This window comes from Rutidosis leptorrhynchoides, chromosome 6, assembly GCF_046630445.1.
Source record: "Rutidosis leptorrhynchoides isolate AG116_Rl617_1_P2 chromosome 6, CSIRO_AGI_Rlap_v1, whole genome shotgun sequence".
NCBI classification, from domain to species: Eukaryota; Viridiplantae; Streptophyta; class Magnoliopsida; order Asterales; family Asteraceae; genus Rutidosis; species Rutidosis leptorrhynchoides.
Window position 1 is genome coordinate 429,284,142 of NC_092338.1, and position 72,089 is coordinate 429,356,230.

Sequence of the window (72,089 nt, forward strand, 5' to 3'; positions counted from 1 at the left end):
AATCTAGCTATTATCAGAACGATTTGAATGTATTTTCAGATACAAAATCACTCCGTGTAACTATGTGATGATTCGAATCAGATTGAAAATCTTATCGAGATTTAGATCTTCAAGTCAACGTTCATGTTCATAGAGTCAACCTTTTAATTGGACCAAATTACTGAGTTTCAAAGATTAAGAATTGTTGTCGAGCATTCACAAGATGTTTTTAAGCATCTTTTATGTTTACATCAACATCTGAAGAAGCCTAAATCGAAAGATTAGATGTCGAGTTCATCATCATAACTTGCTCCTGTTCATCATTGAATTTCGAATTTGTTGCAGTTTTTGGTTATGAATCAGTCACAAAAAGTATAAATCGTTACTCTAGCCGATCGAATTTTAAATAAGATTAGTTACTGTTGAAGGATGAAGGGGGTGATAATGATAAACCCTAGAAATTGTGAATTTGATTTTATATGTTTGAGTGCTTGAGTCAGAAGTATCTTTTACTAAAAGGGTTGGTATAAGGTGAAAGGAAGAAAAAAATACAAAAATACCCTCACATGCTTGGCACATGATTCAGTTTTAACGGAAAAGTTAACAGTGTTAGTGAACTAGACTATCCTTGCTCCACTTTTAAGTCATAGGGACTATCCACACTCAAATCACTAACTTTGTCTATCCACGCTGGGTGCTACAAACCACAGGGACTATCCACGCAATTTTCTCTTAACTAAATGACTCAAAGTACCATTCTACCCTTAACTTACAACTCAGATGTATCTTTTCAGTATGATTTATGATAAATGATAAGAAACACAAAATAGCATCAGCAGTAATTATAGTTTAATAGTAAAACATATGAGAACACTAGCAGGTAATTTCTAATAATTAAGTGATGATGAATGAAGAACAATGTTTAATAATATTCAAAGGAAATCAAATACTTGAATTAATAATTGAAAGGATAACAAAATTCAGAGGCAATCCACAAATGGATGCTCCCTGCCTAATTAGAGAAGTTGCATAAGCAAACTTCCTGCCCAAGCTGCTTTACAGCCGATCACCAAAAGACGTACATACAAACATGAATCTAACCCTAAATGACACACTAATATATAGACTTTCAATTGGGCTATTAATTATTGGGCTGGGCTATGCTCTATCAATACCGCCTCGATAACAATATGCTTGTCCTCAAGCCTGAGATATGACTGTTGCCATGGAATAATCCATTGATGAACTTGCTTATTCTTCCGAATTTTAGCTCCAATGGAATCAGAATGCCATGCAATAAGCCATAGTTTAACTTGCTTCTTATCATAGATAATTGTGTGATCGAATGAATCATCATGTGGTGAGTGGATGCCCTGTAATTTGACGAATTGAAGTGTGATGTCTTTGCATTGTTCAGAGATCTTCAAGCGGTTTCCATCTCCCAATCGGATATTCAGATGACTAATAGAGTTTACTGGTAAACCGAGAGTTTCAAAGAGTTTTCTAGAGATAAAATTGTGAGTAGCACCATTGTCTACAAAAATCACAGCAGGGTAGTTATTAAGTTTACCCATTAATTTTTAAGTGCGAAGGTTAGAGGATGAATCAGAGAAGATGACATGGTGTTCTGGTGCATGACATTCTTCTTCAACTGGAATAATGGTTGATTCTATGTAGATAAGCGAAGAATCGTGAATAGCAGCAGGAGGTAGTGTTGATGGGGTTTTTGTTAAAGGGCTTGATGGAGTATGGACTATGGTGATGGATTTAAATAATGGGCTAGAGTAATTAGACTTATCCGTTTTTAGGTTAATAGTGTAATTGGGCCTGTTTGAAAAACCAGAATAATTAGGGTGAGGGTAGGACTTACTCTTAGAATGCTCGATGCGTACTGCAACAACAGATGTAGCAGCGGCGATTTGATCTGTATTTCTCAAATTAGGTCTATAAGCTTGACCAGTGGCGATGGAGACATGGCGAGAAAGATCGATAGCCTTACTACAAGATACCGGATTCAATAATCGTAACCAATTTTTAACATCTCTTTGTAATCCCCTCACAAACATTTCAATTGCTTCATCTTCAGAACAATCGGGAATTAGGGCATGAAGTGATTCAAATTTTTCTATATATTCCTCTAAATCTCCTTCATCAAACAAGGATTCCAAGGCTTCATATGCTTGTCTGGTGCTGGAGCTAGATCCAAACAGGTTATCAAGCATTATTTCAATGGTTTTTGGTAAATTGGTGATTACTTCTTTCATGGAATTAAGAGAAGAACTCAGATCTGTAACAGTAGAACTTAGAGTTGAGATTTGGTTTGAGAGGAGCTCTAATCTTTCATCATGGGCATCAATTTGTGCTTCTAAGTGGGTGATGATGGAGGCTTGATCTTGATTCACCATTGTTGGAGGTTTGGGGTAGGTTGGCAATGGAACCATTGATAAGAAACACAAAATAGCAGCAGCAGTAATTATAGTTTAATAGTAAAACATATGAGAACACTAGCAAGTAATTTCTAATAATTAAGTGATGATGAATGAAGAACAAATGTTTAATAATATTCAAAGGAAATCAAATACTTGAATTAATAATTGAAAGGATAACAAAATTCAGAGGCAATCCACAAATGGATGCTCCCTGCCTAATCAGAGAAGTTGCATAAGCAAACTTCCTGCCCAAGCTGCTTTACAGCCGATCACCAAAAGACGTACATCCAAACATGAATCTAACCCTAAATGACACACTAATATATAGACTTTCAATTGGGCTATTAATTATTGGGCTGGGCTATGCTCTATCAATAAACTTCATTATTAAAAATAAAATCAACAGTCTAGACTATTCTAATTTTATGTTTTGTGAAAGATTCGTATTCTATTCTACGGAGTATTACTCCATATATATATATATATATATATATATATATATATATATATATATATATATATATATATATATATATATATATAATATTGATTGATACAAAAAATCCTAAATTCATGGCAATCATATTAGGGACTAATTTAACCTTGTAAGTAATTCACTGATTATAATTACCTCCATCAGTTTATTCTGAGTTATTATTCTTTTTCTCTCTCAATTTATATTTGTTTTCAGTTTCTAAAATTTTTGTGTAAATTACAAAACTCTAATTTTATAAATTCAGAATAAGTCTGACAGTTGTGTCAAGTAGTTACAAAATCAACTAGTAGAAAAGAGAAGCTGCAAATAGAGGTTGCCTGAGCAGCGGAGCCGGAGTCGGCGTCAAAAACTGTGATGAAGGTGACCCAAAATCATCGCAAACAGGAACACTATATGGAATATTTTACCTTTTACTTTTGTTGAGCCATCTCTAAAGATCTGTAAACAAAGATGAATAAAGAATATAATAAAGAAGAGAAGGTTTTGTTTTGACGATGTATAGAAATAGAAATAAGAAATGTGAAGAAAACAGGAGGGTAAAGAAGGAAAAAGAATGAAATAAGATGGCTATATGAGGAGGACATGGCTTTTGAAGGTGAGCCAGAAATGCCTCCAGCCAGTTGAAATCAATCAATGATCCAAAATTATATACCCCTCAAAACTGACCGAATAATCTTTATGGGCTATCCAGCCCAATAATCCGAAAGTAAACAGCCCCTTAGGGTACCAAATATAAATGAAATGTTGATGACTAGAATAACGTTTCGGGTGTAATTTTAATATCGTAGATATTATTTCGAGTAAAGGTGGGAGAAAGAAACCTGATCTGCAAAGAAATAAGTAGAAATGGATCGAACAAGTAGCCCATAGTGCAATAGTAATGCATAAAAAACACGACACCACTCAATTAGTAAAATTACATGTATTGAGTATTGACCCATTACCCAACCAACCCGATCTGCACCTGAAGAAATGTGAAGTCCTAATATCCTAACATCCTGTATACGTGATGAAAGTGGGACGAGAAATGTATCATTCAACTGCAGTTCCTGCAAGTCCGAACTCATTAAACGCAAAACAGCGAGAAATAAGGTTTCGACTAACTCTACAACAACCCAACATGTTGAATAAGTTTTTATGCCAAGAAATTGGAAATTAATTTGTTCTTGGGCCAGATGCTTTAACATTGTGCCTAGCTCCCAATTCTGGAAAGCATATGTTATAAGATGACACCGTTCATTACCACATAAAATAAATAAAAAATTAACAAGCACAATAGGGTATAAGTTTCTACCTCCAGTAATTTTCTTTTTTTTCGAAACAAACCCAAGCGTTATGATCATACCTTTGAGACTGTTAAAATCACACAAATTCCGATTAACAACGAATTAAGGATCTTATTCAACTTACCCTAACTTATATTGTTTTTCCTTACCTCCGAATTAGGGATTATATTCTACTTACCCTAATTTCTATTATTTTTCTTACCTTTAAATTGATTGGTATATTTTTGGCGTTATTCATCTTTCTAGATTCCAAAATGACGTTCCAGAAGAAAATAAATAAACAAATATGTAAAAACTGATAAATATTACAAAGGGCAGGCATCGTTGGAACTTATAAAAGTAAATAAACATAAATGAATTTATTTTACTCAACCAAATACCTTTTTTTGTTTATTGGTGATTATAAATGAGTTGATGTCTTGTTCCCCTAAATCAATCAAGCCTTCATTTGTTTCTATTACTTTTAGCTCTGGAACAGCAATAAACCCGCTGGTGAAAACTGATATTTCAGGGCATTGTTTGATCACCAACCTACTCAATGATGGCAACAGAAATTCCTTCTGCCCTCGGCAAAATCCATCCAACCACCTAAGATGTTCAAGTTTTAAGGACTTTAGACAAGGTAACAACACTTTTCTCTCAGAGTCATCATCATCAACATCTACCTTAATAATTACCCACATATCTCTACAATGTGCGACATGTAGCTCTTGGAGTTGCATTAGACTACCAACCATCGAAGTTGTAATTACATGTCGTAAATGTTTGCAGTTATGAATAGAAAGTCTCGTCAGGTTCGGTAAATCCAGCTGTCTCCACTGATTGCTCTTCCATAAATATTCCAACCAGCTCAGATCTTCTAAGACCACATCTCTTAGTTTTGGAAGTTTCACAACAGTAGTTGTTTGTAATTCGTTGTTAAATTCACTATCCGTCATTTCCAATTCTACTTCAAAAATCTTCTCTAACCGTTCACACCTCTTTGCGTGAATCTTTTCGAGATTTTGCAGTTGTAGCAACTCGTTAGATGCAATAATCACTCTGCCTTGTGCGTTTTCCACATTTAATTCTTTAATATCATGCAACACCAATCTCCTTTTAACAACAACGACAAATCGGAACAATCATCCAGTTTAAACTCTTATGATTCGGTCAAACAAAATCGCAATAACACCCCTTCACACAACACGTCGGAACCTATAACTCCCATAAGCCCAACAGAACTCATAAATTCCGTTCAAAACAAAAAATACAAATCAAATGGCAGCCCACCGCCAAGCCCAATAGCCCTAATAAACTCCCTTCAAGACAAAAAGCCCACTAATTTGGACAGCCCATCACCCAAAGTCAACCCAACAACAGCCAATTCTCCACGTAAATCTGTTGAGATAAACACGGCAGTTTCACCTCAACCGAACCTTAACCCATCTACCTCCACCGACCCTAACCAGCGAAACCTAAGTTCCAATCCGACAACAACTGAAACAATCTACTCCAACGAATTTCTTGCTAATCCTGAGATCGCTACCATCAAAAAGAAACAGAAAAATGGCCCAAACAAAAGAAAAAACATGATACCTTACAATCCTAATTTCAAAAAAATTGCTAGAACCCACGCCGAACACGACCCGATTAACTCCAATCATATCCGCAATCCAAAAAACGACTCAAGCACTAAAAAAACCAGGTCTAAATTCCTATATATCAAACACTGTGCACGTAGTGGCCAAAAAATAAAATTTGCTAATCTCAATCGCAAAGCTAGTTCTTCTTCCAAAAACTCAGGCACCTTACCAAAATCGAAATCCAAGGCGCAAGTAGTTCATTCGACCGAGAATACCACTGCTGCCAGCAAATCCACGGACACAAAGGAGTTTGGAAGGGGCATCGGCATCGAGTGGATCCCCGAAAACTAAGCTGTTATATCATCCATATCCCCCTCTCGTAATTTTTTCTTTGTAATGGGTTGTATTTCTCTCAATATCCGTAGCCTCGATAACTCGGGCAAAATAAATTGGTTAAAACACATCTGTAACGTAGAAAATCCAATTATCCTTGGGCTTCAAGAAACAAAATGCGGTAACACCCCAGACTCTCTCATCGAATCGTTTTGGCACAATTCAAACTTCAAGTTTGTTCAAAAAGATGCAATCGGTGCCTCGGGTGGTCTCTTACTAATATGGGATACCTCCACTTTTCTGTTTGAGCAAGCTATCGAAGGGGAATTTTTCCTCGCCATTAAGGGCAAATGGACGGGATATGATACCGACCTGGTCATCATCAACGTTTATGGTCCCCACTCACATCAGAAAAAACTTAGATTCTGGTCCGAACTTCATAACCTCGTCGAATCCATTGAGGTCCCTCACATCATCTTTGGTGATTTCAACGAGGTTAGATCTAAGTCCGAACGTTTAAACTGTATCTACAAACAATCCTGGGCCGACAACTTTAATAAATTCATCCAAAATACCAACCTCATCGATCTACCGCTAGGCGGGAAAAAATTCACGCGCATCTGCTTAAACAAACAAAAATTCAGCAAGCTTGATCGTTTCCTTATTTCCGAAAGCATGTTGCAAATATGGCCTGACATCTCCTCGAAAACTCTTGATCGCGACCTATCAGATCACTGCCCCATAATCCTTAAAAATTCATTTGTAAACTTCGGTCCTAAACCCACACGCGTATTCAACACTTGGTTAAAAATTGACAACGTAGATGAAATCATAAAAAACACTTGGCTCCTCCCGGTCAACGGTAACCGGCCCGATTGTATATTCCGAAATAAATTAAAAAACGTTAAGCTTGAACTTAAAAAATGTAGTCTACACCTAAACAACCTTGACAACGAAATTAAGGCCTTACACAACGCTTCAAATGATTTTGAAAGAATAGCGGAATCTAGACCTCTCTCCGAAACTGAAAAAGAAAACTGGATCAATAATAAATCACAACACATCGAAAAAGTCAAAAAGAAGAACAACATGTTAAAACAAAAGGCACGAATTAAATGGAACCTTGAAGGCGATGAAAACTCCAAATATTTCCACAATTACATCAAAAGACGCGCAAACAAAAACAATATTCGAGGTATATCGGTTAACGGCTCATGGTCAGAAGACCCAAACATCATCAAAAGCGAAGCACTCAAATACTTCGACTCTCTGTTCCAATCTAAAAATTGTAAAGGCAATTGCCCTTTTGAAAATGAACCTCATCACTCCTACATCACCCCCGAGGATAATCTCATACTCGAGGCCCGCTTTTCAGAACAGGAAATATGGGATGCCCTACAAGGATGCGACAGCTCTAAAGCTCCCGGCCCCGACGGATTCAACATGAAATTCCTTAAAAAATACTGGTGGCTAGTAAAAGAGGACCTAACTGCGGCTCTTGACTGGTTTTGGTTGCATTCTGAGATATCCAAGGGTTGCAACGCATCTTTCTTCACACTCATTCCTAAAAAATCTAATCCTATAGGATTTAACGAATACCGACCGATATGCCTCATCGGTTGCTATTACAAAATCCTCACAAAGCTTCTCTCTAACCGTCTCGCAAAAATAATCCATAAAATAATAGGTTCCGAACAAACGGCATTCCTAAAAGGTCGCAACATCCTAGATAGTGTACTCATTGCCAACGAAATTATAGACGAACTAAAACGTAAGAAACAAAAAGGTCTTATTTTTAAAGTAGACTTTGAAAAAGCATTTGATTGTATAGAATGGGACTTCCTCTTCAACACTATGAAGAGCTTAGGCTTCGGAATCAAATGGATAAGTTTCATTAAAGCATGTCTCTCCTCCTCCACAATCTCTATTCTAATCAACGGTTCCCCCACACGTGAATTCACCCCCGGTAGGGGCATCCGCCAAGGTGATCCAATCTCCCCATTCTTGTTCATCATTGCAGCCGAAGGGCTTAACATCCTCGTCAAACGTGCCATCACAAAAAACCAATTCCGAGGTATCCGCGTCGGACATGACGAGATTGTTATTTCCCATCTTCAATATGCAGATGACACAATCTTCTTCGGCGAATGGAGCAAACGAAACTCTAAAAACATCGCTAAACTGTTAAAATGCTTCGAAAACATCTCTGGCTTAAAAGTTAACCTAAAAAAAAGTAGCCTCTACGGGATCGGGGTTCCCAAACCGGAAGTGGAAGATATGGCCAAGGCCATCGACTGTTCGGCGGGCTCTACCCCATTCACGTACCTCGGGTTACCTATTGGTGTCCCATCTACTAAAGCATCATCATGGCACCCCATCATTGAAAAATTCGAAAAACGCCTCTCCGATTGGAAAGCCAAAACCATATCCTATGGCGGTCGGCTCACTTTAATAAAATCCGTACTTTCAAGCCTACCACTCTATTATTTCTCCCTATTTCACGCACCTACCAAAGTCATTAACTCTCTAGAAGCAATTAGAAGAAAATTCTTTTGGGGCGGGTCCGAATCAAACAACAAAATTAATTGGATAAAGTGGGAATTAATCTTATCACCATATGACAAAGGAGGGCTTAACATTGGATCCTTATTTTGTAAAAACATTTCTTTACTTTGTAAATGGTGGTGGAGGTTCCACAACGAAAAAACCGCTTTATGGGTAAAAATAATCTCGAGTATTTACGGGGCGGGGGGCGGGGTTTGCACTAACGATTTTTCTAGAAAAGTTTCAGGTAGAACAATTTGGAACGAGATCATTAAAGCAGGGAAAATCGCGGACAACATCGGAATTAGCTTCTCATCCTCGATCAACAAATGCATTGGAAATGGCTCGAACACCAAATTCTGGACCGACATTTGGTGTGGTACGGAACCACTCAACAACCTGTTCCGAAGGCTATACATGCTCGACTCAAACAAAAACGCTTCAGTCGCGGACCGTCTCACACTCTCCAACACAATCACACACGGTTCATGGGCTTGGACTCGTACACCTACCGGACGTGGACTTCGCGAGCTAACTGAACTAAACAATCTCATATCATCCATCTCCCTTACCGAGGCGCCGGATTCATGGAAATGGAACCTCGACCCTTCCGGTTCCTTCTCTACAAAAATGCTATCTCATATCCTTGATAACTTAAAACTCGCAACTTCACACAGTTCGACACCAACACCTAGAAATAAATTCTTACCACAAAAAATCTGCATTTTCATATGGCGTGTCATAAACGGTAGAATACCAACTAGATCCGAACTCGACAAAAGAAATATCGACCTTGACTCAATATTGTGCCCAATTTGCGAAGCGAAAATCGAATCCATAGATCATATCCTCTTTCTATGTCCAAAAACCACTCAAATATGGAGTTCCATTCTACAATGGTGGAAGCTCCCCAACAACTTACTAACTAACTTCTCCGACATTACATCAATCAACCAAAACCTCTCCTCCAATCAAACCGGTACCTCAATTTGGCAAGCCACCAAATGGTCCACCATCTACATCCTATGGAAACACCGCAACTTAAAAGTCTTTAGCAAGAAAGATTGGAACCACGACATCATACTCAACGAAATACAAACACAAAGCTATTCTTGGATCTCAAAAAGAGCAAAAAAATCACCAATCGAGTGGCACCAATGGCTCATAAACCCATCCTCCTACATCTTCTCGGATACACAAAGAACAGGAATCGGCTGAAACTATTCGAATCTCGCATACTCGCATGATCATAGTCATCAAATGTAATCGAGTTGTAATATTCGTTGTATAGTTTATAGGGACTTGTACTTATCCGGTTTATATTAATATAATTTACTTGCTTTTCAAAAAAAAAAAAAAAGGGCTCGGGGATGTGATCTGCACAAACATGTATATAATAAAAATGATTATTAAAGAAAGATGGAACAATTTAATTTCATAGTTACATAATGCATGATGAATAAAACTGTACCCGAGGTAAAGCAGCAGCCGTCATAAAGAAGTTATAATGTTCAGGAGTCAATTTACCAAAGATTGGATGTTTCACGTAGTTGAGCCTCGGAGCTATTGACTTAGTACGTGTGAAAGCACTTATTTTGGGGCATTGTTCAATGTAAAAATCATTCAAAAGTGGCCATTGGAATTCTTTTATCCCTGAGAAGAAACCTTCAAGGTTTGACAGAGAGAGCAGTTCAACTACTTCCAGACATGGAAACACCACAACCTCCTTATTAGGTCCTGTAGTTTCTTCTTCTTTCCTCACAATCACTTTCAACGCCTTGCAACATTTTATTCTTATCTCTTTGAGTTTCTTAAGGCTTTCAAGCATGGAAAATGTGAATATATATTCCAAACTGTCACATTTATTGATATGCAACGTCTTGAGGTTTGATAGTTTATGAGCAGCAGTAATGTTTCCATGTCTCGGAATTGAAACAGACGTATCGGTATGGTCAGAGATAGTACTTCTATGACACCCATTGTCGTTGTCTACTGTAGTCGCAAATACCTCTTTCATTGACTTGCAGTCTTGTATCATCATCACTTCAACCTTTATCTTTTGCCCTGTTGTATAAGATGGAATCACACTTGACAAAGAATGACATTCCTCTATGCGTATCTCTCGAGAGTATAGACATAAGGACCAGTAAATGAAACCCACTTGTGGAACCTGTAACTAAAATATGCTAATTAGATTAATAAAGCTTAACTAATGGTTAACATGATAATTAATCAAGGTTTTGGTTTTATTAAAACGATGTAGGACCAACTCAATGAAGTTATTAAATTAAAGATATAGGATTTTATAATGGTCAAGTTTTAATGTATTGATGAACATTATGAGTTTAATTTTTTTCAATTATATAAATAAACATTTAATGATGGCATCTATGATACTAAAAAGTACTACATCCGTCCCAAATCTATAGTCCAGTATTCCATTTTGAGATGTCCCAAATTAATTGTCCACTTCCATAAATAGAAAAGAATAAGAAGATTAAGTTCTATTATGCCCTTAGGTATGTGGATAGGATTAAATGAGAAAAAAAAAAAGTAAGGGGTAAAACTAGAAAGTTGACAGAAAAGTACATGTGTCAGGTATTTTTTTTCTTAAACTGTGTGTTTTTGTCTTGGGACAATAGATTTGGGACGGACGGAGTAACACACTACGTACCGTGAGCTGACCAATCAAGTTTTTGCTAACGACAACCCTTAGGGTTGTCATTAAGAATTAAATCATTGCAAAAATTGGTGGTACAAGGAGTAATTATTTTCACGGAGGTGATTAATTTTTATCAAAGTACAAGATTTATTGCATGTCCTAATCTCTTAATGAAAACCCTTACGGTTGTCATTAGCATTTCCCTTAATCATTTAGGCCTATATGATATCTTTGTCATGCTTAATAATGACATACATAATACCTAAAAAAGTAACACACTGTGTACCTTAAGGTGATCATGAATGAAATTAGTTGCACCCTCAGCACCACCACCACCACCACCAACATGCTTAAGATTTGGAAGGCTACGAAGAGTGACTAAATCAAGATGAGGGAACAAAGTGGTGGGAGTTAGGCTATGAGTTGTAGATGATGTCATCTTTTCATTTTCATCTTCTTTATCATCATGATCATCTCGGTTTGAAACAATTTCTTCTATACCATCACAATTCAAAATTGAGACTTTCTTCAAGTTGGAAAGCAGTGTCACCATGATAGGTGAAAACAAGTAATTAACCCTATAACAAGCTTGCAAATATATGGTTGTGATGTTATGGAATAAAGATTGTGGGTGTTGGATTTGACACATAAAATATTCATTCCAATTACACTTCCACACATGAGTCATCCGTCTCATACCAAACAAATTTAATTCGCAAGGTAGTTGATTGGGGTTATAAGCTGTTATCAAGTCTCTAATACTTTGAGTACTCTTCATGTCAAACACCGCTTTCACATCATAGTTATAGAATCTAATGTAAGAGAGATGATGGGAAGTGTGTAAGAGAGATGATGGGATTGCAAATTCAGGAACAGTCTGCATAAAAGGATTCACCCATCCAATATAAATAACTTGATATATTTTAACATTTGACTTTGATTTTGCAAAACCACCAGGAAGATCACATAAACAGAATGATCACATTAGAAAAAATAAATAAATAAATAAATAAAACTTTAAAAACTTGACCAAAAATTTAAAACGAACCACAGTGATTATGTGTGTAATAAAGTTTAAATTTTAAGATAATTGGTTTAATATTTCTTCAAAGACAAGATTCTTAAGATTAAAAAAGTCATGGCATCAGATGTCGAAAAATGTAGTTAAAAGAAAACAAAAGCAGATGTCATTTAACTGTAGCGTCCATATACTTAATTAGGTCGTCGTCATCGCCGCCGCCGCCGCCCTTCTTCTTCTTCTTCTTATTATTATTATTATTATTATTATTATTATTATTATTATTATTATTATTATTATTATTATGTTTAGAGAAAAAAATAAACTTTGGTTCCTTGGTAAAACAAAGAAAAAGTGCGCCCATATAAAAAATTCTATTACCAATTCACATTAACTAAGGAACCAAAGTTGATTGTATAGAATTCTACAGCAATACCTGTTGTTTATTGGTATCTCTGAAATGGTAATTGCTAATTCCGATGATTTTAAGTGCTCCCATATCAAAATAGATGGTGGTAGGTGTGAGTATACTTCTAAAATTCTCACAGTTCTGAACTCTTAATGATTGTACGCCTTAGAATTATTGTACGGCTTAGAATATATGGATTAGTGCTCAATCACAAGATTATTGTACGGCTTAGAATTTCGAAATTATATAAAAAACTCTCCTAATTTGGATAAAGTTATCGAATAAAGATATAAAGAAAATTTTTGAATTTAGATAACAATATAAACTTGAAGTATAGAAAAGTTTTACGTCATCAAGTTACCTGTCTTTTGTATCTTTATATACTCCGTGATTTACCTGAAATTTTTACTCGTTTAGCGAGTCAACTAATCGAAAGGTTCGATAATTAATTTGGAAGCACTTAAAAGCTACGTAGTATATTCCATTGTAGAACCGATGTACTCATTTTAAAATTATCTAAAACACATAACCATCTACTCCTTAATTAACTAATTTAGAAGCATCGGGCCATTTAACAGTAATGCAAAGCCCAATTGTATTGGCGGATTTATTTCGTGTTATTGGACCATCTGATGAGACTTTATTCTATACTTAATTGCATTGAGATTTCATATCCTTACATTCATCGACTTTCCAATTTTAGCTTGAATCATACTCGACAATTAACGTAGATTTAGCAACATTACCAAGTTCTGATTCTCCAAACAAACTAAATAAAATCCTTGTGTTCGAGCCTCACCCGTGGGAGTTTTACCACATGCGATGTTCGAATGGATTCGCAGTGGGATTTCCTCCTGAGGGGCGGTACTTATGACTGTATTGGTTCGTCGTAGGAAATGATTTGGGTAGGTGAGTTCCGACATTACGTTAGACCCTGTCAGTAATTCCTAACCGCCGTTAAAAAAAAATCAACCTTATACAAACCAACCCCTTCTTAGTGAATTATGTCCACTCTGATACCTTTACCTCACAGATTCAGTCTTGCACTAATGTGTATACGTGATAAATGTGAGACAAGAAACGTATCATTCAACTGCAGTTCTTGCAAGTTGTGACTCATTGAATGCAACACAACTGGAAATTAGAAATAAGTGAACATCACATTCGTATAAGTTTTGACTAATCCACACAATGTGTTCTAGTTAATTTTGAAGCCAAAAAATTGGAAATTATTTTGTACTTGAGCCATATGTTTAAACATTGTGCCTAGCTCCCAATTCAGGAAAACAAATGTTAAAATAAGCCACCGTTAACCACATGTGTGTAGCAAAAACAAAAATAAAAAAAGTTAACAAGTGCAATAATAGGGCATAAGTTTCTACATCCATTAATTATTTCTTCTTCAGAACGAAACCCAAGCTTACGATCATACCTTTGAGACAACGAATATTAAAATTACACAAAAATCTGAATTAGTAATGAATTTGCGATTTTATTCTCGTTTGCGTAACTTCTAATTCTCGCGTTTAAATTGATTGGAAAATTTTTGGCGTTATTCATCTTCCTGGCTTCCAAAATGGCGTCCCTGAGAGGAAAATGAATAAAAAATATGTAAAAACTGATAAATATTACAAAGGGCATGCATCACTGGAACTTATAAAAACTAAATAAACATAAATGAATTCTTTTTCAAACTTAATAAAATACCTGTTGTTTATTGGTGATTATAAAGGAGTTGATGTCTTGTTCCCCTATATCAATAAAGCCTTCATTTGTCTCTATTACCTTTTGTTTGATTACCAATGTACTCAATGATGGCAACAGAAACTCCTTCTCCCATAAGCAAAATCCTTTCATATATCGAAGATGTTCAAGTTTTAAGGACTTTAGACAAGGTAACACTATTCGCTCAAAGTCATCATCTTTGTGTACAATTACCTTTATAAATCTGCAATGTGTGACATGTAGCTCTTGGAGTTGCATGAAAGTACTAACCATTGAAGTTGCAAATACATCGTCTAACCAATTACAATTGTGAATAGAAAGTCTTGTCAGGTTCGGTAACTCTAATTGTCTCCACTTATTGTTCTTCCATAAATAATTCAAATTTTCAAGCTCTTCTAAGACCACCTCTCTTAGTTTTGGAAGTTTCACAACAATAGTTTGTGATTCATTGTTAAATTTACTATCTGTCACTTCCAATTCTACTTCAAAAATCTTCCTCAACAGTTCACACCTCTTTGCATGGATCTTTTCGAGATTTTTCAGTTGTAACAACTCGTCGAATGCAATAATCACATCGCTTCTTCCGTTTTCCACATTTATTTCTTTAATATCCATTAAAGAGAGAGGTTTCTCATCATTTGAAATTGCAGGTCAGGAAGTTGCACTCTCTAAACTCGGGGATGTGATCCGCACAAAACATATAAATAAAAACGATTATTAAATATTGGACATTTTCATAATTACACAACGCATAATAAATATATATGTACCTGATCAGGTGAAGGGGACGTCATATAGAAGTTATAACGTTCAGGACTAAGTTTTCCGAGGATTCGATATTCCACATACTTGAGCCTCGGAGCTATTGACTTACTACATGTGAAAGCTGCCATTTTGGGGCATCGTTCAATGTAAACATCATTCAATAATGGCCATTGGAATTCTTCTATCCCCGTGAAGAAACCTTCAAGGTTTGATAGAGAGAGCAGTTCAATTACTTCCACACGTGGAAACACCACAACCTCCTTATTATTAGGTGTTGTCGTAGTAGTTTGGTCTCCTTCTTCCTCCCTCACAATTACTCTCATTGCCTTGCAGTATCTTATTCTTATCTCTTTAAGATTTTTAAGGCTTTCAAGCGTGGAAAATGTGAATATATATTCCAAACTGTCACATTTAATGATATGCAACGTCTTTAGGTTTGACAGTTTATGAGCAGTAATGTTTCCATGTCTAGGAATTGAAACAGGCGTATTGACAGCACCAGTTTCTTGGTCAGAGATAGTACTATGACACCCATTATCGTTGTTTTCTACCGTAGTTGCAAATACCTCCTTCATTGACTTGCATTCTTTTATCACCATCTTTTCAACCATTACCCTTTGGCCTGCTGTATAAGATGGAATCACACTTGACAAAGCATCACATTTTGTTATCTCTATCACTCTTGAGTATAGGCCACTACAACAAAATAGTCAAATCTACACATTTTTTAGGCCATATATACACGCTTTTATGCATGTATAATAATGAAACTCACACTTCTAAAGGCGTGTGGAAAATGACCGTAACAAATTTGATCAACTATTTGCACACTTGCAAGCGTGACGATATTAAATGAATATCTACATTTCCAAGTGTGACCAATCTGTATTGAATATTCACATATGTAAATGTGACATTTTTTGAAAATGTTCACACTTACATTTGTGAACAATCACCTCAAATATACACATCTAAAAGTGTGTACAAATCACTATTTTTTGAAAAATAAAATAATGAATATATTCATATATATTGTGTTCCGTTTCTAGCTGTATGAGCTAATTAATAAATAATAATAATAATTATTATTAATATTTAATCTCTAATAATAATAATAATATTTATAACTGTAATAAAAATTAACAAACACTTAATACGTACAGGATGGAAACAACATCTAAAAAAGCATACAAAGACAATGTATCACATATTATTGATCAATTAAAGTGGAAAAAAAAAAAAAAAAACTATTCACAAAATGAAAAATAAAAAATAAAAAAAAAATGATTTTGGCACTTAACTACGATCTAGTTTCAAGCACGTCAAATTCATTACAGTTATGTGCAGGATCAACATGAGTCAAGTTTTTGATAGATGGGTCGAGTTCCTGTATGTTTTTGTCATCTCTTTGAGCATCCACCTGCAAATAATAAATCAGGATTGAAAGTGATATGAGCTGCACTTACTAGTGATTAAATAGACACTAGCTAAAAGAAAATTGTCATTAATGAATAGTCATTAGTAAGTTTAATAAAAGAAAATTGTCATTAATAATTCGAGTGGCAAGCTACATTAAAAATATATCTTTTCAACAATCATACAACTCAAGCGGGAAACATTCAAGTTGCAAAAGGACAAAAAGATTTGACTATGCTATATATTTCTTAAAACACATTATAAGCAAAAGATTGAAAAGAGATAGCAGTACTCACCACCGAAGATACAAATAATTCGTTTTCTTTGATCGACAAACTTCTAAAATGGGTTGATGTGACAAACTTCTAAAATGGGTTGATGTAACCTTTGGAACACGAACAACGTACAGGGACCTCCTCACCAAATTCACTATCTGAAAGTAATTCATGTTTATCATATGATAGAAACAGAAACAACTCACCGAAGTTACATCCCGTATTTGACAATTATGACTAAATTATTTATATTTTACATTTAAAACCTCATATCAATTGATTAATATCTTAGAAACAACATCAACTTAGGAATACCTTTATGCTAGGCAAGAAGCATATCCTCTACACAGTAATCTTCGTTTGTTCTGTGAACATCCTCTACCCAAGGCATTCCGATTGATACCACCAGGAGGGGGAAAACAAAATTCCAAAGACCTGCTAATCATACACACACACAAAACAGTATGGTCCTTGGAGTTAATATACAAATTTGATCAACAGAACCAACCTTTTAAAAATTTGAGATAAAGCCTTGATTGAAAGCAAACGGTCCCTGTTAACATACAAAAAGTCAGACTGATAAAAAATCATACAAGTCACTTTTAATGTATACAAAGTTTTTGGGCTCATATTTATCATACATTTAATAAGTTTTGGGTGAACTTAACCCCGGAATAAACTAACAGTTGGAGCCAGTTTGACCCTTTAGCGGAACCATCTAGCTCTATCCATTCTGCCACCTTATTCTTTGTGTTACGATCTTTTTAGAGGTTCTAACCAGGAACATGCCAAATGGTCATTGCGTATCGGATAATTTCTATTCGTATAGTTTCAGCAGGATGGTCAGGTAAGGGCATACAATTATTGCAATATTGGAAACTATGGAGGAACTCCCTGTAACTTTAGGTCATACGAAAGAAACAGTAACTCCACTAGGATTCTCATGATGATAACTTGTGCTACTAGCTAGGTCAGTAGCTAACTATTACAATATTTCATATGCATCTGTATAAATACATGAACAGATAGTTAAGAAACTAGTTAACCTTCCCTTTGCATCCTTCCCAGTTAAACACAGTGCTTTGTTAGCTATCATTAACATATTAACAGACTTATAAATGGTTACTTAGGCATTGGCATATTAACAAACATATGTATCTGTATAATACATGGATGAATAGATAATTAAGAAAGTAGCTAAGCATATTACTTAGGTGATAGTACTTAAACTTAAAAATTCATAAACATAAAGAAGAATTTAAGCAGTTTATATTTACAAATCACTCAGGCATTTCATCAAACATCTAGCATGCGTGTAAATTACAAGTAGCGTACAATTCAAAGCTGTTTTGTTGCTTCCTAACAATTTCATTGGTTAGCGAAGAAGTTCGAGTGAATACATTACCTCACAAATATCATACACACATGTCAAATAATTGATGCAAAATTCACAAAGACCAAACGGTTATTGAGACATGAATCAACTGATATCGAAGTTAAACACACGGAATGGAAGGTAGATAGTGACATAAAAAGAAGAAAAGTAGCGATTGACCTAAAATTAACCATATATAGAACGAAATTTGAACAAATCGGTCAATTTACCTGCAAGACGACGCGATTTAATTTGTAATTGTTCAACCTGATCATGGAGAAGAACATCAGAGACATTTAGGCCGATTAGGCTTCTTCATCATCACCACCATCCCACTCATTAACATCAACTGCAAAACTTCGCACACATAAAACGGTTATCGAGATGATAAATTGGTAAATTGACCTAAAATTAACCAAATTAATAGCAATAAAAATCAATAAGTTAATAGATTAACCTGCCAGAAGATGAGATCACTGTATTTAATCTTCAATTGGACGGAAGAGAAGGAAAACCCAAAGTATTAGGGTTTGATCGAATAGAATCGCATTATTATAACTCATAAATCACAGGGATAATATAACAATCGAGAAATTCGAAGAACTAGGGCTTCAGTCCAGTTAGTTGTGCAGATGATGGATAAAATACATTTGCTAATTGCTATGAATTGGTACTATACGAATATAGCTGAATTGGGGGAAGAAATTGGTATAGGCATATACGACTATATCCTGTTACGATATTTATGCTTAAAATTAAATTTAAATAAATAAATAAATAAATAAATGAATACGGAGTACCAATTCTTATAAAAAAAACTACACTTTTTGGTGCAATCTTTCATAAACAATCAAACTTCACGCTTCAAAACATGTAGTGCGCTTCATTTAGTTTGCATATTTGGGAGTACACACTTAAAAGAGTTTATAATAATTAATATTAATATATTTAAAAGCGTGAAGAACTTTTAATAATATATACACGGTTCTATGTGTGTATATATTTGCACTCAGTTATACATGTGAAGAATTTTAGACACACATTTAAAAGCTTGATAATTTACAACACATTCATAAGCGTGCACAAATAAATAAAAAATTACACGCTTACCTCAAGCGTGAAAAAATAAGTGTGAAGAATCATCATTTTTGTTGTAGTGGGCACAAGGACCAGTGAACGACCCCCACCTCAAGAACCTGTAACTTAAAATGCCAGTTGTATTAATAGAGCTTAACTATAACTAATGGTTGTTACTAATGCAAAAAAAGCAAAAGATAAATAAATTAAGGTTGGGGGCGTTTCAAATAATAACACGCTTGCTTGCAAGCAAGCTCTCAGCATCACAAAATTAATTTTAATATTTGTGTTTTAAAGTAATCGTGCATATGGATATTCTAAACAATAACAGCTAAGAGGATCGAACTCTAGACATCTTCATTGAAGTAAATCGAACATTTAGGAATTATAATCCTAAGGTCAACTTTTAATATATTGATTGAAGAATGTTAAGGGTGATAGGTATTTTTTAATGATAAAACTAATCATTGGAGCCTACACTTTTAAGTAAAATAACAACAGTCGTACTTTAAAATTCATAACTTCGAGCATCACACAAGCTTAATTATATAATGAAAATTTGGGAAAGGGTTTATAAGTGGTGGGGCTTGGGTTCATTTGCAAACTTTAGCATCAACGAGGCGTTTCGGGGAAAAACCAACCGTACTCTATCGTTCATAGGTTCACAAATTTGGTAAGCGCTCAAGTGGACGTGTGGTTATCTAATTTGGAAAAATCGTAATCGGAAAGTCTTCTCAAATTCGTGTTGGAATGGGCCGGGAGGTTTAATGGAAATTCAACTACTCTCCTTTGATTGGATCTCCTCGCGGTGCAAGCACAAATCGTTCGAATGGTTTCAATGGCTTTCAAATCCACTACATTATTGTATAGATTAGGATAACCTGTATTTTTGTATTTCGTTTCTTTGCTTCTTGTTTAGCGTTGCTCTCTTTGCAACATGTATTTCGAGTTCATCATAATGCCCAATTCATTGTAATGGGCGTTATCTCGTGTTGTACCATTTTTTCTCGTGCTATAAAATGTTTGCCTTTCGAAAAAAAATTATATAATGAAAGTGATTGTCATAAATTGTTGTGGGAAAGAATGGTAATTCTTCTTGAAATGTGACGTCTCTGGAAACAACATAGCATTGGAGAGTTGGTGAAAAGCATCTATACCCTTTCTGAAGACGAGAGTATCCTAGAAAGACACACTTAATAGATTTAGGATCTAATTTGGTTAGGTGAGGTTGGGTGTCTCGAACAAAACAAGTGCTACCAAATATCTTAGGCTCAATTGGAAACAAGGATTTTGTAGGAAATAAGATACTATATGGAATATCACCATTAAGAACTTTAGACGGCATGCGATTTATAAGAAAGCACGCAGTTGATACGGCGTCAGCCCAAAAAGGTTTTGGAACATTCATTTGAAATAATAGTGCTCGGGCCACCTCAAGAAGGTGTCTATTTTTCCGTTCCGCAACCCCATTTTGTGCTGGTGTATCAACACATGATGACTCATGCAGGATACCTTCTTGAAGCATATATGATTTAAATGACTCTGAGAGAAATTCTTTTGCGTTATCACTTCTAAGAGTTAGAACAGAAGTATGAAATTGTGTTTTTACTTCGGCAACAAAGGAACAAAAATGAGTAAACACTTCAGAGCGACTTTTCATTAAATAAAGCCATGTAACACGAGAGTAGTCATCGATAAAAGTAACAAAATACTTAAAACCAGATTTTGATGTCACAGAACACGGACCCCAAACATCAGAATGTACTAATTCAAATGGAGACGCAGCCCGCTTATTGACTCTAGGACTTAAGTGGACTCGCTGATGCTTAGCGAACTGACAAGACTCACAATATAAAGAGGATAAACCGGAAAACTCAGAACATAGTTTCTTCAAATTCTGTAAAGAAGGATGTAACGACCCGTCAAAATCGCTATTGACGCGGCACGTTAATCATTGATTCCACAGTGAGGTTTTGACCTCTATATGATACGTTTTGATAAAATATTGCATTCATTAAAATAGGTGACTTTCTAAACATAGAAAGTTATAAACATGTGGGCGAGTGCTTAGGTATAAGCAAAACCCCGAAATACATAAGTCTTTAATTTACAGGTTGACATCACAGTCCAATTATTTATTACACAACGCAGTTTATTTTGAATGCAATAAACTTTGTACAAAGCATGAGAGACTCCATGCAGGCAACAAGCACATCACAGCGGAAGCATTCTAAGGACCTGAGAATAAAACATGCTAAAAAGTCAACACGAATGTTGGTGAGTTATAGGTTTAATTGCTCGAGTCATAAACATATATAAAGATAGACCACAAGATTTCATCAAAAGTTTATCAATAGATTCTACGTAACAGAGTACCCTGGTAACTAAACTTAACGCTATAGTGATAATTACCCCATTCGTTTTAATACACGCAAACCAACGTGTCTTAAACTCAAATAACATACGTCCGTTAAAAGGCTAGCGCTCTAGCTCGGACGGGGATGTCAAGCCCTATGGATCCATATACAATTATTCGCGCCCACCAGTCCATATCCTATGTACTGGCAGCTACTAGTTACCAAAGCTAAGGGATTTTCGGTTTAACTCAGTGTAGAATTTTGTATGTACTTGTGTCTTATTGCGTTTAAAATAAATTGCATGTACTCTCAGCCCAAAAATATTTAAAGTATTTAAAAAGGGGAACTATAAACTCACAGTTCAATATTGTGACTCAATATTGTATGCAAATTGTGTAGACGTAAAGATGGTAGACGACTGTATGGTTGGCCTTGGATTCAAGAACAATACCCCGAACAATACCCAATATTTCCTTAGCTTAAAGCGGTTTGAAACCCGAATTAAAACACCCTCAAATATACCTTATTATTATTAAACTTAAATTAAAATTATAATTATAATTATAAATATAAATTTAAATTTACAGAAGAAAGAAAAAGTGATTATATTTCGTCGAGTAAGCTGGCCTTTTATAGGCATGTTTCCTGATTTTGGTCCCCATGCGATCGCATGGATTTTCAGTGTTTTTGCCATGCGATCGCATGGCCGTTTTTTTCCGTTTTTGTTTGCTAGTTTGTCGACATCAAATAGTGTGTTACTGTAGCAAATAGTGTTCACTGTAGCAAATAGTGTTTTACTGTAGCAAATTGTGTTTTACTGTAGCAAAGTAATTTTTACTGTAGGAAAGTCGTTTTTACTTGTACATATATATATACATACATATAATTGTTCATGAATCGTCGAGAGTAGTCAAAGGTAATTGTATATATGTAACAGTTCTAAAATTTTGAGACTCAATCTAACAGACTTTGTTTAACGTGTTAAAATAATAAATCGTATAGAGAATTGGTTTAAATAAGTCAAAAAATTTCGGGTCATCACAGTACCTCCCCGTTAAAGAAAATTTCGTCCCGAAATTTTGAGTAGTACCTGTTTCATGAGCGATATCAGTGAACAAATGTGGATACTTTTGCTTCATCTGATCTTCACGTTCCCAAGTAAACTCGGGTCCTCGTCTTGCGTTCCAACGAACCCTAACTATCGGTATTTTGCTTTGTTTTAATTGTTTGACCTCACGGTCCATGATTTCAACAGGTTCTTCGATAAAATGGAGTTTATCATTAATTCGTATTTCGTCAAGAGGAATTACGACATCCTCTTCAGCTAAACATTTCTTCAAATTTGACACGTGAAATGTGTCGTGAACACTACTAAGTTCTTGCGGTAGCTTTAATCGATAAGCAACTGCTCCAATTCTTTCGGTGATTTCAAAGGGTCCTACATACCTAGGACTTAGCTTTCCTCGTTTACCGAATCGTACAACGCCTTTCCAGGGTGACACTTTCAACATGACTTTGTCGCCCACTTGAAATTCTAGCGGTTTTCTTCTTACATCAGCATAACTCTTTTGGCGACTCATGGCCGTTTTCAATCGCTGTTGTATTTGAATGATCTTTTCGGTGGTTTCGTGAATAATTTCTGGTCCAGTAAGTTGTCTTTCTCCTACTTCACTCCAACAGATAGGAGATCTGCACTTTCTACCGTAAAGTGCTTCAAATGGTGCTGCGTTGATGCTCGTATGATAGCTGTTATTGTATGAAAATTCTGCCAACGGTAAGTGTCGATCCCAACTGGTTCCAAAGTCAATCACGCATGCCCGTAACATGTCTTCCAATGTTTGTATTGTTCTTTCACTTTGACCATCTGTCTGTGGGTGATAAGCGGTGCTCATATCTAATCGAGTTCCCAATGCTTTTTGTAATGATTGCCAAAAACGTGATGTGAATCGGGTGTCGCGATCAGATATGATGGAGATGGGTACACCATGCCTGGAAACTACTTCCTTCAAATATAGGCGTGCTAATTTCTCCATACTGTCTGTCTCCTTTATTGGTAGGAAGTGAGCTGATTTAGTTAGACGATCAACTATCACCCAAATAGTATCATGACTACTTGCAGTCCTTGGCAATTTCGTAATGAAATCCATGGTTATTCTTTCCCATTTCCACTGCGGAATTTCTGGTTGTTGCAGTAATCCTGACGGCTTTTGGTGCTCAGCTTTAACCTTTGCACACGTCAAACATTTGCTTACATAAGTAGCAATTTCTGTCTTCATATCAGGCCACCAATAAAACTTCTTGAGATCGTGGTACATTTTCCCGTTTCCTGGGTGAATTGAGTACCTCGTTTTGTGTGCTTCATCCAGTACTAGTTGCCTTAGGTTACCATGTTTTGGTACCCATATCCTACCAGCAAAATACAGGGTTCCATCGGCTTTTACTTCAAGTTGTTTTTCTAACCCTTTGCTCATTTCGCCTTTTTCGTTTTCTTCTTTTAAAGCTTCTAACTGTGCTGCTTAAATTTGCTTTGTGAGATCAGAACGAATTGTAATATTCAAAGCTCGGACCCTAAGAGGTTTTACTCTTTCTTTTCGACTTAGGGCATCAGCTACAACATTAGCTTTTCCGGGGTGGTAACGGATTTCACAATCGTAATCGTTTAACAACTCTACCCAGCGACGTTGCCTCATATTGAGTTGTTTTTGATCAAAAATATGCTGAAGACTCTTATGGTCGGTGTACACTGTACACTTGGTGCCATATAGATAGTGTCTCCATATTTTGAGTGCAAAAACTACAGCTCCAAGTTCCAAATCGTGTGTTGTATAGTTCTTTTCATGAATTTTTAGTTGTCGTGAGGCATATGCGATAACTTTTGTGCGTTGCATTAATACACATCCTAAACCTTGGCGAAGCATCACAATAGATCACGAAATCATCATTTCCTTCTGGTAATGACAAAATGGGTGCAGACGTTAACTTCTTCTTTAACAACTGGAATGAGGATTCCTGTTCCGTGGACCAATCATACTTCTTTCCCTTTTGAGTCAATGAAGTTAAGGGTTTGGCGATTCTAGAGAAATCTTGAATGAATCTTCGGTAGTAACCAGCAAGACCTAAGAATTGGCGGATTTGTGTTGGAGTCTTCGGTGTTTCCCATTTACTAATGGCTTCGATCTTGGCAGGGTCAACTTTAATTCCATGTTTACTGACAACATGTCCCAAAAATTGTACTTCTTGTAACCAGAAATCACACTTCGAAAATTTTGCGTACAATTCTTCTTTCTTGAGTATCTCTAGTACCAGTCTTAAGTGTTGCTCATGTTCTTCCTTGTTCTTCGAGTAAATCAATATGTCGTCGATAAAAACAATGACAAATTTGTCTAAATACGGTCTACAGATGCGATTCATTAGATCCATGAATACTGCTGGAGCATTAGTTAATCCAAAAGGCATGACTAGAAACTCATAGTGACCGTAACGGGTTCTGAACGCGGTTTTAGGAACATCTTCTTCCTTCACTCTCAGTTGATGATATCCGGAGCGTAGATCAATCTTAGAATAAACACTTGATCCTTGCAATTGATCAAACAAATCATCAATCCTCGGTAATGGGTACCGATTCTTGATCGTTAATTTATTTAATTCTCGGTAATCTATGCACATTCTCATAGATCCATCCTTCTTCTTGACGAACAGAATAGGAGCACCCCAAGGTGAAAAACTAGGACGAATAAATCCACGGTCCGATAATTCTTACAACTGGTCTTGTAATTCTTGCATTTCTGAAGGTGCAAGTCTATATGGAGATCGGGCTACAGGTGCAGCTCCTGGTATGAGATCAATCTGGAATTCTACACATCTGTGTGGAGGTAGCCCCGGTAATTCTTCTGGAAATACTCCGGGATATTCTCTTACAACCGGCATGTCATTAATGCTTCTTTCTTCAGTTTCGATCTTCTTTACGTGTGCCAGAATAGCATAACAACCTTTTCTTATAAGTTTCTGGGCCTTCATACAGCTGATAAAGTTCAGCTTTGAGTTGCTCTTCTCCCCATAAATCATTAATGACGTTTCATCCTTACGAGGGATGCCGATTGCTTTCTCAGCGCAAACAACTTCCGCTCTTGTTTTGGACATCCAGTCCATGCCAACGATTACGTCAAAACTTCCTAGTTCTACGGGTATCAAATCAATTTTGAAGGTTTCACCAGCGAGATTCATTTCGCAACCATGGCAAATTTTATCGGCTTTTATCAGTTTACCATTAGCTAATTCAATAGTATATTTATCGTCTAGAGGTAATGATGCACATTTTAGTTTAAAACTAAAGTCTTTACACATATAACTTCTATCAGCACCCGTATCAAACATAATAGAAGCTAGTTGATTATTAACGGTAAACGTACCCGTGACAAGATTAGGATCCTCACGTGCTTTACTGGCACTAACATTAAATGCCCTCCCACGTGCGGGTTCTTTGTTCTTCTCCTTATCAGGGCATTGATTTATAAAGTGACCAGACTTCCCGCATCCAAAACATTTCTTGACATCGGTCAGTTTTGTCTTTACTTCAGAAACGGTGGCATAACAATCTTTCGCCACATGTCCTTTCTTGTTGCACTTATCACAGACCACTTGGCAATAGCCTGCATGATGTGTGTAACACCTTTTTCAGAATGGATGAGGTCCCTTATAGTTTGGACTTGCAGTTGCCCCATCTTGTTTACCTTTAAAAGTTTCTTGTTTCTTCAAGTGAGTACTTTTGCCCTTATAGTCTTCCCATTTCCTCTTTCCTTCAGTTGTCTTGACTTTGGTAATTGGTGCCTTAATCGAACTCTCTGTGATCTGGTCCATGAGTTGGTCTGCCATTGTCATGGCTTTCTGCATCGTATTTGGTTTGGACGATGTAACATTTCCTTTGATATTGATCGATAAACCGTCAATATACATTTCTATCTTTCGTTTCTCGTTTGGCACCAATTCGGGACACAACAAGGCTAGTTCCATGAAACGCTTTTCATAGTTATTGAGATTCGCGCCGATAACCTTCAGATTACGTAACTCAGATTCCATTTTTCTGATCTCGTTTCGAGGACAGTACTCCTCGATTAGCATATTTTTCAGTTCTTCCCAAGAGATATCATATGCCGTATCTATTCCTTCTGCTTTAGCATAATTGTTCCACCAAGTAAGTGCACCATCTTGCAACGTGCACGAAGCATACTTTGACTTGTCTCCGTTTGCACAATTACTGATTTTGAAAACGGACTCCATCTTTTCAAACCATCGGGTTAGACCGACTGGTCCCTCGGTTCCACTAAACGTCTGTGGTTTGCATCCTTGAAAAGTTTTGTATGAGCATCCGTTTCGTGAGTTTGTGTTTACGGCTGCTGCTTTGGCTGCTGCTTCGGCTGTTGCTTTTGCTGCTTCGGTTGCAGCAATTCTTTCATTCACACGTTTCTCGACTAGTTGCTCAAACTCAGCATCCGACATTTAAGACATGTTTCTTCAATAAACACAACAGATATAATTTAATCATATAGAATATTATAGGTAAAATGAGTTGTCAATAGTTAATCGTAGCATATTAATAATATGAACCAATTATTATAAAAGCCTTTTCTTCTTATTAGCATTTTATAATTATTTCTAGGGTATTACCTACCCGTTAAGTTCATACATAATAGCTAGTACAAGGAATTAACTACTAAAATCCTAATAATATTCCACTATAAAAAATTATAGCGAGTTACTACATTATTATGTAATAATAATAATAATAAGAAGTAGTAATAATACAAATAATCATTCCATGCATTTATTATTAATAAACCAAAATAATACAATACCATACAATACTGATATTTTACATATGCTTATTTTACATAACAAGATAGAGTAGCACACATAAGCAATAAAATAGCGCATGGAAGATTTATGGTTGCGAGGTCGTTTATTCAGAACTATCAGAAACTTCTTCCCATTTGGTTCTCTCTGCCAATTGTTTGTGTGCACATGGTCCGACAGACATTCTGGCAGTGTATTTTATTTTTGGTTGGGGTTTTGAGGTACCCGTTACCTCAGTGGGTTTAATACAATAAGGGTGGTTACGGATCGAATGGTCATGTTCCTTTTTAATAATTAAGGACTTTTTATTATTGTGGTTGTTTTTATTATCTATAGCAAGTTGGAATTTCTCCTTAGTGATCTCTTTTATTTCATTAGCGAAATCCTCCTCCTTACTGATCTCGTCTGATGACGAACTGTCTGAGTCATGTGTAGGAGAATATGATGACGAACTGCAAGAATATGTACCGGTGGTCATGAACCGAAATCTGCCAGGCGTAATCGGCACAACCCGCCCATCGACGGTATATCTGGACCAATGTCCATATTTGTTTAGAAATGGACGATCCTCGTTTACTCCAGGGATCATGGGTCCATGCCAACGATACTGTGGCTCCGGAAAACTAAAGCTGGGTGGAGCTGGAACCTCCTCTGGGTTTACCGGGAGTTGAGATTCCCCGGCTAACACAATTTCTTCTTTAATAGGTATTGGAACGCCCTTTTCAGTTGTGGATATAATAGATTCAGTGTCCGATTCCGAGTCGTACAAAATGATAGGATTAGAGGAAGTCATCTATCACATAATTGAAACAACAATTACGTTAGCATATAAATATATCACATATAATGTTTTTGACCAAATAATAAGCAAAAATCAGTAAAAACAGATATGGTCATAGTCCAGACTCACTAATGCATCCTAACAATTACTAGTTAAACACACTAATGTAATTTCTGGTTCCCTATGACCTCAAGCTCTGATACCAACTGTAACGACCCGTCAAAATCGCTATTGACGCGGCACGTTAATCATTGATTCCACAGTGAGGTTTTGACCTCTATATGATACGTTTTGATAAAATATTGCATTCATTAAAATAGGTGACTTTCTAAACATAGAAAGTTATAAACATGTGGGCGAGTGCTTAGGTATAAGCAAAACCCCGAAATACATACGTCTTTAATTTACAGGTTGACATCACAGTCCAATTATTTATTACACAACGCAGTTTTATTTTGAATGCAATAAACTTTGTACAAAGCATGAGAGACTCCATGCAGGCAACAAGCACATCACAGCGGAAGCATTCTAAGGACCTGAGAATAAAACATGCTAAAAAGTCAACACGAATGTTGGTGAGTTATAGGTTTAATTGCTCGAGTCATAAACATATATAAAGATAGACCACAAGATTTCATCAAAAGTTTATCAATAGATTCTACGTAACAGAGTACCCTGGTAAATAAACTTAACGCTATAGTGATAATTACCCCATTCGTTTTAATACACGCAAACCAACGTGTCTTAAACTCAAATAACATACGTCCGTTAAAAGGCTAGCGCTCTAGCTCGGACGGGGATGTCAAGCCCTATGGATCCATATACAATTATTCGCGCCCACCAGTCCATATCCTATGTACTGGCAGCTACTAGTTACCAAAGCTAAGGGATTTTCGGTTTAACTCAGTGTAGAATTTTGTATGTACTTGTGTCTTATTGCGTTTAAAATAAATTGCATGTATTCTCAGCCCAAAAATATTTAAAGTATTTAAAAAGGGGAACTATAAACTCACAGTTCAATATTGTGACTCAATATTGTAGGCAAATTGTGTAGACGTAAAGATGGTAGACGACTGTATGGTTGGCCTTGGATTCAAGAACAATACCCCGAACAATACCCAATATTTCCTTAGCTTAAAGCGATTTGAAACCCGAATTAAAACACCCTCAAATATACCTTATTATTATTAAACTTAAATTAAAATTATAATTATAATTATAAATATAAATTTAAATTTACAGAAGAAAGAAAAAGTGATTATATTTCGTCGAGTAAGCTGGCCTTTTATAGGCATGTTTCCTGATTTTGGTCCCCATGCAATCGCATGGATTTTCAGTGTTTTTGCCATGCGATCGCATGGCCGTTTTTTTTCCATTTTTGTTTGCTAGTTTGTCGACATCAAATAGTGTGTTACTGTAGCAAATAGTGTTTACTGTAGCAAATAGTGTTTTACTGTAGCAAATAGTGTTTTACTGTAGCAAAGTAATTTTTACTGTAGGAAAGTCGTTTTTACTTGTACATATATATATACATACATATAATTGTTCATGAATCGTCGAGAGTAGTCAAAGGTAATTGTATATATGTAACAGTTCTAAAATTTTGAGACTCAATCTAACAGACTTTGTTTAACGTGTTAAAATAATAAATCGTATAGAGAATTGGTTTAAATAAGTCAAAAATTTTCGGGTCATCACAGTACCTCCCCGTTAAAGAAAATTTCGTCCCGAAATTTTGAGTAGTACCTGTTTCATGAGCGATATCAGTGAACAAATGTGGATACTTTTGCTTCATCTGATCTTCACGTTCCCAAGTAAACTCGGGTCCTCGTCTTGCGTTCCAACGAACCCTAACTATCGGTATTTTGCTTTGTTTTAATTGTTTGACCTCACGGTCCATGATTTCAACAGGTTCTTCGATAAAATGGAGTTTATCATTAATTCGTATTTCGTCAAGAGGAATTACGACATCCTCTTCAGCTAAACATTTCTTCAAATTTGACACGTGAAATGTGTCGTGAACACTACTAAGTTCTTGCGGTAGCTTTAATCGATAAGCAACTGCTCCAATTCTTTCGGTGATTTCAAAGGGTCCTACATACCTAGGACTTAGCTTTCCTCGTTTACCGAATCGTACAACGCCTTTCCAGGGTGACACTTTCAACATGACTTTGTCGCCCACTTGAAATTCTAGCGGTTTTCTTCTTACATCAGCATAACTCTTTTGGCGACTCATGGCCGTTTTCAATCGCTGTTGTATTTGAATGATCTTTTCGGTGGTTTCGTGAATAATTTCTGGTCCAGTAAGTTGTCTTTCTCCTACTTCACTCCAACAGATAGGAGATCTGCACTTTCTACCATAAAGTGCTTCAAATGGTGCTGCGTTGATGCTCGTATGATAGCTGTTATTGTATGAAAATTCTGCCAACGGTAAGTGTCGATCCCAACTGGTTCCAAAGTCAATCACGCATGCCCGTAACATGTCTTCCAATGTTTGTATTGTTCTTTCACTTTGACCATCTGTCTGTGGGTGATAAGCGGTGCTCATATCTAATCGAGTTCCCAATGCTTTTTGTAATGATTGCCAAAAACGTGATGTGAATCGGGTGTCGCGATCAGATATGATGGAGATGGGTACACCATGCCTGGAAACTACTTCCTTCAAATATAGGCGTGCTAATTTCTCCATACTGTCTGTCTCCTTTATTGGTAGGAAGTGAGCTGATTTAGTTAGACGATCAACTATCACCCAAATAGTATCATGACTACTTGCAGTCCTTGGCAATTTCGTAATGAAATCCATGGTTATTCTTTCCCATTTCCACTGCGGAATTTCTGGTTGTTGCAGTAATCCTGACGGCTTTTGGTGCTCAGCTTTAACCTTTGCACACGTCAAACATTTGCTTACATAAGTAGCAATTTCTGTCTTCATATCAGGCCACCAATAAAACTTCTTGAGATCGTGGTACATTTTCCCGTTTCCTGGGTGAATTGAGTACCTCGTTTTGTGTGCTTCATCCAGTACTAGTTGCCTTAGGTTACCATGTTTTGGTACCCATATCCTACCAGCAAAATACAGGGTTCCATCGGCTTTTACTTCAAGTTATTTTTCTAACCCTTTGCTCATTTCGCCTTTTTCATTTTCTTCTTTTAAAGCTTCTAACTGTGCTGCTTGAATTTGCTTTGTGAGATCAGAACGAATTGTAATATTCAAAGCTCGGACCCTAAGAGGTTTTACTCTTTCTTTTCGACTTAGGGCATCAGCTACAACATTAGCTTTTCCGGGGTGGTAACGGATTTCACAATCGTAATCGTTTAACAACTCTACCCAGCGACGTTGCCTCATATTGAGTTGTTTTTGATCAAAAATATGCTGAAGACTCTTATGGTCGGTGTACACTGTACACTTGGTGCCATATAGATAGTGTCTCCATATTTTGAGTGCAAAAACTACAGCTCCAAGTTCCAAATCGTGTGTTGTATAGTTCTTTTCATGAATTTTTAGTTGTCGTGAGGCATATGCGATAACTTTTGTGCGTTGCATTAATACACATCCTAAACCTTGGCGCGAAGCATCACAATAGATCACGAAATCATCATTTCCTTCTGGTAATGAAAAAATGGGTGCAGACGTTAACTTCTTCTTTAACAACTGGAATGAGGATTCCTGTTCCGTGGACCAATCATACTTCTTTCCCTTTTGAGTCAATGAAGTTAAGGGTTTGGCGATTCTAGAGAAATCTTGAATGAATCTTCGGTAGTAACCAGCAAGACCTAAGAATTGGCGGATTTGTGTCGGAGTCTTCGGTGTTTCCCATTTACTAATGGCTTCGATCTTGGCAGGGTCAACTTTAATTCCATGTTTACTGACAACATGTCCCAAAAATTGTACTTCTTGTAACCAGAAATCACACTTCGAAAATTTTGCGTACAATTCTTCTTTCTTGAGTATCTCTAGTACCAGTCTTAAGTGTTGCTCATGTTCTTCCTTGTTCTTCGAGTAAATCAATATGTCGTCGATAAAAATAATGACAAATTTGTCTAAATACGGTCTACAGATGCGATTCATTAGATCCATGAATACTGCTGGAGCATTAGTTAATCCAAAAGGCATGACTAGAAACTCATAGTGACCGTAACGGGTTCTGAACGCGGTTTTAGGAACATCTTCTTCCTTCACTCTCAGTTGATGATATCCGGAGCGTAGATCAATCTTAGAATAAACACTTGATCCTTGCAATTGATCAAACAAATCATCAATCCTCGGTAATGGGTACCGATTCTTGATCGTTAATTTATTTAATTCTCGGTAATCTATGCACATTCTCATAGATCCATCCTTCTTCTTGACGAACAGAATAGGAGCACCCCAAGGTGAAAAACTAGGACGAATAAATCCACGGTCCGATAATTCTTGCAACTGGTCTTGTAATTCTTGCATTTCTGAAGGTGCAAGTCTATATGGAGATCGGGCTACAGGTGCAGCTCCTGGTATGAGATCAATTTGGAATTCTACACATCTGTGTGGAGGTAGCCCCGGTAATTCTTCTGGAAATACTCCGGGATATTCTCTTACAACCGGCATGTCATTAATGCTTCTTTCTTCAGTGTCGATCTTCTTTACGTGTGCCAGAATAGCATAACAACCTTTTCTTATAAGTTTCTGGGCCTTCATACAGCTGATAAAGTTCAGCTTTGAGTTGCTCTTCTCCCCATAAATCATTAATGACGTTTCATCCTTACGAGGGATGCGGATTGCTTTCTCAGCGCAAACAACTTCCACTCTTGTTTTGGACATCCAGTCCATGCCAACGATTACGTCAAAACTTCCTAGTTCTACGGGTATCAAATCAATTTTGAAGGTTTCACCAGCGAGATTCATTTCGCAACCATGGCAAATTTTATCGGCTTTTATCAGTTTACCATTAGCTAATTCAATAGTATATTTATCGTCTAGAGGTAATGATGCACATTTTAGTTTAAAACTAAAGTCTTTACACATATAACTTCTATCAGCACCCGTATCAAACATAATAGAAGCTAGTTGATTATTAACGGTAAACATAATAGAAGCAAATCACTGTAGCAAACTCTTTTTTCACTGTAGCACTGTAGCAAAATACGGTTTCACTGTAGCAAATAGTGTTTTACTGTAGCAAATTGTGTTTTACTGTAGCAAAGTAATTTTTACTGTAGGAAAGTCGTTTTTACTTGTACATATATATATATATACATACATATAATTGTTCATGAATCGTCGAGAGTAGTCAAAGGTAATTGTATATATGTAACAGTTCTAAAATTTTGAGACTCAATCTAACAGACTTTGTTTAACGTGTTAAAATAATAAATCGTATAGAGAATTGGTTTAAATAAGTCAAAAATTTTCGGGTCATCACAAAGGATGACCTAACCGACAATGCATCGTAAGAGGAGAGGATGACTTTGAGCATACTAATGACCGGGGAATTTTTGTTGTAGTTTCAAGTATGTAAAGTCCATCAGATACTCGTTCTTTACCAATAATCTGTTTCGTCGAGAGATCCTGAAAGATACAAGAGTCAGGAAACAGTAAGGCTACACAATTTAAGTCACGAGTAAGTTTGCTGACGGATAGCAGGTTAAATGAGAAATTGGGTAGACATAAAACGGATGATAAAGATATAGATGGAGTGAGGTTGATAGTGCCGGATCCAAGAACATGAGAGGTGGTACCATTTGCAATTGTGACATAAGATGAGTGGGTATTAAAGTCAGAGTAAAGATGGTTATTACATGTCATATGATCCGAGGCACCAGAATCAATGACCCATTTGGAGGCTGATGATAGGAGACACGTGTCATTACCTATTTCGGCAAAGGCAACAGTTGAAGTAGTAGGTTTCGCAGATTCTTTCAATCGTGTATATTCAGCATGCTCGTTGGCAGAGATAGTGACTGTGGAGGAAGATGCAGCATGTGCTGAGAGATTATTCCTCATAATTTGAGTTTGCAATTTCTTACAATATCGTTTAGTATGTCCAAGTTCATGACAATAAAAACACTCCACACTAGAATTAGTGGGTTCTTCCGTTATTCTATCAGTATGGCCTCCTCTTGAACTTCCTCGATAACTTCCTCGATAACTTCCCCGATAGCCTCCACGAGACCTCCCTCCTCCTCTAAATCCTCCACGACTGACAAGAGCAGTGTTGTGCTCAGAACCTTGAGGTGTTTTAACATCCTCGTGACGGAGGACATGAGCAAACGTTTCTTGAAGAGAGGGAATTGTAGACTCGTCCAGTTTTGAAGAGAGGGAATTGTAGACTCGTTCAAAAACTGGGACTTAATAGCATCATGTTCTGGTCGTAAACCAGTTAGAAAGCTCATGACCGCTATTTACTCCCATTGTGTCTGCATAGTTTTAATATCAGCACTCAAAGGCATCACAGAATTAAACTCCTCATATATTTTCTTAAATTCCATAACATAAGCCATTAAAGATCGATCGTGTTGTTCACCACGATGAAAAGATTTGCACATATTAAATATTATAGAGATATTGCTCTTTCCAGAATATAGAAAATCGAGATACTCCATAAGCTCTTTGACATATTCAAAATGATTTACCAAAGAAGTAACCGAAGATTCAATGGAATTCATAATTTGAAGAAAGAGTCTGGCATCATTTTGTAGCCACATATCTCGTGTATCATCTTTAGGAGTGAAAGGATCCGAAACTAATCATCCGGACGTTGTCCATATTGATTACAAACGAATTACAATAGTTGATAACATTGCGAGGTACTTGCCCTCTATATGATACATCTTACAAACGTTGCATTTATTCTTATAAGGCAATCTATAGTTACATCCATAATTGACATATTCGCCTGACATTTCATAATATTCAAATGACCTAAACCGCCATTTACTTAATAATAGTCTCTATGAACTTCAATGACTCGAATGCAACGCCTTATGATATAAGTCCTTAATGGCCTCAAGTAGTATCCTTAGTACGAGATAATGCACAGCGGAAGACTTAATTCATACCTGAGAATAACATGCTTTAAAATGTCAACATAAAGTTGGTGAGATATAGGTTTAATGTCGACAGCGATATAAATATAGACCACAAGATTTCATATATAAACATTTTAATAAAAATATTCTAAGTGGTTGAGCACTTGGTAACCATACTTAACAATTAATCACGTCGCATATTCCCTTTAATATGAAATCTTACTACACTGTACCAAGTGTAGTCACGAAACGAAGTACTGTGCAACCGTTGAATACTGGTCGTCCAGTCCGGTTGGGGTTGTCAGGCCCGATAGATCTATCAACAGGATTCGCGTTTACAATACCGCTGTAAATATTAGTTACCAAGCTACAGGGAAGTATGCCAGTGGTACAACTCAACGTAGAATATATTTTTCAGTTACTTGTGTCCATAACGTAAAACATAAAATACATGTATTCTCATCCCGAAATATTTAGAGTTTAAAAGTGGGACTATATACTCACTTTCGTCTTGAAGATATATATAATTTGACTTGGTCTCCGGTTGATATCACGAACCTATCCATATATAATATATCAATACCTTTTCTTTTTAAACAAACGTCACATATATATACTTGTTATACTTTTAATACTTTGAATAATTCCTTAGTCCGTAGTTAGCAGCTCGTTGTTAGTAATTCAATTTTAATGGTTCATTTTTAGATGTTTAATATACCCGCAATGAAATAAATAAAACCCCCAACGAAATAAATAAAACCCCATCGTATATGTATTGGTCGAGATTAATCTTGACCCACGGTACCGGTGTTGTCAAATGACGTGTTGCGTACATAAAGTACCGGTGTTGTCAAATGACGTGTTGCGTACAAACATGGGATCTTATGATTAATCTTCTCGTGTTGTTTACGGGTGATCCTGAACCATATAAAATTGAATTATAAGTACATATATATAAAATATCATGTTATCTTAGAAATATGTGATTTATTTAATTTTTCCCAATTAATCCCGAAGTTAAACAAGTCTAGGATAACCAATTTTGTTTCGGTCATAGTTTCTTCGTTACAAATCCGTTTTCGTTGATTCAACTTGCCATCTCCTTGGATCGAGTCCCTCTTTAAGACTATGAACTGAAAATACCTTGGTTTGTATTCAAAATCACACGGCATAGGTGAAACTTTAGTGAAACTTATGAAGTTAAACATTTTTGTTACAAAAAAAATAACACTTAATGACCATTTTTCTAAAAATACTTATACTTTGAATTAAATCATGAAATTTTTATGTGTTAACATATTTATAGTAAAAATCATTTTTCCAGAACATAAACCTCCAATTCAAAGTTTAAGATAGTTTTTAATTATCCAACCCAAAACAGTCCCCGGTTACACTCCGACGTCGTAAAAACAGTTTTTAAGATATTCTTTGAAAAACCAAGTTATACCTTGTTAAGTTAGCATATATTTAAGTTATATTACAGGTCTTGAAGTATTTTAAAAGTTAAGTTAGAAGGATCTATTTAGTTTGCAAACAAGTTTGAAAACTTTCAAACTATGTTCTTGTTGTTAAAATTGTATACCACAAAATATGATAGCTATATATATATGAATCGAATAAGGTTATGAACATAGATACTACCTCAAGTTCCTTGGACAAGGTTGCTGTAAAAGAGGAGTAAAAAGCTAGAACCAAAAGGGTGATGGAATTGGATGAAAGATTGGAAGTAAGTTTGTGTTCTTGGAAGGATTTCTTGAAGTGTTTTTGTATGGTTTTCTTATGGTGTTTAAGTAAGGTTTTTGAAGCTAAATGATGGGGAAAATGCTTGGAGATGATCAAGTATGAAGTTAAGAGTATTTTTAGAGAGAAATGGAAGTGTAAGTATGAGAAAATGGGGTGAAGAAATGGTGTGCATGCATAAAAACGTTTTTAGGTTATAAAGGAAAAAAAAGATACCTAACTTTGTTTTCTTGCTAAATAATTCATGCTACTTGACAAATGGTTGGTTCCACATGTTTCTTAATCATTTAAGGCTGCTAAGGAGCAAATTTTTATTGGTATATACCAATAGTAAATACATCTAGAAGCTGCGTATGATACGGGTACATATACCCTAAATATACGTGTAGAAATCTTTGAGAAAACGGAACGAGGATTCAAATATAGCTATCTTTTGTGAATATACTTATATTGTTTTATGTATTTAAGTCCTTAAAAGTGATTAAATACATTACTTATACGTTATATGTATAAACATTATAAGTCATAAGTATTTATATCAAATAACGTTATGTATGGTTATTGTTTTGAAAACTTAAGTTAGTAGTTTCAAAATATACTTATAACTTATTGTTATTAATACAAAATGAGATATTAAAACATCCATAAACCATGTTAAATATGTATATATACATATATATACACAAACGTATAATTATCATATGTTATATAGTTCGTGATATCATCGGTCAAACTAGACGGTCAAACGTTGTGTAAAACTCTTTTCGAAAACATAAGTCTCAACAATTTGGATTGCTTATCATGTTGGTAAGGTTTAATTTATGTAAATATTAATCTTATAAGTATAGAACGATCGAAAAAGTGCGGGTCAACTTTAGGGTTTTTGCTTATCGTGTCAGAACCATATAGAGATTAGAGTTTAAATTTGGTCGGAAATTTCCGGGTCGTTACAGTACCCACCCGTTAAAGAAATTTCGTCCTCGAAATTTGGTAGAGGTTGTCATAAATAACAATAGGAATGTTTTCATGACGAATATGAGGTAATAATGAAATTTTATCATTATTGAAAGATTTAGATAAAACGATTCGGTTATGTGAGACGCACGAGCGAAGCTATCACAAAAGAGTGAAATGAGTAAATATAGAATTGTTGTAACCGATGACGTGATTATGATCGATTTCCGGGATTTAAGGGTTTTAAAGAAAATCTTATGTAATAAGATTTAGTTTTGCGGCGATCAGGATCTTCTTTGATTTAACGCGGCAATCTGTTTTGATTTCTTTGTCGAATATTTCACTATAAATTTACCTCCTTCCCTTTCTTTCTTCCCACATCTTCTATTCTTTCTCTTTAGTTCCTACTTTAAGACATTCGCTAATATGCTCCATCCCATTCTAATCCTTGTTATATTTCTAACTTTCATATCTTTCATTCTTCTTTTTCATCTATCACCAGAAGAATCTTTTCTCTTTTATCCTTTCCTTGGAATTATAATGTTTTTAATTATCCCGTGCCTTTACGTTGCAATACGTATTGATATGCACGGTTTGTAGTTTCGGGGTTGTTGTTAGGTTTTATACCTTCCCTTATATTTCGATGTTCCTACTCCCGTCCCTTAAAATCATTGTCATCCACAGTTAATGCTCTCTCTTATTTGCTGTGGTTTATGTTCCTATTTCTATTCTGAGGTTTTGTCCCTTCGTTTCTTCTTCCCGTCCTCGAGCCAAGCGAACAATGGTCCGAAATTCGTAGGTAGGAAATTTGGAATGAACCTAGCTATTGGTTTTAGAATGAAATTGTAATGGCACGATCTTGATTCGTTAAATTACTCGAATATTCCGGAAAAATAGAACTATCAAGGTGATACGTTCTAATATGTTTGGAGACTTGATAGAATGTAAGAGCCGTGTAACATGGCACATGATGACGGTACTGTGAATCATCACATTCCATTAGAAACTTAACATGACTTACTGTAATATAATGAAGTTGATCAAGTTTCATTATATTATACTAATTCATGCATCAGTTCCCAACACTACTTCAAATCATTTATATTTTAATCTCGGAGGTTTCAGAATTTAGAAATTAACACAGTTTCTTTTATATTGTAACGCAGATGTTACGGAGAGATAAATGATCGCAGATAGGAATAGTTGTAAAAAAATCTCCAGAAATATGAAAAATATGTATAACGAATGATATGAAGATATCTTATAATATCTAAGATAAGATGATGATGAAAAATATCATCCGGGCAAGGTTTTGAATAAAGAGTAGGGTTCTTACTGACGGTTTCAGCAGGTACGGAATCGTTTGTATTCTTTGAGAGCAGGTTCAGTCCCTGTGATTTATCCACAGCCTCTTTCATACTTTGCTTCATCCGTTTTCTAGTTCCAAACTTTTTTTTTTTTTCAGCTTTACCACCTTACTATTCTTTGTCATCAAACTTTTGACCGTTAAAGTCGTTTACAGTTTTTGCTGCTTCGTTAGCATTTCAAGAACTATTTCATAGTCCCGGGTGTTTTTCAGAAACTTCACGTTCAGATCATGAAATTCTTAGGGATAGACATTATAGATATGATGGAAGAAGTTTCGCGAGATTTTCAAAATACTGATTGTTGATTTCGCCAAAAGGATAACGATCTGCTGGTGCACCTGTTGATGTTGTCGAGGGATATAAAAGGTTTTCCGGTAATGACGGCGAAAGGACAAGGTATAAATATCATGATTATAATAGAAATAATCTCACTGAAAAGTCGAAGTGGAGCTGTGACAAAATTAGCTTCTTGAAAAGGAATTGTAGGGTTGTTCTTGCTAATAAATGGCAAAGGATTCAATACGTTATGTGTTAAATTATGAATTTGGGTTCGAGAGTTCTTCAGGTGTATAACTGTATGTATAAATCTTCATTCCGTAGGCGAGGTGCGGCGGGTTCAACTTCTCGGTCGAGGTGTTTTCAGGAATCATGAAAGGATTTGAATGCGAATTGTAATCGTCAAGTTACGAATGAGGTTTAAGATAAAATCAAGTGGCAAGCTTGAAGAATTGTTTAGCTTCATATGTTACAATCAACATTTTAATTCATTTTAATTGTCCAGAGTTAGCCGGAACAGTTAGCGTGGAATCCTTAATAGATTTTTAATTAGTTAAATCGTGTGTTTCTAACAATTTTTTTTTTGTCCAATGTTTTCTTCTTTATGCCACTTGTTGGATTCTGGTAGGTCAAAATCCGAATATGAAATTTGATTGAAAATGGTTATTCTGGGGTGAGCGGATACGAATATCGGTGGTTGTAAGTAAGATAATAGATAACCGTTGAATCAGATTCAAGAATGTACAATATAACTTATTAATGTGAATTCTAAATATTCCTCGGGTACTACCCACCCGTTAAAATATTTTCATCATTAATAGTTTGTACGAAGAAATTTTTAATTACTATCTTTATGAAAATATACTTGCATATATATTTTCTTCAGAGATAATCATAGATTTAATGAGTCAATAAGATATTAAACTCATTTGATTTATCGTTAATTCTAGATTACATAATCTCTAAGACTTTAGAAATTACATAATCGTCATACGATACGTAAAGCGAAGATAATCGATGTAGAACGATATATAGAACGAAGATCATACTCGAAGTACAGATATTGAGTCGTGTGATGTTGATATTCGAGATACAGATTGTGATGTTGAGATTTAAGGCGCGGTTGTGATTGGGGTGATAAAGGTACTGTCGGCGTTGACGATGGTAGTACGGATTATGCTGCTGGTGCTGCTGTTGGTGTTTGTAACTTTCGCACCATATTCTCCAAAACCACTACCCGAGCACGGAGTTCGTTGACTTCTTCTATTATACCGGGATGATTGACGGTTGGAACGAGCGAATGAACAAGATTTGAAATATGGGATAGTATGTAATCATGACGAGATACTCTAGAAATGAGCGAGAAAATGGTGTTTCGAATAGGTTCGCCGGTAAGTGCTTCAGGTTCATCGTTAAGAGGACAATTTGGTGGATGGAATGGATCACCTTCTTCTTGCCTCCAGAAATTTAGTATATTACGAACCCATCCCCACTTCATCCAGAATAGATGATGGGAAATTGGTTGATCCATTCCGGTAACGCTGTTCTCGGAGCTCGAATGGAAATCCATATCGGCGAAGCTATCGAAGTCGGAGGAATTTGAGCTGGATGAAGAATCCATCTTTTATGGTCGGAGAAATGAATTTTTGGTTTGGAATAGATTATAGGAGTTGGGTTTGGTACTCTTCAATACATAATTTACATATGTATATATAATATCAAAATCCCATGAATTACGGAGAATCTTTGAAATACGTCAGGCAATGTCTATCGTAACAGATACGCTAGGATATGAATTTTGTCTATACACTATCGATGCACTAAATGAAGTAAGACGTGTCTAGACTTAAGAATGATAAGCAGGCAGTTCCCTAAGAATGATAAGCAGATGATTTCCGACTAGGATTGATAAGCAAAACTTTTGACAGGCAGACACGGTCAAAGTCCAGACTCACTTAATGTATCCTAACAACTACTAGTTAGACACACTAATGCAAGGCCTGGTTCGCTAAGACCAACGCTCTGATACCAACTGAAAGGATCCGAAACTAATCATCCGGACGTTGTCCATATTGATTACAAACGAATTACAATAGTTGATAACATTGCGAGGTACTTGCCCTCTATATGATACATCTTACAAACGTTGCATTTATTCTTATAAGGCAATCTATAGTTACATCCATAATTGACATATTCGCCTGACATTTCATAATATTCAAATGACCTAAACCGCCATTTACTTAATAATAGTCTCTATGAACTTCAATGACTCGAATGCAACGCCTTATGATATAAGTCCTTAATGGCCTCAAGTAGTATCCTTAGTACGAGATAATGCACAGCGGAAGACTTAATTCATACCTGAGAATAACATGCTTTAAAATGTCAACATAAAGTTGGTGAGATATAGGTTTAATGTCGACAGCGATATAAATATAGACCACAAGATTTCATATATAAACATTTTAATAAAAATATTCTAAGTGGTTGAGCACTTGGTAACCATACTTAACAATTAATCACGTCGCATATTCCCTTTAATATGAAATCTTACTACACTGTACCAAGTGTAGTCACGAAACGAAGTACTGTGCAACCGTTGAATACTGGTCGTCCAGTCCGGTTGGGGTTGTCAGGCCCGATAGATCTATCAACAGGATTCGCGTTTACAATACCGCTGTAAATATTAGTTACCAAGCTACAGGGAAGTATGCCAGTGGTACAACTCAACGTAGAATATATTTTTCAGTTACTTGTGTCCATAACGTAAAACATAAAATACATGTATTCTCATCCCGAAATATTTAGAGTTTAAAAGTGGGACTATATACTCACTTTCGTCTTGAAGATATATATAATTTGACTTGGTCTCCGGTTGATATCACGAACCTATCCATATATAATATATCAATACCTTTTCTTTTTAAACAAACGTCACATATATATACTTGTTATACTTTTAATACTTTGAATAATTCCTTAGTCCGTAGTTAGCAGCTCGATGTTAGTAATTCAATTTTAATGGTTCATTTTTAGATGTTTAATATACCCGCAATGAAATAAATAAAACCCCCAACGAAATAAATAAAACCCCATCGTATATGTATTGGTCGAGATTAATCTTGACCCACGGTACCGGTGTTGTCAAATGACGTGTTGCGTACATAAAGTACCGGTGTTGTCAAATGACGTGTTGCGTACAAACATGGGATCTTATGATTAATCTTCTCGTGTTGTTTACGGGTGATCCTGAACCATATAAAATTGAATTATAAGTACATATATATAAAATATCATGTTATCTTAGAAATATGTGATTTATTTAATTTTTCCCAATTAATCCCGAAGTTAAACAAGTCTAGGATAACCAATTTTGTTTCGGTCATAGTTTCTTCGTTACAAATCCGTTTTCGTTGATTCAACTTGCCATCTCCTTGGATCGAGTCCCTCTTTAAGACTATGAACTGAAAATACCTTGGTTTGTATTCAAAATCACACGGCATAGGTGAAACTTTAGTGAAACTTATGAAGTTAAACATTTTTGTTACAAAAAAAATAACACTTAATGACCATTTTTCTAAAAATACTTATACTTTGAATTAAATCATGAAATTTTTATGTGTTAACATATTTATAGTAAAAATCATTTTTCCAGAACATAAACCTCCAATTCAAAGTTTAAGATAGTTTTTAATTATCCAACCCAAAACAGTCCCCGGTTACACTCCGACGTCGTAAAAACAGTTTTTAAGATATTCTTTGAAAAACCAAGTTATACCTTGTTAAGTTAGCATATATTTAAGTTATATTACAGGTCTTGAAGTATTTTAAAAGTTAAGTTAGAAGGATCTATTTAGTTTGCAAACAAGTTTGAAAACTTTCAAACTATGTTCTTGTTGTTAAAATTGTATACCACAAAATATGATAGCTATATATATATGAATCGAATAAGGTTATGAACATAGATACTACCTCAAGTTCCTTGGACAAGGTTGCTGTAAAAGAGGAGTAAAAAGCTAGAACCAAAAGGGTGATGGAATTGGATGAAAGATTGGAAGTAAGTTTGTGTTCTTGGAAGGATTTCTTGAAGTGTTTTTGTATGGTTTTCTTATGGTGTTTAAGTAAGGTTTTTGAAGCTAAATGATGGGGAAAATGCTTGGAGATGATCAAGTATGAAGTTAAGAGTATTTTGAGAGAGAAATGGAAGTGTAAGTATGAGAAAATGGGGTGAAGAAATGGTGTGCATGCATAAAAACGTTTTTAGGTTATAAAGGAAAAAAAAGATACCTAACTTTGTTTTCTTGCTAAATAATTCATGCTACTTGACAAATGGTTGGTTCCACATGTTTCTTAATCATTTAAGGCTGCTAAGGAGCAGATTTTTATTGGTATATACCAATAGTAAATACATCTAGAAGCTGCGTATGATACGGGTACATATACCCTAAATATACGTGTAGAAATCTTTGAGAAAACGGAACGAGGATTCAAATATAGCTATCTTTTGTGAATATACTTATATTGTTTTATGTATTTAAGTCCTTAAAAGTGATTAAATACATTACTTATACGTTATATGTATAAACATTATAAGTCATAAGTATTTATATCAAATAACGTTATGTATGGTTATTGTTTTGAAAACTTAAGTTAGTAGTTTCAAAATATACTTATAACTTATTGTTATTAATACAAAATGAGATATTAAAACATCCATAAACCATGTTAAATATGTATATATACATATATATACACAAACGTATAATTATCATATGTTATATAGTTCGTGATATCATCGGTCAAACTAGACGGTCAAACGTTGTGTAAAACTCTTTTCGAAAACATAAGTCTCAACAATTTGGATTGCTTATCATGTTGGTAAGGTTTAATTTATGTAAATATTAATCTTATAAGTATAGAACGATCGAAAAAGTGCGGGTCAACTTTAGGGTTTTTGCTTATCGTGTCGGAACCATATAGAGATTAGAGTTTAAATTTGGTCGGAAATTTCCGGGTCGTTACAAGGAGGTTCGAAAGTAAGATGAGAATCTTTTCCCATGCTCCTAAGATATACACGGATTGTCTTACTCCATTCAAAGAAGTTAGACCCATAAAGTTTATTGTCGGTTAAGCGAGCTGCAATAGGAATAGTCTCGCTTAAATTATCATCTATTTTATTTTCATCACTCATTTTTTTTAAATAAAATTAAATTAAAATATAGCTTAAAATAAAAAATACGGATAAAAAGAAGTTTAAGATTAAAACAACCCCGAATCCGTTTACCAAAAACGAAGCACATTTTTTTTTTTTATAAGTTAGGTCCCATTAATACATTACATTTCCAACTCTGTTTTAACCAAAAACATAATATCATATCGATACGTTTAACAAATTATAACGACCCTTGGTACACAATTAACGCATTACAAAAGCATTTGTAATAATGACTCAATCACACGAAATACGGGTTAATACTCAATAACCCAACCCGATACCAAGAGCATAATCCGGGGACTACCACATCCCCGATCCGCGTCCGTTTATCCAAAAGCTACCCCATCGAGCCCAAGCGCTCCTACGCATCTAGTCTATCAACTAGCTAGCTTCACAATCACAATACCTGTAAAAAGGTAAACAACGAGAGGGGTAAGCTTGAAGCTTAGTGAATGCAATAATTATACATATACATATATAACCTACTTATTTGCAATCACTTACACAATTACCGCATACACGCTAGCAATATAATTAGCATACCATCGCAAGGTATAACGCTAAATATCCAATACGCAAGCTAGCACAAACAATAGCATATAACTCGAACAATATAATATGCTACACTACAACACATAACCATGGTTAACCAATCGCACAAGGGAACGGTACTTGAAAGACCGCCGGAGTTCATAACATCCATTAGTGTTACTTAAACACCGCGTAATCACTAATCCCCTGGGTGATGTCTTGAACACCGTGACTAACTCACCCCCATGACAATGTGGCGTCTTGAACACCGCGACGATTCCACATGTCAATCAAAACAATGAGTGGTGTCTTGAACACCGCGACAATTCCACTCCCATGACAATGTGGTGTCTTGAACACCGCGACAATACCACATGTCAATCAAACAATGAGTAGTGTCTTGAGCACCGTGACAATGCTACTCGTTACTTAGAATGTGGTGTCTTGAACACCGCGACAATTCCATGTTCATACTTCACAAATAAATACATTATATACGTACACGCATAATTATTCCACTCACCTTGTGAACTCGAGCATTACAAACCATGCGCGAAATCTCCACCACACGCAACCGAGCAAGATTTTACCTATAATACGCATATAGGTATACACATAATCAACATACAACCTCATTTGGACTCCTGACCCACCCAAATGAACCATAAGTGCAAAATACACCCTTTTGCACTTTTAACGCTACCCGAAGGTCTAAAACTAACAAAACTAGTTCCCGCATTCCCAAAATAGCCAAATACATCAACTTTAACCTTTAAACGCATAATAGTTCGCATTTTACACAAAAACCCATTCCATGGTTGACCAAGTTTGACTTTATTGCCAAAACACCAAATTTCAACCCAAAATCATTTTCAACGATTAACTTACATCCAAACACGTCCTTTAACACTTAACACTAGTGTTTAAACAATCGTTTGACCAAAACTAGTGTCATCATCAAGTTTGACCCAATTCAATTTACCCATTTTGATCAAAGTCATTAAAAATGCCCAAACTAATCAATAATCACTAACACAAGTGAAAATGGCCCTAATACACCAATTAAACCAAATCACAAGTGTTAAACCCTTAACTTACCCAATTTGACACATATACCCTAATTTTGACCAAATTCAAAATTATTCAACCCAAATACATCCAAAAGGGTTCCAACACTTCCAAAATTACTAAACTGAGTGATTACACCCATAACCAAAGCCTAATCATGGCCAAAACGTTAAACAACCCAAAACCCGCCATGTATAAAAAATAACTAGTTTCCATAAACCCACTTCATCATCTAAATGGGTTTTACAACTAAAAAGCTCAAAACCCTAACTTGAATATCAAATCATAAAGATGAATTTCAGAGTTAGAACTTACCAACACTACCACAACGTAGCCGTGAACGAGATGAACAACTTTAACACTTGAGGTTTGACCCGAAACACCCTTCTTCTTCTCCAAATGGAGCTCTCTCTCTCTCTCTCTCTAAACTCTCTTCTCTCTCTCTAGGGTTGAAGATGAGAGTGTTTGGTGTGTAAATGAGGATAAGATTGAGATTGGATCAGTTTTAGAGGCTCAAAACCGACCCCCCAAGTGAAAAGACTCAAATACCCTTCATTAAAACTCAAAATATCAAGAAAATCACCAAAAATGCGTTTCCAGCCGCAATTTGCACCTACTGGCCGCAAATTACGGCCAGACGCAAAATTGGCCGCAAGAATACGCCCATTTGGGCGCTGAAGAACTCCAGCCAGCCGCAATTTGCGCCTGGGCCCTTTTTCGCATTTTTCTGACACTTGTTTTCCTCGTAACTTTCAAACCGTAACTCCGTTTTCGACGAATCAAATATCGTTGGAAACATAATAAGATTTCCTTTCTAATGGTAAGGTTTTGAAATATCAACTCAAAATTTATTTGGAGTCGAAAAGGTACGTACACACCTTGTAACTCAAACAACGTCCAGTTTTCTTCGACATTCGAACAAGAAACACGTACACGCTTGGTACACTTCATTCACTCATTGTACAATCATCTTTATACTATTATACAACCAAGTATGAACATTCTAAAGATCAATCACGTACCTCGGACATGTATGATGAAAAACGGGATGTTACAAAGATGTTTGACTCCACTACCAAGTGGATATAAAAGAGAACTAGACAAGATGTTTGGTAAATATCTGACTCCACTACCAAGTGGATATAAAAGAGAACTATACAAGAAATAGTAATCGACTCCTTTTTTTCCTTTTTTTCTTTTCTTTTCAACTAGCAATCGGAGTAATACTCCAGAAACGAGTAATCGAAATCACGAGACTGACCATCGGACAAGAAAACCGGCGGTGGAGAGAGATCCACGCTCCCTCACGCGTCGGCGAGTGGCGGCGACTGGTGGTGATAGGCGGCGCGTGGGGTGGCTTATGGCTGTCGGAAGTTTTTCGTTTTTTTCAGAAATACAATTCGGGACCTTCTGGGACGTTTGGCGAGGGTGGTGAGATCTAAAAGTGACTTCGAAATGTTTCAATTTGGAGACAGAAGTGATGGCTGCGGGTTGGGCTGCGGGTGGTTATGGTGGTGGTGGTGACTCACAGACCTGACTCAAAACACTCATAGGTACGCTCTGATACCATGAAATTTAATATCTATAAACATCTAAACTCTCTGTAATCTCATCTCACTTCATTGATACGTATTTACAACATACAACAAGGATATATATTGACCCAAGATACAAGACCTGTCTGCCCAATAAATGCACCCCAACTAACTACATTAATTGCACCGTTTCAACTAACTACATTAATTGTACCGACTACCTACTAACATTAAATGTGTATATGTATGCCTTATGTATTGTAACACAAGGTTATTATGATGTGCACCTATGGACGAAGAGGGTACATTATCTATACCAAAGTTACCTCCTGCCAAAGCCAACTTATCAATAATAGAATCAACAACTGTGATCTTGTCACCGTTCCACACCGCCTGATTCACCTTTGCGAGCAAATCTAAAGGAAAGCCATCACAATGCATACGATTAGAAACGTCGAAGTCAGAAAGTTCGCTGACCCGGATACAAAAACCATTCGAGCTGAGATTATTCTTAACCTCCTTGACTTCATTACTCACAAGCTTTGGACTACTCATTTCAATAAAAATGTATGCGATGCCGATCTGTTTAAATTGAGCAGAGATAGAGGAGATGTGAAGTGCCTTGCCAAAAGTCAAAGCCATCTCCATGATATTTTCCGGCGAGTAAAACTTGACCGGAATACCGAAACTAGCAATCCAAGAATAACGGAAAAAACCTTCGGCCTGACTAGAAAAGGGATCGATTATAAGCAAATCGTCCACTTTAGGGTGATCGGCAGTAAGTTTTGTCATGTTATCATTGTCCATACACACCACAACGAAACCGTATAAACCCCAATTACAAACTTGCATCGCAAGAGCACCTCTTCTAGATAAACATGCAACAAGTTTGTCATCCGAAAACGGTTGTGAATCCACCAATAAAAGACTGTGCCTAAGAGAATTCATGAAGTCGTAATTGACATTGAGGTTGATCCTCATCACCGGAGCCCTAGAACTAGACACCGAAACAGATTTAGGACCAAAAGTATGCGCCCGATTTGCCCAACCCACAAAAATCGCTTTACCGAACAAAATGCCCCCCGTTCATGGACCGAATAGCCTCTGCTGCAACTTCTGACGAATCGTACTTAATGAAGGCATATTGACGATCTAACCAACACTTAACTTCAACGAAAGAACCAAATTTCCCAAAAGAATCTTGAAGCACGACCTTGTTAAAATTAGGGCGCAATCTACCTATGAAGATGGTACACCCACATATATCACCGTTAGCCGGAGATGTCACGCCGGATTAGATAATCCTAGGCGGGGAATGGTTATCGGAGACCTGACCAGGGTAATCAGACAGGTTAGGGGAAAAGAGGGAGGAATAGGGTGGTCAGTCGGAGGTGGAAGGGTGGTGTTAGGTGGCTGAAGGGAGGTGTTTGGTGGCGGAGATGAGATGTTTGGTGACTAAAAAGAGGGTGCAGGAGTGGTGGTGACCAGAGGCGGGAATTGAAAAGGGTTTTGGATTTCAAAAGAATTTGAAAAAAAAGCAGGTTGACCACTCATTTGAAATGTCCCGTTCTTATTGATTAAAAACGTTCCATATTAATTGATTTCGTTGCAAGGTTTTGACCTCTATATGAGACGTTTTTCAAAGACTGCATTCATTTTTAAAACAAACCATAACCTTTATTTCATAAATAAAGGTTTAAAAAGCTTTACGTAGATTATCAAATAATGATAATCTAAAATATCCTGTTTACACACGACCATTACATAATGGTTTACAATACAAATATGTTACATCGAAATCAGTTTCTTGAATGCAGTTTTTACACAATATCATACAAACATGGACTCCAAATCTTGTCCTTATTTTACTATGCAACAGCGGAAGCTCTTAGTATTCACCTGAGAATAAACATGCTTTAAACGTCAACAAAAATGTTGGTGAGTTATAGGTTTAACCTATATATATCAAATCGTAACAATAGACCACAAGATTTCATATTTCAATACACATCCCATACATAGAGATAAAAATCATTCATATGGTGAACACCTGGTAACCGACATTAACAAGATGCATATATATAAGAATATCCCCATCATTTCGGGACACCCTTCGGATATGATATAAATTTCGAAGTACTAAAGCATCCGGTACTTTGGATGGGGTTTGTTAGGCCCAATAGATCTATCTTTAGGATTCGCGTCAATTAGGGTGTCTGTTCCCTAATTCTTAGATTACCAGACTTAATAAAAAGGGGCATATTCGATTTCGATAATTCAACCATAGAATGTAGTTTCACGTACTTGTGTCTATTTTGTAAATCATTTATAAAACCTGCATGTATTCTCATCCCAAAAATATTAGATTTTAAAAGTGGGACTATAACTCACTTTCACAGATTTTTACTTCGTCGGGAAGTAGGACTTGGCCACTGGTTGATTCACGAACCTATAACAATATATACATATATATCAAAGTATGTTTAAAATATATTTACAACACTTTTAATATATTTTGATGTTTTAAGTTTATTAAGTCAGCTGTCCTCGTTAGTAACCTACAACTAGTTGTCCACAGTTAGATGTACAGAAATAAATCGATAAATATTATCTTGAATCAGTCCACGACCCAGTGTATACGTATCTCAGTATTGATCACAACTCAAACTATATATATTTTGGAATCAACCTCAACCCTGTATAGCTAACTCCAACATTCACATATAGAGTGTCTATGGTTGTTCCGAAATATATATAGATGTGTCGACATGATAGGTCGAAACATTGTATACGTGTCTATGGTATCTCAAGATTACATAATATACAATACAAGTTGATTAAGTTATGGTTGGAATAGATTTGTTACCAATTTTCACGTAGCTAAAATGAGAAAAATTATCCAATCTTGTTTTACCCATAACTTCTTCATTTTAAATCCGTTTTGAGTGAATCAAATTGCTATGGTTTCATATTGAACTCTATTTTATGAATCTAAACAGAAAAAGTATAGGTTTATAGTCGGAAAAATAAGTTACAAGTCGTTTTTGTAAAGGTAGTCATTTCAGTCGAAAGAACGACGTCTAGATGACCATTTTAGAAAACATACTTCCACTTTGAGTTTAACCATAATTTTTGGATATAGTTTCATGTTCATAATAAAAATCATTTTCTCAGAATAACAACTTTTAAATCAAAGTTTATCATAGTTTTTAATTAACTAACCCAAAACAGCCCGCGGTGTTACTACGACGGCGTAAATCCAGTTTTACGGTGTTTTTCGTGTTTCTAGGTTTTTAATCATTAAGTTAGCATATCATATAGATATAGAACATGTGTGTAGTTAATTTTAAAAGTCAAGTTAGAAGGATTAACTTTTGTTTGCGAACAAGTTTAGAATTAACTAAACTATGTTCTAGTGATTACGAGTTTAAACCTTCGAATAAGATAGTTTTATATATATGAATCGAATGATGTTATGAACATCATTACTACCTCAAGTTTAGTAGGTAAACCTACTGGAAGTGACAAGAAATGATCTAGCTTCAAAGGATCTTGGATGGCTTGAAAGTTCTTGAAGTAGGATCATGACACAAAAACAAGTTCAAGTAAGATTTTTACTCGAATTAAGATAGTTTATAGTTATAGAAATTGAATCAAAGTTTGAATATGAATATTACCTTGAATAAGAAAGATAACCTACTGTATATAACAAAGGTTTCTTGATCTTAGATGATTACTTGGAATGGATTAGAAAGCTTGGAAGTAAATTAGTAAACTTGAAGGGATTTTTGAAGTGTTCTTGAAGTGTTCTTCCTATGATGATTATAGCTTGATTCTTGAAGTGATTTTTGATGAAGATGATGATTAACTACTGGAAAAATACGTTCATAATAGTGTGTGTATGTGTGTTGAGAGAGAATTAGAAAGAGAATTGGAAGTGAAATGGAGTGAATGATGAGTGGTAATTGGTGAGTGGTGAGTGAGGTTAAAAGGAGTTCTAGTTAGTTGACTAGCTCATGGTAGAAGTTAAAATTGATTAGTCATACATGACATAATCAAGAGTGGAATCCCATGCTAGTTCCTATTGGTATATACTCATAGTAAGTACGTTTTGAAGCTGTGTATAATACGGGTAAGAATACGACTAGAATTTTTGATGAAAGAAAAGAATGGAAAAGTAACTGTAACCATTTTTGTTAAGTATGAGTGTTTTAATATATGTCTTGAAGTCTTCCAAAAGTATTTTAATACATCTAAATACACTACTTGTATATACATTTTAACTGAGTCGTTAAGTCATCGTTAGTCGTTACATGTAAGTGTTGTTTTGAAACCTTTAAGTTAACGATCTCAATTAATGTTGTTAATCCATTGTTTATTATATCTAATGAGATGTTAAATTATTATATTATCATGATATTATGATATATTAATATATCTTAATATGATATATATACATTTAAATGTCGTTACAACGATAATCGTTACATATATGTCTCGTTTCAAAATCCTTAAGTTAGTAGTCTTGTTTATATGTATATAACTCATTGTTAATATACTTATGGAGATACTTACTTATCATAATCTCATGTTAACTATATGTATATCCATATATATATCGTCATGTCGTTTTTACAAGTTTTAACGTTCGTGAATCGCCGGTCAACTTGGGTGGTCAATTGTCTATATGAAACATATTTCAATTAATCAAGTCTTAACAAGTTTAATTGCTTAACATGTTGGAAACATTTAATCATGTAAATATCAATCTCAATTAATATATATAAACATGGAAAAGTTCGGGTCACTACAGTACCTACCCGTTAAATAAATTTCGTCCCGAAATTTTAAGCTGTTGAAGGTGTTGACGAATCTTCTGGAAATAGATGCGGGTATTTCTTCTTCATCTGATCTTCACGCTCCCAGGTGAACTCGGGTCCTCTACGAGCATTCCATCGAACCTTAACAATTGGTATCTTGTTTTGCTTAAGTCTTTTAACCTCACGATCCATTATTTCGACGGGTTCTTCGATGAATTGGAGTTTTTCGTTGATTTGGATTTCATCTAACAGAATAGTGAGATCTTCTTTAGCAAAACATTTCTTCAAATTCGAGACGTGGAAAGTGTTATGTACAGCCGCGAGTTGTTGAGGTAACTCAAGTCGGTAAGCTACTGGTCCGACACGATCAATAATCTTGAATGGTCCAATATACCTTGGATTTAATTTCCCTCGTTTACCAAATCGAACAACGCCTTTCCAAGGTGCAACTTTAAGCATGACCATCTCTCCAATTTCAAATTCTATATCTTTTCTTTTAATGTCAGCGTAGCTCTTTTGTCGACTTTGGGCGGTTTTCAACCGTTGTTGAATTTGGATGATCTTCTCGGTAGTTTCTTGTATAATCTCCGGACCCGTAATCTGTCTATCCCCCACTTCACTCCAACAAATCGGAGACCTGCACTTTCTACCATAAAGTGCTTCAAACGGCGCCATCTCAATGCTTGAATGGTAGCTGTTGTTGTAGGAAAATTCTGCTAATGGTAGATGTCGATCCCAACTGTTTCCGAAATCAATAACACATGCTCATAGCATGTCTTCAAGCGTTTGTATTGTCCTTTCGCTCTACCCATCAGTTTGTGGATGATAGGCAGTACTCATGTCTAGACGAGTTCCTAATGCTTACTGTAATGTCTGCCAGAATCTTGAAATAAATCTGCTATCCCTATCAGAGATAATAGAGATTGGTATTCCATGTCTGGAGACGACTTCCTTCAAATACAGTCGTGCTAACTTCTCCATCTTGTCATCTTCTCTTATTGGCAGGAAATGTGCTGATTTGGTGAGACGATCAACTATTACCCAAATAGTATCAAAACCACTTGCAGTCCTTGGCAATTTAGTGATGAAATCCATGGTAATGTTTTCCCATTTCCATTCTGGGATTTTGGGTTGTTGAAGTAGACCTGATGGTTTCTGATGCTCAACTTTGACCTTAGAACACGTCAAACATTCTCCTACGTATTTAGCAACATCGGCTTTCATACCCGGCCACCAAAAATATTTCCTGAGATCCTTGTACATCTTCCCCGTTCCAGGATGTATTGAGTATCTGGTTTTATGAGCTTCTCTAAGTACCATTTCTCTCATATCTCTAAATTTTGGTACCCAAATCCTTTCAGCCCTATACCGGGTTCCGTCTTCCCGAATATTAAGATGCTTCTCCGATCCTTTGGGTATTTCATCCTTTAAATTTCCCTCTTTTAAAACTCCTTGTTGCGCCTCCTTTATTTGAGTAGTAAGGTTATTATGAATCATTATATTCATAGATTTTACTCGAATGGGTTCTCTGTCCTTCCTGCTCAAGGCATCGGCTACCACATTTGCCTTCCCCGGGTGGTAACGAATCTCAAAGTCGTAATCATTCAATAATTCAATCCACCTACGCTGCCTCATATTCAGTTGTTTCTGATTAAATATATGTTGAAGACTTTTGTGGTCGGTATATATAATACTTTTGACCCCATATAAGTAGTGCCTCCAAGTCTTTAATGCAAAAACAACCGCGCCTAATTCCAAATCATGCATCGTATAATTTTTTTCGTGAATCTTCAATTGTCTAGATGCATAAGCAATCACCTTCGTTCGTTGCATTAATACACAACCGAGACCTTGCTTTGATGCGTCACAATAAATCACAAAATCATCATTCCCTTCAGGCAATGACAATATAGGTGTCGTAGTTAGCTTTTTCTTCAATAACTGAAACGCTTTCTCTTGTTCATCATTCCATTCAAATTTCTTCCCTTTATGCGTTAATGCAGTCAAGGGTTTTGCTATTCTGGAAAAGTCTTGGATGAACCTTCTGTAGTAACCAGCTAGTCCTAAAAACTGGCGTATGTGTTTCGGAGTTTTCGGGGTTTCCCACTTTTCAACAGTTTCTATCTTTGCCGGATCCATCTTAATACCTTCTTTGTTCACTATGTGACCGAGGAATTGAACTTCTTCCAACCAAAATGCACACTTTGAAAACTTAGCGTACAATTCTTCCTTCCTCAATACTTCTAACACCTTTCTCAAATGTTCACCGTGTTCTTGGTCATTCTTTGAGTAAATAAGTATGTCATCAATGAAAACAATGACAAACTTGTCAAGGTATGGTCCACACACTCGGTTCATAAGGTCCATGAACACAGCTGGTGCATTAGTTAAACCAAACGGCATGACCATAAACTCGTAATGACCGTAACGTGTTCTGAAAGCAGTCTTTGGAATATCATCTTCTTTCACCCGCATTTGATGATACCCGGAACGTAAGTCAATCTTTGAATAAACAGACGAGCCTTGTAGTTGATCAAATAAGTCGTCGATTCTCGGTAGTGGGTAGCGGTTCTTGATGGTAAGTTTGTTCAACTCTCGATAGTCGATACACAACCTGAATGTACCATCTTTCTTCTTGACAAACAAAACAGGAGCTCCCCACGGTGATGTGCTTGGTCGAATGAAACCACGCTCTAAAAGTTCTTGTAATTGGCTTTGCAGTTCTTTCATCTCGCTGGGTGCGAGTCTGTAAGGAGCACGAGCTATTGGTGCAGCTCCTGGTACAAGATCTATTTGAAATTCAACGGATCGCTGTGGGGGTAATCCCGGTAATTCTTTCGGAAATACATCGTGAAATTCTTTTGCAATGGGAACATCATTGATGCTCTTTTCTTCAGTTTGTACTTTCTCGACGTGTGCTAGAACAGCATAACAACCTTTTCTTATTAGTTTTTGTGCCTTCAAATTACTAATAATATGTAGCTTCGTGTTGCCCTTTTCTCCGTACACCATTAAGGGTTTTCCTTTTTCTCGTATAATGCGAATTGCATTTTTGTAACAAACGATCTCTGCTTTCACTTCTTTCAACCAGTCCATACCGATTATCACATCAAAACTCCCTAACTCTACTGGTATCAAATCAATCTTAAATGTTTCGCTAACCAGTTTAATTTCTCGATTCCGACATATATTATCTGCTGAAATTAATTTACCATTTGCTAATTCGAGTAAAAATTTACTATCCAAAGGCGTCAATGGACAACTTAATTTAGCACAAAAATCTCTACTCATATAGCTTCTATCCGCACCCGAATCAAATAAAACGTAAGCAGATTTATTGTCAATAAGAAACGTACCCGTAACAAGCTTCGGGTCTTCCTGTGCCTCTGCCGCATTAATATTGAAAACTCTTCCGCGGCCTTGTCCATTCGTGTTCTCCTGGTTCGGGCAATTTCTAATAATGTGGCCCGGTTTTAAACATTTATAACAAACTACATTGGCATAACTTGCTCCGACACTACTTGCTCCGCCATTACTCGTTCCGACACCATTTGTTCCTTTCGTTCTATTAACCCCTGGTCCGTAGACCTCACAATTCGCCGCGCTATGACCATTTCTTTTACACTTGTTGCAAAATTTGGTGCAGAACCCCGAGTGATACTTTTCACACCTTTGGCATAGCTGCTTCTGATTGTTGTTGTTGTTGCGGTTATTATTGTTGTTGGGATGATTGTTGTAGTTGCTGTTGTTGTTGTTGTTGTTGTTGTTGTTGTTGTTGTTGGGCCGTTTGTTGTAGTTGCGATTGATGTTGCGATTGTTGGGATAATTGTTGCGATTATTGTTGTAATTGCTGTTGTTGTTGTATTGGTGATTCTTATCACCGTTTTCCTCCCACTTTCTTTTGACTTGCTTCACATTGGCCTCTTCAGCAGTCTGTTCTTTAATTCTTTCTTCAATCTGGTTCACTAGTTTGTGAGCCATTCTACATGCCTGTTGTATGGAGGCAGGCTCGTGTGAACTTATATCTTCTTGGATTCTTTCCGGTAATCCTTTCACAAACGCGTCGATCTTCTCTTCCTCATCTTCGAATGCTCCCGGACACAATAGGCACAATTCTGTGAATCGTCTTTCGTACGTGGTAATATCAAATCCTTGGGTTCGTAACCCTCTAAGTTCTGTCTTGAGCTTATTGACCTCGGTTCTGGGACGGTACTTCTCGTTCATCAAGTGCTTGAATGCTGACCACGGTAGTGCGTACGCATCATCTTGTCCCACTTGCTCTAGATAGGTATTCCACCATGTTAACGTAGAACCTGTGAAGGTATGCGTAGCGTACTTCACTTTGTCCTCTTCAGTACACTTACTTATGGCAAACACCGATTCGACCTTCTCGGTCCACCGTTTCAATCCGATCGGTCCTTCGGTTCCATCAAATTCCAAAGGTTTGCAGGCAGTGAATTCTTTGTAGGTGCATCCTACACGATTTCCTGTACTGCCAGATCTAAGGTTATTGTTGGTATGTAGCGCAGCCTGTACTGCGGCTATGTTTGAAGCTAGAAAAGTACGGAATTCCTCTTCATTCATATTCACGGTGTGTCGAGTAGTCGGTGCCATTTCCTTCAAAATAGTCAAATGGAACAAGTTAATCATACAGAATATTAAGAGTAGTTAATAGTATTTTGTAGCATAATCTGAACTCATTTATAAAAGCTTTTTCTTCATATTAGCGTTTTATAAGTTTAAATTCGGGTAGTACCTACCCGTTAAGTTCATACTTAGTAGCTAATATACAATTCAACTACTACAATTCTATATGAAAAACTGATTGTAATAATATTTCGCGTTCAAACTTTTATACAATATTTTACAAACTTACAATACCGCTTATTTTGCATAAAGCATGAAATATAGCACACAATAACTTTGATACAAGATAGTTGTGAAGATAATTCTAGCTAGTACATAAGTCGTTCAGCAAAGGCAATAAAGACACGTAATTCATACGTCCAGAAACAAGTCATGCATTCTGGTTTTACTAGGACTACTTCCCATCCTTGGTCTTGTGGAACATAACCGTTATGGCTGTTGATAAGACAGCGTGTTGTAACGTCGTCAAAGGGACGAGGGTTACGTAATGACCAACAGTCTCGTAATAACCTAAAAACCTCATTTCTTACCCCAATTACCGACTCCGTCACTTGTGGGAACGTTTTGTTTAATAGTTGTAGCCCGATGTTCTTGTTCTCACTTTGGTGAGAAGCGAACATTACTAATCCATAAGCATAACATGCTTCTTTATGTTGCATGTTAGCCGCTTTTTCTAAATCACGAAGTCCTATATTCGGATATACTGAGTCAAAATAATTTCTTAACCCGTTGCGTAAAATAGCATTTGGGTTCCCCGCAATATATGCATCAAAGTAAACACATCGTAACTTATGGATTTCCCAATGTGATATCCCCCATCTTTCGAACGAAAGCCTTTTATAAACCAAGGCATTCTTGGAACGTTCTTCGAATGTCTTACAAACTGATCTCGCCTTAAATAGTTTTGCCGAGGAATTCTGACCGACTCTAGACAAGATTTCATCAATCATGTCTCCGGGTAGGTCTCTTAAAATATTGGGTTGTCTATCCATTTTGTGTTTTTATACTGTAAAATAGACAAGAGTTAGATTCATAAAAAAAAATACTTATTAATACAACCAATTTTTACATATATCATAAAGCATAAGCACACTATATTACATATATTACACCACACGAATACAACTATCTTATTCCGACTCGCTCGTTTCTTCTTGTTCGGTTTTGGTTCGTTTTGCCAAGTTTCTAGGGATATATGATGTTCCCCTAATACGAGTCGTCGTTGTCCACATTGGTTTAGAAAAACCTGGTGGTTTAGAGGTTCCCGGGTCATTGTTACAACTTAAGGACTTCGGGGGTTGACGATACATATAAAGTTCATCGGGGTTGGAATTAGATTTCTCTATTTTTATGCCCTTTCCCTTATTATTTTCTTTTGCCTTTTTAAATTCAGTTGGGGTAATTTCTATAACATCATCGGAATTCTCGTCGGAATCCGATTCATCGGAGAATTGGTAATCCTCCCAATATTTTGCTTCCTTGGCGGAAACACCATTGACCATAATTAACCTTGGTCGGTTGGTTGAGGATTTTCTTTTACTTAACCGTTTTATTATTTCCCTCACCGGTTCTATTTCTTCATCCGGTTCCGATGCTTCTTCCGGTTCCGATTCTTCTTCCGGTTCCGACTCTTCTTCCGGTTCCTCTTCGGGAACTTGTGAATCAGTCCACGAATCATTCCAATTTACATTTGACTCTTCATTATTATTAGGTGAGTCAATGGGACTTGTTCTAGAGGTAGACATCTATCACATAATATCAAACGCGTTAAGAGATTAATATATCACATAATATTCACATGTTAAAAATATATAGTTTCCAACAAAATTCGTTAAGCAATCATTTTTCAATTAAACACGGTCGAAGTCCAGACTCACTAATGCATCCTAACAAACTCGATAAGACACGCTAATGCAAAATTCTGGTTCTCTAAGACCAACGCTCTGATACCAACTGAAATGTCCTGTTCTTATTGATTAAAAACGTTCCATATTAATTGATTTCGTTGCGAGGTTTTGACCTCTATATGAGACGTTTTTCAAAGACTGCATTCATTTTTAAAACAAACCATAACCTTTATTTCATAAATAAAGGTTTAAAAAGCTTTACGTAGATTATCAAATAATGATAATCTAAAATATCCTGTTTACACACGACCATTACATAATGGTTTACAATACAAATATGTTACATCGAAATCAGTTTCTTGAATGCAGTTTTTACATAATATCATACAAACATGGACTCCAAATCTTGTCCTTATTTTAGTATGCAACAGCGGAAGCTCTTAGTATTCACCTGAGAATAAACATGCTTTAAACGTCAACAAAAATGTTGGTGAGTTATAGGTTTAACCTATATATATCAAATCGTAACAATAGACCACAAGATTTCATATTTCAATACACATCCCATACATAGAGATAAAAATCATTCATATGGTGAACACCTGGTAACCGACATTAACAAGATGCATATATATAAGAATATCCCCATCATTCCGGGACACCCTTCGGATATGATATAAATTTCGAAGTACTAAAGCATCTGGTACTTTGGATGGGGTTTGTTAGGCCCAATAGATCTATCTTTAGGATTCGCGTCAATTAGGGTGTCTGTTCCCTAATTCTTAGATTACCAGACTTAATAAAAAGGGGCATATTCGATTTCGATAATTCAACCATAGAATGTAGTTTCACGTACTTGTGTCTATTTTGTAAATCATTTATAAAACCTGCATGTATTCTCATCCCAAAAATATTAGATTTTAAAAGTGGGACTATAACTCACTTTCACAGATTTTTACTTCGTCGGGAAGTAGGACTTGTCCACTGGTTGATTCACGAACCTATAACAATATATACATATATATCAAAGTATGTTTAAAATATATTTACAACACTTTTAATATATTTTGATGTTTTAAGTTTATTAAGTCAGCTGTCCTCGTTAGTAACCTACAACTAGTTGTCCACAGTTAGATGTACAGAAATATATAGTTTCCAACAAAATTCGTTAAGCAATCATTTTTCAATTAAACACGGTCGAAGTCCAGACTCACTAATGCATCCTAACAAACTCGATAAGACACACTAATGCAAAATTCTGGTTCTCTAAGACCAACGCTCTGATACCAACTGAAATGTCCTGTTCTTATTGATTAAAAACGTTCCATATTAATTGATTTCGTTGCGAGGTTTTGACCTCTATATGAGACGTTTTTCAAAGGCTGCATTCATTTTTAAAACAAACCATAACCTTTATTTCATAAATAAAGGTTTAAAAAGCTTTACGTAGATTATCAAATAATGATAATCTAAAATATCCTGTTTACACACGACCATTACATAATGGTTTACAATACAAATATGTTACATCGAAATCAGTTTCTTGAATGCGGTTTTTACACAATATCATACAAACATGGACTCCAAATCTTGTCCTTATTTTAGTATGCAATAGCGGAAGCTCTTAGTATTCACCTGAGAATAAACATGCTTTAAACGTCAACAAAAATGTTGGTGAGTTATAGGTTTAACCTATATATATCAAATCGTAACAATAGACCACAAGATTTCATATTTCAATACACATCCCATACATAGAGATAAAAATCATTCATATGGTGAACACCTGGTAACCGACATTAACAAGATGCATATATATAAGAATATCCCCATCATTCCGGGACACCCTTCGGATATGATATAAATTTCGAAGTACTAAAGCATCCGGTACTTTGGATGGGGTTTGTTAGGCCCAATAGATCTATCTTTAGGATTCACGTCAATTAGGGTGTCTGTTCCCTAATTCTTAGATTACCAGACTTAATAAAAAGGGGCATATTCGATTTCGATAATTCAACCATAGAATGTAGTTTCACGTACTTGTGTCTATTTTGTAAATCATTTATAAAACCTGCATGTATTCTCATCCCAAAAATATTAGATTTTAAAAGTGGGACTATAACTCACTTTCACAGATTTTTACTTCGTCGGGAAATAGGACTTGGCCACTGGTTGATTCACGAACCTATAACAATATATACATATATATCAAAGTATGTTTAAAATATATTTACAACACTTTTAATATATTTTGATGTTTTAAGTTTATTAAGTCAGCTGTCCTCGTTAGTAACCTACAACTAGTTGTCCACAGTTAGATGTACAGAAATAAATCGATAAATATTATCTTGAATCAATCCACGACCCATTGTATACGTATCTCAGTATTGATCACAACTCAAACTATATATATTTTGGAATCAACCTCAACCCTGTATAGCTAACTCCAACATTCACATATAGAGTGTCTATGGTTGTTCCGAAATATATATAGATGTGTCGACATGATAGGTCAAAACATTGTATACGTGTCTATGGTATCTCAAGATTACATAATATACAATACAAGTTGATTAAGTTATGGTTGGAATAGATTTGTTACCAATTTTCACGTAGCTAAAATGAGAAAAATTATCCAATCTTGTTTTACCCATAACTTCTTCATTTTAAATCCGTTTTGAGTGAATCAAATTGCTATGGTTTCATATTGAACTCTATTTTATGAATATAAACAGAAAAAGTATAGGTATATAGTCGGAAAAATAAGTTACAAGTCGTTTTTGTAAAGGTAGTCATTTCAGTCGAAAGAACGACGTCTAGATGACCATTTTAGAAAACATACTTCCACTTTGAGTTTAACCATAATTTTTGGATACAGTTTCATGTTCATAATAAAAATCATTTTCTCAGAATAACAACTTTTAAATCAAAGTTTATCATAGTTTTTAATTAACTAACCCAAAACAGCCCGCGGTGTTACTACGACGGCGTAAATCCGGTTTTACGGTGTTTTTCGTGTTTCCAGGTTTTAAATCATTAAGTTAGCATATAATATAGATATAGAACATGTGTGTAGTTAATTTTAAAAGTCAAGTTAGAAGGATTAACTTTTGTTTGCGAACAAGTTTAGAATTAACTAAACTATGTTCTAGTGATTACGAGTTTAAACCTTCGAATAAGATAGTTTTATATATATGAATCGAATGATGTTATGAACATCATTACTACCTCAAGTTTAGTAGGTAAACCTACTGGAAGTGACAAGAAATGATCTAGCTTCAAAGGATCTTGGATGGCTTGAAAGTTCTTGAAGTAGGATCATGACACAAAAACAAGTTCAAGTAAGATTTTTACTCGAATTAAGATAGTTTATAGTTATAGAAATTGAATCAAAGTTTGAATATGAATATTACCTTGAATAAGAAAGATAACCTACTGTATATAACAAAGGTTTCTTGATCTTAGATGATTACTTGGAATGGATTAGAAAGCTTGGAAGTAAATTAGTAAACTTGAAGGGATTTTTGAAGTGTTCTTGAAGTGTTCTTCCTATGATGATTATAGCTTGATTCTTGAAGTGATTTTTGATGAAGATGATGATTAACTACTGGAAAAATACATTCATAATAGTGTGTGTGTGTTGAGAGAGAATTAGAAAGAGAATTGGAAGTGAAATGGAGTGAATGATGAGTGGTAATTGGTGAGTGGTGAGTGGGGTTAAAAGGAGTTCTAGTTAGTTGACTAGCTCATGGTAGAAGTTAAAATTGATTAGTCATACATGACATAATCAAAAGTGGAATCCCATGCTAGTTCCTATTGGTATATACTCATAGTAAGTACGTTTTGAAGCTGTGTATAATACGGGTAAGAATACGACTAGAATTCTTGATGAAAGAAAAGAATGGAAAAGTAACTGTAACCATTTTCGTTAAGTATGAGTATTTTGATATATGTCTTGAAGTCTTCCAAAAGTATTTTAATACATCTAAATACACTACTTGTATATACATTTTAACTGAGTCGTTAAGTCATCGTTAGTCGTTACATGTAAGTGTTGTTTTGAAACCTTTAAGTTAACGATCTCAATTAATGTTGTTAATCCATTGTTTATTATATCTAATGAGATGTTAAATTATTATATTATCATGATATTATGATATATTAATATATCTTAATATGATATATATACATTTAAATGTCGTTACAACGATAATCGTTACATATATGTCTCGTTTCGAAATCCTTAAGTTAGTAGTCTTGTTTATATGTATATAACTCATTGTTAATATACTTATGGAGATACTTACTTATCATAATCTCATGTTAACCATATGTATATCCATATATATATCGTCATGTCGTTTTTACAAGTTTTAACGTTCGTGAATCGCCGGTCAACTTGGGTGGTCAATTGTCTATATGAAACATATTTCAATTAATCAAGTCTTAACAAGTTTGATTGCTTAACATGTTGGAAACATTTAATCATGTAAATATCAATCTCAATTAATATATATAAACATGGAAAAGTTCGGGTCACTACATCATTTTTGAGAGAAAAAGTCTAATTGTTTCCTATTAGCAGACATATATATGACGTTATCAGAAATCAAGTACTACATATCATCTATAACTTATAATAATACGTATTGATTTGCCACGTGTCTACCTAATACCTATTCCCTACCCCCTATTCCACTAATGCCTAACAGCCTGACATCTGTCCACAATTCATTGGCCAAACTTTTTAACAATTAAAAAAAAAAAATTGGTTCGAACGTCACTTCCTTCTTCCCCATTCATTCCTTCCTTCCATACTCTCCATCCCTAAAAAACAATTAGGGTTTTCATGTAATAACACTAAATTGTCCACCAAAATAACAACATCTGCCACCAAATAATCTCGGATTTACTAAGTGGTTGCAGAATTAGGTTTTCTTGCATACGACCTCAATCAAATACCTATTTCAATAGGTCCGAAATCGAAAATCAAATGACTAACGGATTGAAGATCTGTTCAAGATGTGTCGTCCTACGCAATTGAAACTAGGTATTTCAAACTGTATCTTTCTAATTCGAATGATGCAACATGTGCAATTATAATTTGTTAATTATATTCAATAATTTATGTATCAACAGGTTATGGTCCCGCTTGAATTATAATATAGTGCATCATAAATCGTTTATGAGACTTTTGAACTATTTGAACTAATTGCTGCTCATGTGCAATTGTAGGAACCTGTGAAGGTAAATGATTAATTGTAGCAACTTCCTTTAGTATTCGATTATGATAACGTGCTATATGATTTTTAGATTAAGCTGATTATATATAATACCATAAAAACATGGGGCACATACAAAGATGTTTATGTAAATGTATATGTACATGTTTATGTAGGGTCTAAAGGTGTATATGGAGCTATGCTCGATCACAACAATGATATGGTATCGTCACTAGACTTTGATGATTTTCCGGATTTCAATAACTTCACGTCAACCCACGATTCGAATTCTTCCGATTTAATCTGTCTTGAGAGCATCTAAAGGCAAAGTAGGCTACGTTCATCTAAAGGAAAATAATTTTTTTTAGCTCAAAGGTATATACATTACTTATTCTTCTTTGTACGCAGTTGCATACTTTGAAATTGTACACATTTAAGTTATATGATTTTGATAATTGAATTGATCATATTGTATTTTGGAAGATTTGAAGAACATTTTGACTTGTATAAGTCAAACTGATGGTTGTTTCTGTCAGAAATGGAATTCTCTGTTTTTTGTTGGTATTGATATGTTAGAAGATCTTGGTTATCACTTTGGAGAAGATGTTTGAAGAGTCTTAGAATAGTTTTGCTATTTTTTGATATTTTGAAGGTCAGTTTGACTTTTATAACTCATTCCACCTCAGTCACCCACTTTTGGTCAACATCCGAGTACTCCCGTAGTTGCCGAGTACTCCCAAAAAAGTGCTGACCAAGTACTCTCTGAGTCGCGAGTTCTACAACCTTTAATTAACTTTATTATCTGCATCTTATCAATAATTTTATACTATTATGCGATTTCAGGTTCCACAAGTTATAGATACATTATGGAAACTTTAGACAAGGGACATGTTGCCTGAAGTTTGGTTTATCTTTAGCAGAAAAGGCTGTGACGTGGAAGTTCAGTATCTCGAAGAATACAAGCTATTAGACAAGTGTGAGATGAGTGAAGTTGATCTGGCCTTAAAACGATTTCGAATCAAGTATCCCGACGCTGTTCGGGAATCAGCTGTAAAGAGGATACTTCGAGGGGTTGCAGCTCATCATGCTGTTTGTTTACCTCTTTGGAAATCGTTTATCGAAGAGTTATTTCAAAGAAGGCTGGTTAAAGTTGTTTTTGCTACTGAAACACTTGCTGCTGGTTTCAACATGCCTGCACGAATGGCTGTTATTTCGCCACTTAGTAAAGAGAGTGAAAGTGGACGGGTTAACTTGAGTCCAAATGAGTTGCTTCAAATGGCGGGTCGGGCTGGACGTAGAGGTATATATAGATAGCAAGGGTCTGTCAAATCTTCTACAAATAAAGCTGGTAAACATACATGTGCTGTATACTGACTGATCATGTAAGTTTATCATCTACCTTTTTAATTATCAACAGTTGGTAAACAGCACATTTTAGGGTATTTCCATTAATGCCACTAAGTCACTAACAATATGCATTATATCCAATTAAAGAAACAATAACCATAGTAATATTTACTACTGTACATGATCGTTTTGTTTATATGGAATTAAATTTTTCAACGAACGTCCCTGTTCTATGGTAGATTATGCTTTTTTTGGCAGCTTTGTTAATTTTTGTTTCTACTGTATGTCATTTATGATGAATTGGGTGTCTATTTTGTTTTTCATGTGACCAGACTTCGTAAGTAATTAATCCCCTAAAAATTATTTTAATCAGGTATGTATATTACATTCGTTTAATAGTGGCAAAATGGGGAGGTTGGATGTTTTGTTTAACGAGTCAAAATAAGTACTTTCTTTACAAGGTGTTTGGTTTGAGTCGACTTATAACACATTTGTGGTGTTCGTAAAAATTATCAGTTGCATAAAATTGTTGAGCGTATAGAAGTGCATCAGTTTGCCCAGTTCGACTTATTTATTAAAATGGATCAATTTTTGGTCATATTCATCTCTAAATGGGTTACGTCACTCTATCCCACCCGTTTTGCCATGTTTACCAGTCACATTTACCTTCTCATTCAGCATTTGGAACAATAAAATCGGAAAAGTGTTGTATCAAAACTTGTGATATATAATGGTATTATTGGCATTTTGATACAACATTTTACGTTTCGATTTAGTTTAATTATAAGTCCCACGTACAACACACGGGCTCTTAGTCTTTTGATCTTTGAACCTCATGAAGATAGAAACCACTTGGTTGCAGTGGTAACCTTAAGTTACGAGCCTAACGAATGAGACAAAGTTTGTGGACAATTGAGATTCATCGATCCAGATCATTTTAAATTGCAATTTATGGTATATCCATATGTTACACATGTGATAAAAGACGTTCGATTGTGTACTTAATGTATAACACATACAATTTGTAACAACATTAACGTATTAGTATACTAATTTTTTAAGTCACCGTGCAACGCACGGGATCTTAAAGCTATACATATATATATGTTGTTAATGTATATCATTAACAATGTAGATGTTAAATGCATTAGTAAACATAATTTTATTTCGTAATTCCGAGTTTTAAAGCAACCAAGCAACGCACGGGCTATTAAAGCTAGTTGCAAATATAGTATAAAAGATATGTAAATCCTAAACTGATGTCTAACAACATGAAATATTTATATCTATCTATCTATCTATCCACATCCACATCCACATCCACATCCACATCCACATCCACATATATATAATTATATAAATATATAAATATACCAACATTACCTGTCTTAGGTGTTGAGGAAGAGAAATATTAGATGAGATTTTTTGTACAATGCATAACTAAATAAAACATCAGAACCAATGTATAGGATAACGTTTTAAGAGAATTAAAGTATGTGTGAGAGTTTGTGGATGGAATTTAAAGACAAGGGCCCCACTAATAATTCAAAGCTCTCAAACCAAATTACTATTACTGCTATTGACTTTTCATATTAGAGCAGCAGCCTGCAATGGATTAGTACTCCAATGTTAGCCTCTGTTCCAGAGTTCTGTTTTGAAGAGAAAGGAAGAGAAGCAGAAGGAAAATAAAAAATTTGTGTGTTCCTGAGTTTTAATTGGAAGGTAGTGAAAGGAGAGGGATTGATGATTTTAATCTAATTTTCCTCTCAATCCTTCCTTCCAAATTGAAAGGATCACAAATCATCCCCTTTCATTTCATTTCACTTCATTTCTTTTCTTTTCTTTCAAACAAAAACTCTGGAACAGAGCTAAACAGTTCATTGGTAGATAGATCTCTATTAGAATAGGGTTAAGTAAAAATCATCTTAACGATGAAGAACTTTTTTCTGTTATAAGATTTAAATACACTACAATTGCAGAGTCAGATTTTAAGCTTCTAAAAAGAGTCAAAGATTTGATGTTACAAGAATCACATTTTGAAGCTCATCCTTTATTACTCATTAAAGCTTGTTCCCTTTCTCAAATTTTATACATTACAAAATAAGATAGAAGCCTTCAAGAAAATGAGTTTGATGTCTTAATAATCAGAATGTTCACACCAACTAAAGTGATAAAGCCATACTTATATGAAGGACATTGTATCAAACACCTGATAGGCATATAATTATGTGAGGATACAAAATTCAATCACAAGAAGATGAGTATTAAAGTATGAAACAATTAAACGAAGGAAGAAAATTAGTACATAAATGAGACTTACAATACTTAGAGATGGTTAGATGCAGAGATTCACCATACTTAAAGTACCGGTGCTTTATTCTTTTCGGTTTCAAACACTGATTTACAGTTTCGAGCGAACGATTTTGAATACACAGTTTCAAGCTCTCTTTCACCGTTCACCGTTCACCGTTAACCGTTCACGTATGTTGTAAGTCTGGGAAGTGGTTCAGTCAAGATTCTGAACATAGGAAAAATTACTTGGCTGGTCCCTGTGTTTTACACCGTATATCACGAGGCGTCCCTGTATTTTGTTTTTGACTTGAATGGTGACTATAATTTACAAATGTTACGTGAGTGGTCCTCATTTTAAATGGTCGTCAAAAGCTAACGTTAAGTTACAGCACGTGCACAACACGTGAGGGTTCATTTGTTCATAAATTTTCATGACGGTTAATCATAATCATATCACATTTAAACGATGACCAATTTTTTTGTTAGAAGATTTTCATCCAATTCAATTGCACAGTCAGATTTCAAACTTGTTAAAAAATGCAAAGATTTGATGTTACAAGGATTACATGTTGAGGCTCTTCAACTTTACAAAAACCAACAACCCCATTTTCATCTTCACTCTTTCACTTTTGTTCTTCCTTCACTCATTAAAGCTTGTTCCTTTTCTCAAATTCATCATGGCCTTGGACTTCAGCTTCATTCTCATTCCCTTAAATTGGGTCTTGATTCAGAACCTATAGTTTCAAATTCAATAATCTCTTTTTATGCTAAAGTTTGTGATGTTGAATCAGCACGTAAGGTGTTCGATGAAATGCCTCAAAGAGATTTCATATCATGGAATTCATTAATAAATTGTTTTGTAAAAAATGGAAATTGTGTGGAAGCATTAGAGATCTTTAAAAAAATGTATGAAAGTGGGTCTGTTGCCAAACCTGAGTTGATTGCTAGCATTGTTTCTATATGGGCCCATTATGGGTGTGCAAGTGTAGGGAAAATGATTCATGCTCTTTCAATAGTTGATGAAAGATTTGAGAAACAATCAGTGTTTCTATCAACTGCACTTGTGGACTTGTATTGGAGGTCCGAGGATTCCGTGACGGCGTTTCGTGTTTTTGATGCGATGACGGATAAAAACGAGGTTTCGTGGACTACCATGATTGCAGGATATGTTTCAACTAATGATTATTTGATAGCACTTGATTGTTTTAGACGAATGCAGAGAGATGGTATTAAGCCTAATAGAGTGACACTAATTAGTGTTTTACCCGCATGTATCGAATTAGGTACAGTTAGTCTTGGCAAACAAATTCACGGGTATGCTTTTCGTTATGGGTTGAGTACAGATATACGTGTAATATCATCTTTAGTTCATTTATATTCAAAGCACACAGATTCATTACCTCATGCAGAAATACTGTTTGAAAAGTCAACGCAGAAAGATGTTGTACTCTGGAGTACAATAATCGCAGGATACTCTCAATTTAAACAAACTGCCGAGAAGTCAATCACACTGTTGAATCAAATGCGAAAAGATGGGATTCAACCAAACTTTGTAACCATATTATCAGTACTTACTGCTTGTACTAATATACCATCATTAGCCCTTGGATGTGGACTACATGGCTATGTGGTTAAGTCAGGTTTAGATTATGATATGTCCATAACAAACTCTCTGTGTAATTTGTACTCAAAATGCGGTTCACTTAAAGAATCACATCAAGTTTTTCGAGAAATGTCTGCACCAGATTGTATTTCTTGGAGTGCACTTATTAATGCATACGGTGTACATGGTTGTGGTGAAGAAGCCTTACAACTGTTTAGTGAGATGAAAGAAAAAGGTATAAAGTATGATTCAGTCACATTTCTTTCTGTGTTATCAGCATGTAACCATTCTGGGCTAATCGAAGAAGGGTGCAGATTATTTTCTGAAGCTGTAAAAAGTGAAAGTGAAATAGTAAATGTGGAGCACTACGCTTGTTATATTGATCTTCTTGGAAAGGCGGGGAAGATTGAATTAGCTATTGATGTGTTGAGAACAATGCCTATGAAACCTAGTCCAAAGATTATGAGTTCTTTAGTGTCTGCTTTTAAGATTCATGGAAGATTGGATTATGTGGAAAGTTTGTTAAGTTGGTTTGTGGAATCAGAACCTGGTAATGTGGCTAACTATACGTTGTTGATTATGATTTATGCTGAATTTGGAAAATGGTTGAATGTGGAAGGTATACAGAAGGATATGAAATTAAGTGGATTGAAAAAGAATTATGGGTACAGTAGACTTGAAAGTTAGTCCAGACTTTTCATTTAACTAATGATTTCTTTTGGAATTGAGCGGAGCTGCTGGTATATCGTGCTACCAATGGCACTCGAGGATTTTTGTTCCACCAACTTTTTCTGACATATTGAGGTTAAATGTTAGATTAATGATGTTTATTATACTGTGAATATTTATGTTTTTAAAACATATTTACCCTGATAATGTGTTCTCAATGTTCAAATTCAGGTGGTGTGCAAAGTGACTTTTACATCCAGCTATAGTTATCAAGTACAGTTATATTTTTCTATGGTATGAAGATCTTGGAGTTGACGACTTTGACCCTGAGCGTATGGTAGGCTTTTCTCTTACAAGCTTGTTATTGCGAATTGAATTGGAATATTACAATTGTCGTTTTAGCTGTTTGATGTTTGTTCCAGATATCTGTCAATAGTGAAAGATGAGGGGCTTGAGATCTCACAAACGGCACTTGATAAAACTAAGTCACAGGTGCATTATACAATTACTGCTTGATGGAGTTACTTAACTATTCACAGGTTCTTTTCTCTCCATAATTCGAGTTAAGTGTCTTAGGTATCAAACTAATGTAAAGATTGTGATCGTGGCCGAACAAATAACAAAAATAAAACAGAGAATGGCAAAAAGCCTGCGGCTTATTTTATTTTATTGCTAGAATAATTCAGTTGAAATCAGAAACAAGAATGCAGAATACGATGGCCACACATGCCTTATTTAAACACATAAAAGATAAGGATAACTATAACTAGAATTTGAATTTAAACACAAGTTGAATCCTGATAGAATTCCAAGCCGTAAGCTAAACTTCTGCTCCACTCCAGACGATTATTTGGTTCCAGCAATCGGCCCAAACATGTATTCACCGAAATAATCTTGAAGCCCAATAGCATTTTTCTTCTTTCGTTGATACACTTGGGCCCATTTGTCCTGGCCCACATCTCCATTACGAATCCCTGCATCATCCTCCCCTCCTTCGAAAGGACTCGACCTCGAGTCTAGATCCTGTTCATCACCACTAACATAGGGAGAAAGATCTGCAACATTGAAAGTTGCAGACACATTATAGTGGCCCTGTAAAAGCAATCTTGTAACATTGAAAGTTGCAGACACATTATAGTGGCCCTATAAAAGCAATCTTGTAGGCATTGTCGTTCATCTTCTTGACAACCCGAAAAGGACCATCTGCACGCGCGGTTGAAGCTTTCCAAACCGACCACCCGGGATCCGTTCTTTTCGCAGGTATATCCAAACCAGATCACCTTCCTGAAACACAACTTTCTTACGACGCTTATCGGCATGTTCTTTATAGGCCTGATTTTGTTTAACCATACGCGCATGCACCTGCTCGTGTAACTCCTTCATACGATCAGCAAGCTCGCCACACCCTTGTGTTACATCTTGGATAACAGGTTTTGGCAACCAATCAAAAGGGGTTACTGGGTTTTGCCCGTAAACAAGCTCAAAAGGGCTCTTGCCCGTAGTGCGGTTAACCGATGAATTGAAGGCGAACTCAGCTTGGGGCAATGTTAGATCCCACTGTTTCGGATGTTCACCAACTAAACTTCTTAAAAGATTCCCCAAACTA

General features: G+C 35.7%; 5 protein-coding genes and 1 long non-coding RNA gene across 9 annotated transcripts; 2 read left to right on the plus strand and 4 right to left on the minus strand.

The window, feature by feature from the left end:
• Positions 1 to 3,314: 3,314 nt before the first annotated feature.
• On the minus strand, positions 3,315 to 5,128 carry LOC139855232 (uncharacterized). The gene is made up of 4 exons (XM_071844470.1): positions 4,571 to 5,128; positions 3,849 to 3,953; positions 3,726 to 3,730; positions 3,315 to 3,342 (listed from the first exon to the last, which is right to left on the minus strand). Exons 1-4 carry the CDS (start codon positions 5,126 to 5,128, stop codon positions 3,315 to 3,317), a joined length of 696 nt encoding a protein of 231 aa, XP_071700571.1.
• Positions 5,129 to 14,273: 9,145 nt separating this feature from the next.
• Positions 14,274 to 15,061, minus strand: LOC139855233 (uncharacterized). Its single transcript, XM_071844471.1, has 2 exons — positions 14,429 to 15,061; positions 14,274 to 14,306 (listed from the first exon to the last, which is right to left on the minus strand). Exons 1-2 carry the CDS (start codon positions 15,059 to 15,061, stop codon positions 14,274 to 14,276), a joined length of 666 nt encoding a protein of 221 aa, XP_071700572.1.
• On the minus strand, positions 14,435 to 15,851 carry LOC139851384 (uncharacterized). The gene is made up of 2 exons (XM_071840414.1): positions 15,217 to 15,851; positions 14,435 to 15,114 (listed from the first exon to the last, which is right to left on the minus strand). The coding sequence occupies exons 1-2, from the start codon at positions 15,820 to 15,822 to the stop codon at positions 15,061 to 15,063; spliced, it is 660 nt and encodes a 219-aa protein (XP_071696515.1). The 5' UTR covers positions 15,823 to 15,851; the 3' UTR covers positions 14,435 to 15,060.
• Positions 15,852 to 16,472: 621 nt separating this feature from the next.
• On the minus strand, positions 16,473 to 19,005 carry LOC139851385 (uncharacterized). Of its 4 annotated transcripts, none has more exons than XR_011760604.1 (5): positions 18,735 to 19,005; positions 17,544 to 18,634; positions 17,218 to 17,455; positions 16,924 to 17,060; positions 16,473 to 16,631 (listed from the first exon to the last, which is right to left on the minus strand). It is a non-coding gene; the product is annotated as an uncharacterized lncRNA (long non-coding RNA). The 4 variants fall into 4 exon arrangements; XR_011760606.1 differs by having other exon boundaries at positions 17,218 to 17,675; positions 18,508 to 18,634; positions 18,735 to 19,002; XR_011760605.1 differs by having other exon boundaries at positions 17,218 to 17,907; positions 18,508 to 18,634; positions 18,735 to 19,002.
• A 46,455-nt stretch (positions 19,006 to 65,460) lies between these two features.
• LOC139855234 (DExH-box ATP-dependent RNA helicase DExH15 chloroplastic-like) lies at positions 65,461 to 67,608 on the plus strand. Its single transcript, XM_071844472.1, has 3 exons — positions 65,461 to 65,872; positions 66,178 to 66,200; positions 67,516 to 67,608. Exons 1-3 carry the CDS (start codon positions 65,461 to 65,463, stop codon positions 67,606 to 67,608), a joined length of 528 nt encoding a protein of 175 aa, XP_071700573.1.
• Positions 67,609 to 68,677: 1,069 nt separating this feature from the next.
• Positions 68,678 to 71,023, plus strand: LOC139855236 (pentatricopeptide repeat-containing protein At4g31070, mitochondrial-like). Its single transcript, XM_071844473.1, has 3 exons — positions 68,678 to 70,618; positions 70,715 to 70,820; positions 70,906 to 71,023. The coding sequence occupies exon 1, from the start codon at positions 68,678 to 68,680 to the stop codon at positions 70,499 to 70,501; it is 1,824 nt and encodes a 607-aa protein (XP_071700574.1). The 3' UTR covers positions 70,502 to 70,618; positions 70,715 to 70,820; positions 70,906 to 71,023.
• The last annotated feature ends 1,066 nt before the right edge of the window (positions 71,024 to 72,089 follow it).

Bases quoted from the DNA above. Each gene is read 5' to 3' on its own strand.
- LOC139855232 (XM_071844470.1), bottom strand. From the start codon at position 5,128: ATGACGGATAGTGAATTTAACAACGAATTACAAACAACTACTGTTGTG. The intron at 3,954-4,570 runs GTATTTGGTTGA...TCGGACTTGCAG, and splicing joins TCACCAATAAACAAAAAAAG to GAACTGCAGTTGAATGATAC.
- LOC139855233 (XM_071844471.1), bottom strand. From the start codon at position 15,061: ATGGATATTAAAGAAATAAATGTGGAAAACGGAAGAAGCGATGTGATT. The intron at 14,307-14,428 runs GTATTTTATTAA...TTTTCCTCTCAG, and splicing joins TAATCACCAATAAACAACAG to GGACGCCATTTTGGAAGCCA.
- LOC139851384 (XM_071840414.1), bottom strand. From the start codon at position 15,822: ATGGTTGAAAAGATGGTGATAAAAGAATGCAAGTCAATGAAGGAGGTA. The intron at 15,115-15,216 runs GTACATATATAT...CCCCGAGTTTAG, and splicing joins CGTCCCCTTCACCTGATCAG to AGAGTGCAACTTCCTGACCT.
- LOC139855234 (XM_071844472.1), top strand. From the start codon at position 65,461: ATGTTGCCTGAAGTTTGGTTTATCTTTAGCAGAAAAGGCTGTGACGTG. The intron at 65,873-66,177 runs GTATATATAGAT...TTTTTTTGGCAG, and splicing joins GGGTCGGGCTGGACGTAGAG to CTTTGTTAATTTTTGTTTCT. The intron at 66,201-67,515 runs GTATGTCATTTA...TTTTCATATTAG, and splicing joins TGTTAATTTTTGTTTCTACT to AGCAGCAGCCTGCAATGGAT.
- LOC139855236 (XM_071844473.1), top strand. From the start codon at position 68,678: ATGACCAATTTTTTTGTTAGAAGATTTTCATCCAATTCAATTGCACAG.